This window comes from Vigna unguiculata, chromosome 7 (genome assembly GCF_004118075.2).
Source record: "Vigna unguiculata cultivar IT97K-499-35 chromosome 7, ASM411807v1, whole genome shotgun sequence".
Lineage (NCBI taxonomy): Eukaryota > Viridiplantae > Streptophyta > Magnoliopsida > Fabales > Fabaceae > Vigna > Vigna unguiculata.
Genome location: NC_040285.1, coordinates 22,388,213 through 22,447,802, shown reverse-complemented (window position 1 = coordinate 22,447,802; position 59,590 = coordinate 22,388,213). Strand labels below are relative to the sequence as shown.

At 31.5% G+C, this 59,590-nt stretch overlaps 5 protein-coding genes across 5 annotated transcripts; 2 read left to right on the top strand and 3 right to left on the bottom strand.

Moving 5' to 3' along the window:
- Positions 1-25,196: 25,196 nt before the first annotated feature.
- LOC114190749 (pectinesterase-like) lies at positions 25,197-28,837 on the bottom strand. Its single transcript, XM_028079755.1, has 3 exons — positions 27,858-28,837; positions 27,574-27,734; positions 25,197-26,246 (listed from the first exon to the last, which is right to left on the bottom strand). The coding sequence occupies exons 1-3, from the start codon at positions 28,661-28,663 to the stop codon at positions 25,552-25,554; spliced, it is 1,662 nt and encodes a 553-aa protein (XP_027935556.1). The 5' UTR covers positions 28,664-28,837; the 3' UTR covers positions 25,197-25,551.
- A 3,668-nt stretch (positions 28,838-32,505) lies between these two features.
- LOC114192063 (pectinesterase-like) lies at positions 32,506-34,727 on the top strand. The gene is made up of 2 exons (XM_028081633.1): positions 32,506-33,621; positions 33,854-34,727. The coding sequence occupies exons 1-2, from the start codon at positions 32,631-32,633 to the stop codon at positions 34,543-34,545; spliced, it is 1,683 nt and encodes a 560-aa protein (XP_027937434.1). The 5' UTR covers positions 32,506-32,630; the 3' UTR covers positions 34,546-34,727.
- A 9,040-nt stretch (positions 34,728-43,767) lies between these two features.
- Positions 43,768-46,089, top strand: LOC114192404 (probable pectinesterase/pectinesterase inhibitor 41). Its single transcript, XM_028082115.1, has 2 exons — positions 43,768-44,904; positions 45,252-46,089. The coding sequence occupies exons 1-2, from the start codon at positions 43,899-43,901 to the stop codon at positions 45,941-45,943; spliced, it is 1,698 nt and encodes a 565-aa protein (XP_027937916.1). The 5' UTR covers positions 43,768-43,898; the 3' UTR covers positions 45,944-46,089.
- A 6,504-nt stretch (positions 46,090-52,593) lies between these two features.
- Positions 52,594-53,757, bottom strand: LOC114192619 (translation initiation factor IF-2-like). Its single transcript, XM_028082398.1, has one exon. It carries the CDS (start codon positions 53,700-53,702, stop codon positions 52,863-52,865), a length of 840 nt encoding a protein of 279 aa, XP_027938199.1. The 5' UTR covers positions 53,703-53,757; the 3' UTR covers positions 52,594-52,862.
- Positions 53,758-54,367: 610 nt separating this feature from the next.
- Positions 54,368-55,307, bottom strand: LOC114192688 (RING-H2 finger protein ATL5-like). The gene has a single exon (XM_028082472.1). It carries the CDS (start codon positions 55,140-55,142, stop codon positions 54,582-54,584), a length of 561 nt encoding a protein of 186 aa, XP_027938273.1. The 5' UTR covers positions 55,143-55,307; the 3' UTR covers positions 54,368-54,581.
- Between the last annotated feature and the right edge of the window lie 4,283 nt (positions 55,308-59,590).

Below are 59,590 nucleotides of genomic sequence, written 5' to 3'. Positions count from 1 at the left end.
TATCTTTATTTTACACATTTTAATATTGAAGATACTTTTGTTAATTTATATGATTTTATTTTCTTATCTTTTCTACTTCTTTTTTCTTTTCTTTTTTCTTTCTTTTTTCCCTAACCGTCTTTCCTCTGAACTAAAAAAAAGAAGTAGAAAAACATGAAGAAAAATTAGACAAGTCATTTTTTTAAGAATAGAGTATCAGATGTATTGCTATTTTTTAACATTGTCAACTTATTGAAAATCATTCTTAGTATGATTTCGAAAGTAGTTTATCCAAAAGATAGTACTTATTGTGGTAATTTATAATTTGTCAAGAAAAAGAGATAGTCAATATGGTTAATATATATATATATATATATATATATATATATATATATATATATATATATATATATTAAATAATTATTATAAAAAATTATAAGAATGATATTTTGAATGATATTATTTTTAATGCTTGTATTTATTTATTTGGTAAGATTTAATTTAAAACGTTGGATTAGTGTTAGTGGCTTGAGTAAGATGTAGTGTGTATTAAACAATTAAATTATTTATGCTAATGATATGATATATTTATGTTTCTTTTATTTTGTTTTCAAATCACTCGTATGGAAATTTTAGCTGTGAAGATTCGACGAAAGTTGTTATATTGATATTGTTTGCATAGATGCAAATAATTATCTTGAGTTGATAAGTTTAAATTTTGAGTCATATGTTAATATATAATGAATATGTTTAATATATATCTTTTGAAAGTAACTGAGTCATGAATCAAGTTAATTTATATATATATATATGATAACAAAATTAATATGATGTTTTAAAATCGGAATGACCTATATTCTTATATTAATTTTAGGTGATATTAGTTGACTAATTGACCTTTGTATTTTGTATTTATGATTAGAGATGATAATGGGATGCGGCATGGCGGGAATATGATAAGACAAGTTTCACTATTTCATACAATTTTTATGGAAAAAATCATTCCTCCTTTTTATATCCAAACTTAATTGAGTATCAAGTTTTTATCTCATCCTTATTCCTCCCTTGGTAACGAGTATATACCGTTAGAAAATGATTACTCAAATAATACTATTAATAATAAAAATATGAAAATAATATAATAATAATAATTAGAGCGATAATAATAGTGAAACATATATATAAATAATGAATATTAATCAGAGATCAACAATTATAATAACAATAATAAATAAAAGATAAAAGGTAAGAGTAGAAATATCCTGGGTTGAGGCACGCATAGCGCTATCTTTATAGAGAAAACGCTCCTCCTGCACAGGGCTAAACAAATACACAATCATATGTGTTTCTCTCCCAAGATACAACAACCTGTCAGATCGATCGAGTGCAGCGAAGGATCTCCAAACCTTATTAACACCACTGTCTTAAAGATAATATAGAAAAGAAAAGAAGAACACTTTTTAGAGAACTCTAGTGTTTATTGTTTCTGTTGTTGTTGTTGTATTCTTCCCCATACACCTAGGTGGTATTTATAGGTAGCAAAAGGAGACAAAGGAGTAAATGGTAATAAGAATATAGCCGTTAGCCATAAAAACCATTAACCCATAAATTAAAGGTCTATAAAAACATGAGTAACAGTAAGTTTTTTATTTTAATTATTTATTTTTTAAATTATAATAAAATATTTCCAACAATCCCCCACATAATTTAAAAAATAAAATAAAACAAAAAAATATATTATCTTTTTAAACAAAATATTGTAGTTCAGTGTAAGGAACCTTCCGGGTCTGACCCTTACACCTAGTGCTTATAAACTTCCACCCGAGAAAATGCAGAGACTTGATTGTCTTGGACTACATCTCCTGTGGCCGAGTTTTAGTAAATAACACATACAATATCGGTGTTCATTATAGGTTCTAATCAGTGGGTGCACGTTACGGCCTTGTGCATGTATCTTGTTTCATGAGTGTCACTTAGAGACTTGCCCATGTCTCACAATGGCGACCCCACCATCATACTCACTAGGTAAACCCTCAAAGGGTGGTTTGTGACTCACACCCCTACAATAATTGTCATTGGGTTTATTAAAAGGTATTTTATAAAATAAGCATAATAATGCACATACCTCAACCATTCGATTTATTAAGAGGTATTTTATAAAATAAGCATAATAATGCACATACCTCAACCTTATTATTGTCACAATTTATAGTACACCTCGCCATAGGAATGAGACATAAAATTTAATCAAATTATTTGGTGTACTTTAGTCAACAACAACTTCGTTATTACCCATTGAACTCCATTCCATAGGATCGCCATTCATGTGGAGATGGGTGTCCATTGTTGCAACTAATTTATGGGCTATAGTCTCATTCCTCTCGACGACTTAAATTCTTGTTGTTGATGCATCAACCCTTTAATAAGCAGATCTGCAATATTTCTTTCTGACCTGACAAAGTCAAGAGAGATAATATCATGAGTAATTAAGTTTCTAATATATTTGTCTCTCGTTCTCATATGTCAATTTCATTGACACTTTTACTAAAAACTTTAAATATAACAATTTAATTGTCAGGATGCTTTGAACAAAGGAATAATTTATGCTTGCATAGTAGATCATGATAGAACAACAACTTTTTAACATATTTCCATGATAGTGCACCTCCATCCAAGGTTAAAACATAGCCATAACCAATAGGTGATTTTGCGTCACCAAAATCAATATCCAATTTACATTAAAAATATCATTCAATAATCTCAAGAAATTGGACATATTTCCATAATATAAGAAACACAAATAATATTACACTAGATGGAAAAATAGTTCTCGAGGTATCATAAACAAATTTAGTCAATTTATTATTTGAAGAAAACATCTCTAAATATTTATTCACTTTATAATATATAACCAAGATGTTTTTATTAACATGTATATTAACCATTGCAAGACACCCCCACACTTTCTTTCATAACTCATAAAAAGTTTTATCACAATCTTTTGTGTTCAAACTATGGTAAGGAAGATATAAAATTTCACTAATATAATGTTAAGCAAGCTAGAACTTGAATCATAACATTTAACATATCAAAACATTTTTTTTTCTTTCTTTCGCTGCACCATTATATTGACATCATACACTATATGAAGATGTTACTTAATGAATAATACAATGAGTTTCACACAAAAACACTCATTTATACATACATGTATCATAACTTCTCTATTTAATTAATTTTGCACCTCAAAATTTTATAATTTGAATGGTCTCTTATCAAAAGTTCTCAACTTCTGAACAATTGTAGCAATAGCATGTCAAAAATCACAACTTAACATTTTGTAATAATCAAAGAAAACTTATAAATATTTTATTACAAGATAAATATACTTAACTCAAACAAATCATCACAAATATATCATTTACCAACCAAAACGCATGTTTTGAATTAATAATCTTATTGCACTTGGAAACCACTTGATAACTTTGTTCAACAAAAAGGAAGTTTCTGGAAGACAAGTTTAGTTTTTACTTGACCATCCCTTCAATTTTTTGATATGAAGATTTCTTCTTTTATCAGCATTTACATGATCTTAAACATGATATCAATTAAAATAATTCATTTTAATTTCATGTCATAAACAATAATTTTGAATTCATAAATTTGATAAAGATTATATTTATTATCAGTCATTTATTTTTTCATATAAATATCAAGCTAATTTTATTTTCCTTTGCAAATGCAAAGTTTAGTTTAATTGTTTTCCATAACACAATAGTAGTTTTAGTATGACAAATTATTTTATAATTATTTTCATACAAAATAATTAAAATATATTCATGATATAGAACACCTTTATCAATGGTAAGAATAGACAATATTAAAGTATAAATTAATATAACAACATAAGCATGAGCTATAGACATCACACAAAAAAATTATCCAATAGAAATAGAAACAATTATACACATAAAATTTTATGCTTAGTTGAAACTGATTTAATTATAACCATAAGCAACACATTAGTTCATAAAATGTGTTTTCAGTCTTCAGCTCTATATTTTTTTTAATTTTTTAATTTTAGAAATGAATACAAACGAGTAATCAAAAATAGAAATAACAAGAACTTAGTTTTTCTCTCTGAGAATGTTAGAAAATGATTACTCAAATAATACTATTAATAATAAAAATATGAAAATAATATAATAATAATAATTAGAGCGATAATAATAGTGAAACATATATATAAATAATGAATATTAATCAGAGATCAACAATTATAATAACAATAATAAATAAAAGATAAAAGGTAAGGAGTAGAAATATTCTGGGTTGAGGCACGCATAGCGCTATCCTTAGAGAGAAAATGCTCCTCCTGCACAGGGCTAAACAAATACACAATCATATGTGTTTCAAATCATATGCGTTTCTCTCCCAAAATACAACAACCCGTCAGATCGATCGAGTGTAGCGAAGGATCTCCAAACCTTATTAACACCACTGTCTTAAAGATAATATAGAAAAGAAAAGACGAACACTTTTTTAGAGAACTCTAGTGTTTATTGTTTCTGTTGTTTTTGTTGTTGTCGTTGTATTCTTCCCCATTCACCTAGGTGGTATTTATAGTAGCAAAAGGAGACAAAGTAGTAAATAGTAATAAGAATATAGTCGTTAGCTATAAAAATTATTAACCCATAAATTAAAGGTCTATACAAACATGAGTAACAGTAAGTTTTTTTATTTTAATTATTTATTTTTTAAATTATAATAAAATATTTCCAACATATACTTGTACCTAAACTCTCATTACCCGTTTTCTTACTGTTTGAATATTAATTAATTAATTTTTATAAAATAATGAAAAACTACAATAAAGGAAACATAATATTATTAAATTAATTTTTATAAAATAATGAAAAACTACATTAAAGGAAACGTAATATTATCAAATATTCAATATTAAAATAAGAGTTTTTTCATCAATATAAATATTTAGAAAGAAAGTATAATTGTATACATTTCAAACTAGAATCCCAAATAAAATTTATGAGAACCAAAACATTTATTAAATTTGTAAACGTTAATGAAACATAATTAATAAAATTCAAAAATACCTTAAAAAATATAAAAGGAAAGCAAATATTCAAATTAGAAAATAGTTTAAGTGTTTGTTTACTTCGATCTTTTAAACTCTTATGAAATCTCTCTTTTTTATATACTAATCAAAACTACAATACATCATTTAATCAAAATCACACAAATAACAAGAATTAAACTAATAATAATATAATTTTAACATAAATCTTTCATCTTTTGAACTTCAATATATGTTGCATGGTAATAAAAAAATTCATGACAATTACATTAAATCATTATATTATAGTAAATAAAATTTATTTGTACAATTATACTGATAAAATTACACGTATGATCATGTGTTTAGAAAATAAAAATAATTATATAAAAAATATCAAAATAGTATTCTACATGATAAAAAAACAACAAATATAAATATTAAAAGTAATGATCATACGTGTTTCTTATAAACAATTTGAGAGATCATTCAATGAAATCGCACAAATGAAAACATATGTATAATTAAGGGTATGATAAGATAAAAAAAAATACATTCGCGATATAAGAAAATTTTTCACATATCAATTAGTAATTGGTTGAGAGATAACGAAAATTGTTTTAGCGAAACCAAAGTGTTCTTGAAATGAAATAAAAATTAATAATAATAGAATAAATGAGATAAGTTTTTCTATATTACCTAGTAAATGAAAGGTTTATGCTATTGAACACTTAAATTGAGAGTGTTAAACATTCTCATGTGAAAAGAAACATACAATAAATAAAAATATTAAAAAGGAGTAGAAAGATTGAAATGTGAGACATAAAAAATATTTAATTGACATACATCATTTGAACATAACTACATTCAATGACGATTTTGACCAAAAATTTTGGAGGGACAGAGTAATATAATTCTTTGATTATTAGATTGGATAATTAGTATAATGCTTCAAAAAAAATGGCTCCTCTAATGAACAATTGGATCGTTAGAGTATAATGATTCAAAATATGTGAAGTAAAATATATTTTGTTTTCATCTTCACCAATAGCTTCCAGTTTATCACTTTTAATAAAATAAATTTATTACTTTATTCTTCACCAAAATACCTACTTTTTTTAAAATAATATTAAAAAGGCTTAAATACCTTTTTAGTCCTCATTTTCGTAGTGTTTGTTACGGATGATCATCATTTTGAAAGAATGTTTAAAATGGTCATCATTTTTACCGAATGTTTAAAATGGTCATCATTTTCGCAATTCGTGTTTTATTTCGTCATTTTCTGTAACGTCGTTTAAATCATTAACGGAGCATTGTACATGTGGCACGGTTTGTATTAAGGTGTGTTACGTGTACTATACATGTGTGGTAATTAGATATTTGGGGATAAATAAGTGAGTTAGGGTTTTTGTAAGAAATGTTTGGGCAGTTGGTGAGTTTTGGCAATCTTGTTCCTCCATTCCCAATTGGTGTTGTTGCAATCTTCTTCTTCTTGCAATCCCATTATATAGGTATGTTATGGTCCCAATCTTCTTCCTTTACCTCTGGTTGTAATCGTTGGAGACAACCGTGTTATATCACTTCGTGCACTGTTGGTGGTTCAACGAGAAATGAAGTAACCCCGATTTGTAATTGCGGAGAGATGAAAACTTTGAGGATGACAAGAACTCCAAAGAATATTGGTAGAAAATTTTGGGTGTAATCTGTTTTTATTTTTGTGTTAATAATAAATTGGTTTTAATTTTTGGTTTATTGATTTATAGAGTGGTGGTTCCAATAATGTGGGCTGCAACTTTTTCAAATGGTGGTGTTGATGAGAAGGATGTCATCATCATGACATAAATGAGACAAATTAATGATTTGGAGAAGTCATTGAAGGTTGCTGAGAAGAGGCTGCAATTAGTAATAGGGTTCACTTGTGTTGTTATTGTATTATTCGTACTGTTATTGTGTGTAATCTTTTAAAGTCCAATCTGTTTTGTACTATTGTTAAATGAAGAAATGAATTAGTTTGATTATGTTGATATTAGTCCCACCATGTTCAAAATGACATCTTAATCTGAGAATTGAAGTAAGTGATATTGATCTAAGCTTGGGAAAAATTAAATTAATCTAAGTCTGGAAGAAGTTAAATTCATAACATTAATTCATCCTCATCAAAATGCACGACATCAATGTTTGGCAAAAGTGAAATTGAACGAAGTTTAAGGAAAGTCAAAATGCAGTACATCGATAATGAATTATACATCAGAAATTCCAAAAAATAACTAAGACGTTTGTAGCTGCTATCATGGCCTCCTCCTAATCTGTAATTTCATCCTAAACTGCTGAGATGGTTCTTCTGGTGTTGGTAGTGGTGTTGCTTGACTCTCACTTCATTCCTTGGTGGTTGAGTTGTTTGAGTTTCAGCAGTTGGGCAATTGTTCCTGTTATGTCCAATTTGACGGCATATGCTACATTTTTTTCTATGACCTCCTTTGTTGATTTGTGTGTTATCCTTTCTCAACTCCCACTCTTCCAACCTTCTTTTTTTCTTGGGTCTTCCTGGTAAGATCCTCTTATGTGGTGGATGGACGTCAGGGTAAGGAGTTCTTTCCAATAAGACTTCACCATTGACCGGAAAGATGATGGATTGATATATTTCTTCGTAGGTAGATCTCCTGAAGCAGATTGGTATGAAGTCCTCAACATTGACATTGATGAAATTCATTGCTGCAATAACATGGCAGCAAGGGATAGCAGTCAGAAGTCATTTCCTACAGTTGCAATGTTGAGCATCCACATTCACTGTGTACTTATCTCCAATCATGGATATGTGCCTCACTTCAAATAGCTTTTCTCTTGACCACATGAGTATCTTTAATTTTTTGCTAGAGAATCTTTTTCTGAAATTTGCATACAGATTCCTCATGCAAAACCTGTGCTCAGCAGTGGGTAATAGGTCCTGAATGGCAGGCACCAATCCATGTGCAATGATAAGATTATTAGTACTTACAACATTAAACAAAAATTAATAAATTGAACATATATTAAACATACCTTTTGTTGGTCAGACATAAAGGTCGTTGTCCCACACACGTCAATACCTCCAAGATCACCAATAAGCAATTCCAAGAACCATGTCCAAGTTTCTTTGTTTTCAACTTCCACAACAGCATACGCTAAGGGTAGTAACTGATCATTATCATCTCTACCCACAGCACTCAACAACTCACCTTCGTATTTCCTTTTAAAAAATCACCATCCAAACCTATGATGGGTCTACAAAAAACGAAAGAATCTTTACATGCTTTTAAACAGGAGTAAAACCTCTGAAAAATTGCTTCATCATTATCATTTTCCACTTTGATTTTTATAGTTGATCCAGGATTACATTTTATTAATTCATGTGCATAGTCGTAGATTCTTTTATATTGCTCTTTAAATGACCCATCTACTATATCTGCAGCCATTGCCCTTACTTTACGAGCTGTTGATATTGAGACATGTGTATTCCATTTTCTTAAAGCCCTTTGTCTTACGTCATTTATCTTTAGCTTTGGATTCTCTATTAGAGTTCGGTCCAAGGTTTCACTAAGCCACTTTGCTTTAATGATATTAATCTTGAACTCCCTGCTACAAGAATGAACATCAAGTAGTTTCCTTAATTGCCAATTCTTACGGCTACGAACATAGGAACAATATGCGGACCATTGACATTTATTTTGTGCACCCAAACAACCAACCCTAACTCGCTTACTATCATTTTTCAAGAATTTCATATTTCTCCCTACATGAATAGCATAACTCCTAATGGCATCCTTGAAGTGTTGTCTAGAAAAACAGTTCCTACTTCCCATTTGTAATCCGCCATACTTTTTGGCATTACAAATGTCTGGAATGGACCACATCTTGTCCTTTCATCATTGTTTTCTTCATCCCCAACTGTTTCACTTTCGTTATCTGGCCTACTAAGTAATTCTTCTGAATGCCATTCACCATCAGATAACTCGATTAAATGACGTGCTCTATTTTCAAATTTACCTATGCCAGAATCATCGCTTTCAGACATAGTTTCCACTTCGATATCACCTTCCACTTCAATTTCACCTTCCACTTCAACATCACTATTCAGACCACTGTCATCCCAATCTCTACTTCAGCAGCCTCTTCATGGGCCTCTACTTCACCACCGTGGTGGACAACAACATTGAACCTATCATCACTCATTGCCCTAAAGTAAATTAAACAGATAAAAAAGATGTATTATTGAGTCTACTTTAATGCAATGAGGGACCACTGCTACAATCAATTACAAATAAAATAATGGGGACCATTACACCAACACCGACAACCGACAAACAAACCAACCAAAATAATACCCCACTGAACCCCACCTACAGACACAAACTACACAAAATCATGGAAGTAATTTAGAAACCATGCAGAACATCACAACAATCGAAAGACAAACAAACCCCAAAATAGAATTACGAAAACCCTAACCCACAAGCAAACACAACCCAGAAAACCCTAAACCCACTTACCTCGTTGATGATGATTAACTGGAAAATTGAAATGAAGAGCGCAACTGCAATCCAATGATGAAATGACAAGTATTAGCTGCTTCCTCTGCAAATCCGAGCTCAAGAAAGACGAAGATGAAGAAATTTCCCTAATTGCAAAATTTTCCCTAATTTGAAAAATTGACGTTAATTAGTCATATGTACAGTACACATAACACACTCTAATACAAACTGTACCACATGTACAATACTCCGTTAATGATTTAAACGGCGTTACAAAAATGGACTAAATAAAACATGAATTGCGAAAATGAGGACCATTTTAAACATTCGGTAAAAATGAGGACCATTTTAAACATTCTGTCAAAATGAGGATCATCCGCAATAAACACTACGAAAATAAGGACCAAAAAGGTATTTAAGCCTATTAAAAAATAATTTATCATAATCTAACAAAAAATATAGAGACGTAATAATAAAGTAATAATTAAAAATCGGTTATGAAAAAACACATAATACATTATTTTTTCTTTTATATTCATAAAAAATGAATATACAAAGACTCATTAGATAAAAGATAATGTTAATAACTATTAAACTAATATTTCTTTATCAAGTGAAAGAAAAGAGAATTACCATTTCTGCTTCAAGAAAGGAAGAGAACAAATGATAAATGAGAGCCAAAATAATTAATTTATGTCTAACTTCCTATTCTCTTCAAAAAAACAAAAAGAAAACATATGAGAATGAGATATGAGAACAATTTTGTGAAAAACTAAAAGGACAATGAGTAATAAAATAGAAAATATCTTAATAAATATTTGGTTTAATTACTCTTTTGGTTTACATTTCCAAAAATATCAAATTGATCATTTAGTTTTTTTAGTCTCAATTGGGTCCCGATTTTTTTGTCGCAATTTGACATTTTTGAACGAAATAGAGATCAATAAAAGACCAAAAGAGTAATTAAACCTAAATATTTTTATTTTTTATTATATTTGATTTTATGTTTTATGATTTATTAATATTAAATATTGTGCTTTATAAAAGAAATAAATAGACATACAATTTAATTTCCATCAAATTCTAAAATATACTACCTATAATTTTTTTTTTAAATTTTTAAAATTTCAAAAATATATACATAATTAAAAAAAATCAAAAATATTTGGGGGCCATGGCCCCTCCTTGCCCTTGCCCTTTACATAATTTGCCACTAATTGCATAAATATTGTGATAAGACGAAAAATATCTTAGAGATGCAAATAAATTTCATGACAAGTCAAATAATTTGAAGAAATAAAAAATAGAAAATGTGTAGTGTATAATACTTAATAAACTATGAGTGTTTTATTAATTTAAACGGAGACGAGGATATGACGAGTATAAAGATGGAGATATGACGGGTATGGGGACGAGGACAAAGCATATATGTATGTCTTCATATCTAATTGAAAAAGTTAGATATCTTATATACCCATACCCATATCCAATTAATGTGGAGATCTTTTATCAAAATGGAAATGGATTCAACCGTGGAAATGAGTTTATTTTTCATTCTATATATGATGACCATTGACTACAATTACCACATGTTACGCAAGTGGTCTATATTTTCATAAACAATAATTTGATAATATGTTTTAAAATAATATTAACATAATAAATATATATATATACATATATATATATATATATATATTAAGATTAGGGATCTACTTATTTGAAGAGTAAATCAAAATGAAATAACTTATTCAGCTCGACCTTCAATCTTGACTATTCAAATCATTAATATATTTTCTAGCATGTATTTTTGAGTATTGTAATTTTGTCTCTCCTTTTTATTAACAAGGTAAATAGTCAGTTTGATAAAGAAAGCATTGACATATTATAATCTTAGTACAATAAGAAAAACATTTCATTGTCTCTTTCCAAAGATGAATTCTAAATTTCAAATTTTCTCACACAAACTTTACAAACCTCCTTCACAAATTTAACGTGTGTTTTCAATTAAGTTAAGCCAATCAGAAGAAACTATTTTAAATGTATGGCTTATTTTCCTACATTTGTATGTTACCTTTTTGTTTTTAAGTAGCTGACTTGCGTTTGTTTATTCAATGCAAAGGTAATGCTACTATTTTTGTATTATAGTCCTTGAACAACTTAAAAAATTTAAACATCGTCAATAATAACGCAATGACATTTTGGGTGCACGACAAAAAAATATAACACTACTTTCATAAGTATTATTTTTAATAAAAAATGAAAAAATTGCATAGACTATTGACATATTCGAACACTATAAATATTTTAAAATTAAGAGGAAATGACATTATTTGGCTTGGATTCCAAAGTATACATTAATTGTTTTGTTGTGTTGTTTTCATTATGTTGCAGAAGTGAGTCCAATTTGGTTGATAATTGGTGAGAGAAGTTGTTGCCCATAACTCAAAGCAGATACAAGAATAAATGTGCTCCATCCATGCTTGAAAGTTGGATATAAGTGAGGGAAAAGCCAAGAGCTCAAGCATACAGAAGACACAAACCTTCAAATTCGCTCATTAGTTCTGTAAGGGATGTGATTTGTGACTCGAGATTTTGAGAATAATATTTTGAAAGAAAAGACACAGATAATGATATCACAAAACAAAGATAAATGATAATTTATGTAAAAAATATTTCTTTCTACTTTTATAAACATCAAATATTTTATAAATAAGATTAATTTTTAATATAAGTGAAGTAAATATCACTTTATTAAATTAGTTTGATGAAGTTGAATTAGAGTATTAATGATGATTTTTTTATTTTATTTAAAAAGTTAGAGAAATATTATATAAATGCCATATGAGTTTAACTTAGGTAAGGATTTGATTGGTATTAATTTTTGTATTACATATATACGAGATATTTTAGTTACTCGATTCGAGATCATCTTAGCTTATATCTATTTGAACATTATATTATTTCGGTCAAACTATAGCAATAATGGTAAATGATAATTAAATTAAGATAATAAATAGTAAAATTTTAGACAAATTAATCAAGTTAATTATCCACATGAATTATACCTATCTCTGTAATAACTCATAAGCACAGTATAAATATACAGCACAATATATAAAATAAATTAATTATGTTCATTATTATCATATGCATATCCCTCACATGAGCATTAGAGTGTCAAACACATCCCCTCTTAGCTTGAAGCAACATCTTAATCTTAAGCATTTGGGACTTGGATCGAAGGTTAGAAGACTTCTAAAGAGTTATTTGTGAAAGTCTCGAAACATTAAATTTGAGTTTTTTTTTCTTATGATGTTTAATTTGTTATTTTTGTTGATGAAAAACTTAAATTATTTTCAACAATAATATATTTAAATTTTAATTAAAATAATCTCTTAATAATTATAATAAGGTATTAAAATAGTGAAATTTATATTTAAGTGCTCTAATATCTTTATTTAAGAAACAAACTTTTTATCCGGAAGGTTTGGAAGATGAGTCCTTCAAAAACTTTTCCGAAACTAAAGATCCAATGGATAAGCTAAAGGAAATTGAGCGTTCGGCTGGGTTCCCACTCAGACACCAACCTAGCCCTACATGTTCTTACCATTTGGATAGACTCAAAGATCGCATAATTGGAGGGATATTAACTTACATTATGCGTTTCAACCGCACTTCTCGTTCTCTCGTTCTTTTCAATCCTTTTCCATAAAATCAAATTCTTAGATCGTATCCTCGTGTTTTACAAACACATCTCGGATAGAAAAGTAAAACAATTAATTGACATCTCTTCATAAACCAAAATTAGTATTCACATAAACTAATTTTAGTTTATAAAAAATATTTATTTATTTTATTTACGAATGTTTACGAAAGACTCATTATCCTAATCTAGTTTCCGTCTATAACCATATCTCATATATCATAAATAACCATGGATATATTCCAAGGTTTTAACTGGGCAAAGGAGTGTTAGTAATATTGAAGTATTAAAAAATTATGGGCGAAATAAAGGTGGTATTAGCAGCATGTGGAGAAGAATAAGTTTGCACTATGATTCTCTCATAAAATGATTGAAGCTGTGATGCATGTGTATCGCATATGCCATACAGCATTATATGGTTGGAGCAATGTAAATTTTCCTTAAATTACTGCTTTTATCATATAGCAGGGTTTCGAGAAAGGAGAAAGAGAAAAAGCTGCGTGTAGCAGTCGATAGACCAATAGTTATAAACCGAAAGACAAAGAAGCAACACACTAGTCGATGGTTATTGCTTATTAGGAACTGTACCCTATGATGAGGTTATATCAGATACCCTGTAATTAACAATAATATTTTTACTACTAAATTTTTGATAATTTTTTTTTATAATATAATGTATATTTTTAAGTGATTTTTAAATATTGAAAGTGAAAAAAGAAATAAAAAATTATTTAAAAAATAATATCTAAAATTATAACACAGACAAAATGCTCTTCTTTCCCATTCTTTACTTTAGTTTTCTTTTATTTTAGTTCAGATGCTTATTTTGGGAAATCAATGTCAAAACCAATAATTCATTTAATACGTATGAAAAAAATGCGCTGATGTTATGTCTCTTGCTTTTTAAACTGTCATATTTTTATCATCTTTATAAATTTTCAATACTCATAATATTCTTTATCATAATTACATGATTTTTAATATTTTATATTGTAATATGACTTTTAAATTTTTATAAGTTTACATCTTAATTAATTTCGTATCTAACTCTTAAAATCAAAATGCAGACGTAAATGAATGTTTACTGTATCCAAAACTTTATCTATCATTTGTTTAACATAAAAAATATTATTAAAATAAAAGTAAAGATAAAATATTAATTTTTTTTATTACACATTTTATTGTCAAGTTTTAATTTTTTTGTTTTATTATTTTTTTTCATATATATATATATATATATATACACACCATTATACTTCCCATTTTTACGTTTTTTTTAATTTCCATGTTGAAAACTTTTATAAAAATTAATGATAAAGGGGCATTCATTTTTCAGGTAGTTTGTTAATTAAAAATTAAATAATTTTGAAATGAAAAATTTATATAGAAAAAATTACAAAATAATAATATTTTAGTAGCAAAACATGTGATCAAACCTAGCTAGATACTAATTAGTATAATTAATTAAGAATTATATAAAAAATTAGAAAACTTAACATGTTTTAAAGTATTTAAGGCGGACAAAAAAATTCTTTAAAATGGAAGTTGTATTTTTAAATGAATAAATATGAAACTAAGTACTTTTTTGAATTAAAAATGAAGGTTAGTTTCCATAAGATTGAATTGAGGCAGCTATGTAAGAAATGATGATAGCATGATTATATAAGGAGTCGAAATGCAATTGGTGTAAGGCGATGAAGGTATGAAATTAAAAAGGTCTAAAAGTGAAGAAGGAAAAGAAAAGATGCATGATGAAGTTGGAAAAGCGAGAAAACTAGGTGTGAACTTTTTTCTTGATGTGTTGTTGTTTTGTTGCGAAATGAAAAGAAGAAAAAATGAATTATGTAAGGGTTCGTTCAGAAAACGATTGCACGGTATTGACATAATCACACATTGCCATGTGCTTCTGTTGTACTCCCACATGCACCAGTACGCGTTTCATGCCCATTTTCTTCCTATCCTCCCTCTCTCTGCACCAAAACATAACACACATGATAATCGTATTTCATCACCCTCAATCAAAACACTCACACCACTTTTCTCTCGTTGGCGTAGAACTGCCAGAAAAGAACCGCTGAACATAATGTAATGTCGTTTACTTTGTTCTTTTTCTTGTCTGTCATGATTTTATCATTCGTCTGAACGACTCAGGACAAGATTCACATGTAAATTAAGATAATGATTAAAATATTATTTAAAGGCTTAGGTCCCACTAGTTAATGATCCATCCCTTGAACATGCTCAACACTCAAAGGTAACATCTGTTCTCTTCAAAGGTTTAAGATGCAATCGTAGAATATGTTTTTCATCACTTTAAGTAGTATGGAACAACAAAGCTATCAACACGTTCTGAAATACTTTTTAAAACAACTTTTATTTTTAAAAAAATTATGACAAAATTTAGGTTTTCTTCTTTTAAATGTTTCGAAACATTTTGTAGAGTTTTCTAAAAATTAATTAGCCAAAGATAAATTCAAATGAATAATGAAATTTGTTTTGATGTTGAAATGTTTCGGCTATCCAAAAGCTGTAGAGCTCTCTATATGCAGTAGACTATTACTTATGGTCTTGTCTCTCTTGTGTAAAAGAGTGATGAAATTATGCTTTGTATATTACAACAGTAATTTTTGTGTGTGCATATTTATTTCAACTCTCTATATTTTCTAATAACATGTTCACTGCTTCAAATTTTGTTATTATATTTTTAGAAAATGGAAAAAAAAAAGTTCAGAAAAATGTGTCCGTAGCTTCAAAACTAGGGATGGCAACGGGGCGGGGCGGGGACGGGTTTCGCTATCCCATACCCATCCCCGCATAAAAAATTCATCCCCATCCCCATACCCAAACCCAACGGGTATCAAACTTTTTTCCCATCCCCATCCCCATCGGGTAACGGGTATAATCTCGTACCCATACCCGTACCCGTGTTCTAACTACTTTAATATTAATTTTTATAAAAGAAAAAAAATTACGGTAAAGAAAACATAATATTATGAAATATTAATATTATGAGGATTTTCTTCGATGCCAAATACCTTAAAATAAATTATAATTGTTTACATTTTATATTAGAATACCAAATAAAATTTCATGTGAACCAAAACATTTATTAAATTTGCAAACTACAACATTGATGAACTTAGTTGATAAAATTAAAAAATATTTCAAAAAAATATAAAAGGAAAACAAATATTCAAATTAAAATATATTTTAAATGTTTGTTTACTTCAATTTTTTAAATTCTAATGAATCTCTTTTTTATACACTAATAAAAGTTATAATATATCACTTGATCAAAATGACACAAAAAACAAATAATAAACATAATAATAAAAGGAAAACAAATATTCAAATTAAAATATATTTTAAATGTTTGTTTACTTCAATTTTTTAAATTATAATGAATCTCTTTTTTATACACTAATAAAATCTATAATACATCACTTGATCAAAATGACACAAAGAACAAATAATAAACATAATAATAAAATTTTGACATAGATTTTGTATCTTTTGAACTTCAATATATGTTGGATAGTGACAAAAAAATATTCATAGCAATTACATTAAATTTTTATATTGTAGTAAATAAAAGTTATTTATACAATTAAAGTGAAAAAAATTACAGTATGATTAATAGTGAGTTATAAAATAACAAATAATTAGATAGAATATATCGAAATATTATTCTACATGATGAAAATAAACAATAAATAAAAATATTAAAAAACTAACAAATGTGTGTTTTAAAAATAATTTGAGAGATTATCGAAAGAAATCGTACAAAAGAAATCAAATGTATAATTAAGGTATGATAAGATGAAAAATACCTTAGAGAACTAATTATTAAATTATGTTTGAAGTGGTTAAAATTAAATAGAAATATCATTAGTGACCAAAAAATTTGTCATTAAATTACAAATAAATTAGTAATTAAATTGGTCACTAAATTAAGTACCGATTCGATCATTGAATCGGTCACTAATTTAGTCATTGATTCAGACAATAAATCAACTACTACCACTAATGACGAAAAATCAGTCACCATTTCATGTTTTTCTTGTAGTGAATTATCATATACTATTCCTAAATATCATTATATATATATATATATATATATATATATATATATATATATATATATATAATTTTAACCACTTCAAACAGAATTTAAAGTGAAAAAATTACATTATGATTAATAATGAGTTATAAAACAAAAAATAATTAGATAGAATATATCGAAATATTATTCTACATGATGAAAATAAAAACAATAAATAAAAATATTAAAAAACTAACAAATGTGTGTTTTAGAAATAATTTGAGAGACTATCGAAAAAAACAAATCAAATGCATAACTAAGGTATGATAAGACAAAAAATATCTTAGAGAATTAAGAAAACTTTTCAAATATCAACATATATACTTAATGGTTGAAAAATAACGAAAATTATTTTAATGAAAAAAAAGAGTTCTTCAAATTAAACAAAAATTAATAATAATAATAAGTAAATATTTTTTTTATATTACCCTAAATTGAGAGTATAAACATTCTCATGTGAAAGAAAAATTTATAATAAATAAAAATATTAAAAAATAATATAAATATTCAAATGTGAGGCATAATTTTTTTTAATTAACATACATCATTTTAACATAATTACATAAAGGTTATGATAAGATAAAAAATATATTGGAGATGAGAATGAGTTTCATGACAAATGAAATAATTAAAAGAAATAAAAAATAGAAAAAATATATATATATATATATAGGGGTTACTTGATTAATTGTGAATATTTTAATAATTTAAACGAGAATGGAGATATGGCGGGGACGGGTATTATGGCGGGTATATGTACATCCCCATACCCATCCCCATACCCAACTGAAAAAGTCGGGGATTCCCCATACCCGTACCCATACCCAGTCAATGCGGGGATTCCCCGTCAAAACGGGGACGGGTTCGGGCAATACCCACAGGGACGGGTTTATTTGCCATCTCTATTCAAAACTAATGTCTAATACAGTTTTCAGAATATTACCAAAAAAAAAAAAAAATCTTTTGTTCCTCTCCTCTTGTGATTATAAAGCAGTTTAATTATGATAAATACGTTGACTTTACGTTTACTGTAATCCTTACATCGGGTGATTCTAATATTTTTAGTTAAAATCCAATGTAACATATCAAGTATTTTTTTATTCCTTTATTTTGTTTCTAATATCACCCTTTTTTTTAAAAAGAAAAATATTTTAAATCTTTCATATATATATATATATATATATATATATATATATATTATTAATTTACTACCGTTAAATATATGTCAAATTTAATTATTACTAGTAAAATAATATCACACTCTTATATTAATATACAAAAAACATCTGTCCTTACAAATTCCAAGTTTTATTAAATTACCAGTTTCCGTTAATTATGTGTAAATTATATTTTTAATCAGAGTTAATAATAAAATCAAATATCTTTTTGTGTGGTGTAGGTGAGAGGGATTGAAGAGTTTTTGGATACCTATTGATGTGGACTTTTGGAATGCAATATAAATTTGGTAAAACTCTTCACGCCGAAGTTATGGGGTCTTTCTTTTTATACCTCCATGCATTTCTTCTCCGCCACCAAAAATTTTTTAAATTCTCAAAATATCCTTTGACTATTTAAAGAAACTCACGGATATCACACCCCAAAAATACTTTCAGATATCAACTTCCGAAAGTCAAAATATATGACTTCCGCAAATCAAAATATATCATCAGAAATCGACTTTCGGAAATCAAAATATATCACCGGTAGTCGACTTCCAAAAGTCAAAATATATCACCGAAAGTCAACTTCCGGAAGCCAAAAATCATTACCGAAAATCGACTTTCGAAAATAAAAAAAATATTACCAAAAGTTGACTTCTGGATATAAAAAAAATTATATATTTTATTTCATTTATTTTTTAAAACACATATTAAAAATTATAAAACATATAAATTTAAAAAAAAACACTTTAAAAAATAAAAGAAAAAATTAATAAAAATACTAAATAAAAACTTGAAAAATAAAGTTAAAAAATAATTAAAATAAAAATAATAAAACTTTTAATTTAAAAAAATTAATATATATATATATATATATATATATCTATATATATCTATATATATATATATATATATATATATATATATATATATATATATATATATATATATATATAAATCAGGACTTCCGTGTATATATATATATAAACTAGGAAGTCGGAACTGAAGCCAAAATTCGTTTATATCTATATATATATATATATATATATATATATATATATATATATTTAGTTAAAGTTTTATTATTTTAATTTAAATTATTTTTTAACTTTAATTTTAATTTTATTTATTTTTTTAATATTATTATAATTATCTAATTTATATATTTTATGTGTATAGTATTTTATATTTTATTTGAATTTTTTAATTTTGTTTAAAATTTGAATATTTAATTTAATTAAATTTTTAAAATTTTTTCATATATATATATATATATATATATTTATGTTTTTAAATTTAAATTTATTTTTATATAATTTATTAAAAATTTAATAAAAACAAAAAAGAATTAAAAAAATCATATTTAAAATAACATATCTAAATAATATATAAATAATGAAATTAAAAATTAAAAAAAAAACGTATATATTCATATATATATATATATATATATATTTGTATATATATTTTCTTTTTAATTTTTTTAATTTAAAGTTTAATTATTTTAAAAAATTTAAATATTAAATAAAATTAAATGAAGCGAGAATAAATTTTTTATTCTTTTGTTTTTTTATTTAAATTTTAATATTATTTAAATTTTACTTATTTTTATATTTATATTTATTTTTTAGTATATTAAATAAAAATAAAATTATATATATAGATATTAATATTTTAAAAAAAATATATATTAAGAAATATGAAAACATAAAAAGCAAATAAAATAATAAACTAAAAAAATCATTAAAAGTTAAAAATATAAATTTTAAAAGAATTAAAAATATTCAAAATAATTTTTTTTTATTTACGGAAGTCAACTTTCGGAGAATGTTTTTTTATTTTCAGAAGTTGACTTCCGGGAATATTTTTTAACTTTCGGAAGTCGAGTTTCGAGAATATTTTTTGACTTCCGGAAGACGACTTTCGGGAATATTTTTTGACTTCTGGTGATAATTTTTGATTTTCGGAAGTTGATTTCCGGTAATACATTTTGACTTCCAAAAGTTGATTTTCGGTGATATATTTTAACTTCTAGAAATCGACTTTCGATGATATATTTTGACTTTCGGAAATCATATATTTTGACTTCCGGAAGTCAACATAATTTTGGGGGTGTGGTGTTTGCGGGTTTCTTTAAATGGTCAAAAAAAATTTTGGAAATTTAAAGAAAGTTTGGAGGTGTAGAAGAAATTTTGGAGGTGCAGGAAAAAAGACCCCAAGTTATGAGGTTTTATAACCATCAAAGCCCATAAGATTGCATGTTCAGGAAACTGGGCCATTCCAAAGGTTGATGCAGTGATCAACTATCACTCAAAATATCATCACGCCTGTTGTTATTGTTGTTGTTTTCGTTACATCCCCATTCTCCACTCCAGTGAGAAAAGAAGAGAGAAAGAGTTTGTTTTGAAAAGAAACTTGTTTTGAAAACTTCATTCTGAAATGTATTTCATGGGTTTTGGAGAGTTTATTCCGGAAAGTTGGTTCTGGAAAACTTTTTCCAATAAATATATATTTTGAAGAACTTATTCCACAAATACTTCTGTAAAAATTTTGTTCCAGAGATTATGTTCTAGAAATTATATTCTGAAAATTCTAAAAATCTTAGTTTTAAATATTTCTAGAACAGATGGTTTTCAAGTCACTTTTAGTTTTGGGTGCAGTTAGAAATTATGAGATACAAGAAGAAAATGTTAGATTATGAATCCTAAATAGATTATAAGAAACATCAAACCATCCACACAATAAATTATTCCCAAATATTAAGAGAAGTCCTTAATACCAATAGTAGAATGCGAAAGTGTATCTAATCAGTAATTAGGAACAATATAGATGGAAGAGTGGTACTTGGTTTTGTTAGACATGTATAAGCCATGAGAAAGGAAAAATATGCACAAGATATGTTTGATGAAAAACAACTAAAATGTAACTTTCATATTGATCTAGTGGAAACTTGTTCAATATATAGAGTACAATATCCCATAATGTAAAAGAAAAAAAATAAAACCTAATATATCATCATAAGACATGAATATTTGATAATAACACAATAGAATAAAAAAATCAAGAGATATATGATATCTTTGATACTCCCTTTCAAGATGGGCATGAAACTTATGAAGGTCCAACTTGAAAGTAGTAGTGTTTGGAGAGCTTGAGAAAGCCGAGAACGAGAAAGTCGAGAAGGAGAAAGCTGAGAACTTGACAAGGCCGAGAACTTAAGAAAGCCGAGAACTTGATAAAAATCGAGAACTTGAGAAAACTGAGAACTTGAAAAAATCGAGAACTTAAGAAAGCCACGAGAACATGGAGAAAGTTGATGAGGACCTAGAGAAAGTCACGAGAATACGGAGAAAGTTGACGAGAACCTGGAGAAAGGCGACGAGAACCTACGGGAAGCGATTAACTAGAGGATGAAGCAGGATTCCCCATGGCAGGAAATAGAGTTGTCAAAATGGGCCACTCGGCCTGGCCAGACCCGGCCCACCGCGGGTTGGCCTCTTAGTGAACCAACCCAACCCGACTCATTTATTTGCAAGCTGAGAAAAATCTAACTCGGCCTGATCCACCACAGGTTGGTGGATTAAATGAGTTGGCTCACTTATTTAAAAAAATCTATTTTTTTTCAATCCTAAAAAAATTAAATTTTAATTTTAATTAAAATGTAAATAAAGTTAATGCATTGAGTGGCTTTAAGTTAAAAAAATAAAAAGATAAAAAATCTAAACTAGATAAACTTTTCAAGAGAGATATGATGAAAAGCAACTAAAATATTGTGAAACCCGGGAGTGACGGTTTGTGAAATACGTTGTTATTGTGATTAGAACTTTGGGCACTAATATGTTTACATTTCTATATACCTGCTTATATTTCTAAATGCATGAATATTATGTTTTGTAGGTGATTATAATTGGTTAAATAGGAGATGGAAGGTGAATACAAACCTGCTTATGAAAATCGGTGGTACAACATCCAAAAAGGCAGCTTAAGTTCGAGATAAAGGATTTTGTATCGCTATCAGTTGAAGAAGAAAAACCTGCTAACTAGTGTGCATGTTAAGAAAAATTATAAGCGGCTTTTTTTTTTTTTTTTTTAATTTGGCCATTGTAATTCGAATTTGTAAAAAAGTCTCTCAAATTTGTAAAAAAGTTCCTCGAATTTTCTTTTGCAAAACAGGATCAAGTCGTCATTGGGGAGGACGACATTAAAGGTGAAGTCGTCCTCTTTCCAGTCGGTTTCATTATTTTTTTTCTTGAAAAAGCGATGTCGTCATGGATGAGTCTGGTTTCTGGTCATGTCCACATTAAAGTCGTCTTTATGGTTGTTTTTTTTTTAAATTTTTTTGAAACAATAAGTGGTAAAAAATAATAATAAATTGGAATAAAAATAAAAATAAAGATTAATATATTTTAACATTGATTAGAATAAATGCGTCAGTGATCTGGGGAAGGCGAAGTCACCATCAATGTGGACGAAACCCAATTGATGTCGCTAGGCCACCTGATGGTTTCAATTAATTGAAACCAATTGATGTCGCTAGGCCACTTGACGGTTTCATTTAATTGCCAACCAAAGTCGTCCTGACATGCACCGGTCTCAGTTAATTGAAGTCGCTTGCATTAAATACGGCTTCATTGAAAATTGTATGACAAAGCCGTTGGCATTAATAAAAAAATAGCCTTAAATAGTCATTTGGTCATAGTTTTGGTCAAAATTTTCACTTTGCTCCTACTTTTGGAATTGTTTTCAATTTGGTCTTGCTTTTCGTTAATTTCCTTCAGTTAGATCCTTTCCGTTAACCCCGTCTAAATAGTTAATAAAATAGTGGCTAGTGTGGTTCGTTTCTGTGACGTGGAGCACTGTTTAATGACATGTCCGTTATTTTACTGTGTTGGCCTTTTAATTTTAGTTAGAGAGTTTTAGGGTTTATAATTTGTGAAATTGGGTTTAGGGATTCTTTGTGGATTTGGGGATTTCTTTGTATTGGGGATTTTCAGAGGTTGTGCATGACCCACCATCAAAAATTGCTTTTCGTTTTGTGAAGATTGGTTGCGGAGGGTTCTAGCTGTTCATCGCGGAGGTAGGGTTTGTATAATTTTGTGGTTTAGGGTTTGTTTCATTTTTGTTGATTCAGAATTAAACAACATAAACAAATAGCTACTTCAATGTTCGCAAGTTAGGCACAAAATCTCAATGGCCCCCAGCCGTAGTTCTACCTCCAGGTAAGCATCCAAGCGGCAATGTGCTTAATGCCCACACTTTTCGTACTCCAAGATCATATATACTCTTCAAGTTCATTCACACACTCTCATGTTAATAGCTCACCCCCATATTGGCCTTTCAAAATTAAACAAATCCTAAATCACAAAATTATACAAACCCTACCTCTGCGATGAACAGCTAGAACCCTTTGCGAATAAATCTTCACAGAACGAAAAGCAATCTTTGATGGTGGGTCATGAACAGCCTCTGAAATCCTCAAATCCACGAAGAATCCCTAAACCCAATTTCATAAATTATAAACACTAAAACTCTCTAATTAAAATTAAAAGGCCAACACAGTAAAATAACGGACACGTCATTGAACAATACTCCACGTCACAGAAACGAACCACATTGGTCATTGTTCTGTTAACTATTTAGATGGAGTTAACGAAAAGGATCTGATTGAATGAAATTAATGAAAAGCAGGACCAAATTGAAAACAATTCCAAAAGTAGGACCAAAGTGAAAAAACTTGACCAAAACTAGGACCAAATGACTATTTAAGCCAAAAAAATAAAATAAAAATGCTACATTAAAAAAAAAAAAAACTAAAAGTGAAACTGGCCTTCATCCTGACGACTTCAATCTCAAATGTGCAGAAACAAGCCTCCATCCTAACGACATCGCTTTTTCAAAAAAAAAAAAATGAAACCGGTTGGGGGAGGACGACAGAGGACGACTTCACCTTTAATGTCGTCCTCCCCCATGAGGACTTGATCCTGTTTCGCAAAAAAATTTCAACAGACCCTATTTTACAAATTGATGGTCAAAAGGACCTAGAAATACAAAAAAAGCCATTATAAGCATTCAATTTTACAGAAGTCTATAGTTAATAGTTATATTAAATGAATTTTAAGCTCAATAATCATTAATACAATTTTATTTTATTTAGAGGACAAAAATGTCAACAAATGTTTGATAAGTGTCTAGTATTAATAAAATTGCATATTATTTAGACACTTGTAGTAAATAAATTCAATGTAAAAATAACTAAAACAATCCCTTTATATTAAAATACAGAATGAGGAGAAAAAAAAATAGTAAAAAATGATAAATTTAGAATTATAGAATGTGGACAAAAAGAAATAATCCTTTTTATATATATAGTTATAGATAACTTGTTTTCATGTGATATAAACTTTACTGATTCATTTAGTTCTAATTGAGAATTCGTAAAGCTATTTTGAAGAACCCTTTTTTTATACAAGATATTTGCTTAAAATTAAAATATTCGATATACAAATTGGTATTCTTTTTTTTCACAATGCTTCTCTTATTTAATAAATGAATTTCATATCTCATAATCTCTCACAAGTTACATGAATATATTTCTAAAGAAACATATAACTATTTTTCTTTAAGAAAAACAAAGATTTTTATTTCAGGTCCATCATTGTTGCATTTCTTTTTTCTAAAAAGAAATTTAGTACATAACGGGGATATCCAGTGGGATTATAGTCACTTACTGAACAGTAACATAGTCCCTTACAAGATTAAACTTTGGATACATAGTGAGGGGGCTATCATAGCCTATAGCCCTATACAATGAGAACTAAGTAATAATAATACAAGTAAACGTTATAATTCTCGTGATCTCTCAGGTTTAGCTATTGCTGAGGACTGAGAACAATGCTGTACCTTTGTTAAGACAGAGAATGAAAGCAGGAGAATCATATTAACCTGTCATACTAAAACCAGAATGTGTAACATCTTTATCATATATAAGCTCAACGAACTGAGCCAACAAGTGAATATATTCCTCAACTCAAACCAGAGAAGAATGGAATGCCTGTGGTGTTCAACCAGTCACTACCTTGAATAAACTCAGCAACTGTGAATTGGGTTGCCTCAGTGGAGCTGTTTATGACCCTATAACCCGGCCATGTAACTCTGCCACTTGTGTTTGAACCTGGACCCTTATTCATGTACTCTCCATAATACAGTGTATCCAACGCAAATGTGTCATTCCATTCCAACCACCCTGCTGGGTCAATCAGATCCTCCATGTAAGATTTTAGATAAACAGTTCTTGAGTACGTTTTCCATGGACGACCCAGGTAGCTCTTGAAGGAGGATTTGACAGGGACTAAGTCTGAAGCAGCTGCAATCTTGCAGTTCAAGATGGATATGCCAGTGTTTTGGTTAGGGTCCTCTCTGCCTTGCGCAGTGAACAAGTTCTTCTGATTTTCGTTTGGTTTGCGTGCGTATAAGTTGCAGTTTTGGAACACCACTGCTGCATTGCCAAAAATGAAGTCTACAGTGCCATAAATGTCACATTCTCGGTAGAATTGGCGTAGGGAATGCACATAAAGTGTGTCTTGATACCCAACAAAACTGCAACGGAAAAAAGCCGAGAAGTCAGCACCACTTCTCAGGGCCACTGCTTGGTGTTTGTCTGGCCCTGCTGAGTTCTCAAAAGTTATACCCTTTGCTATGAATCCTTCTCCTACAACAGCTGCAAAATACCATAAATGTCAAAGCTGTAAGGATTACATTCTGGATCATCATCATTCACAATTCAACATTAGAGAAAAAAAGTTAAAGCCTTTTTCATTTGTTAAAAGCAAAAAGAGAAAAGCAAAGGCAAAGCATAGAAGAAATAGCAAGGAAAGTGGACCTAATGGGATGAGTGTTATTATGGCGATCCAGAATAATAGAATGCTCTTTTAGTTGGGCGTGGATAGACATGTGGACCTTATACTTTGACCCAAGAATGTTGTTGCTAACTCTACTTTTCGTGAAATATAAATTAAAATAATTACACGCTAACCCCTGTTGTCTTATGAAGCAGATCTAATTGAAAAATGGTATAGACATCTAAAATATTAACTGATTTCCAAATAATACCCAGATTTTGATATCACTGGATTTATTGCTATATGATTGAAAGTTAGACAGGAACACTGAAAAACACAAATTTGAGTCTTCTAATGTTATTCCCAGAAAAGGAATAATAATTGACGAAAGTAACGACGAAGAAAAACAAGCATTGTATTAATTAATTAAAAAAGGATCTGTATTATCATATGCTCATAATTAAATCAATGAAGGATAGCACAAATTCACATGGACCCATCACCTATCACTTTTCAGCATAATGTTCATTCACGGGAAAGCCGATTCCTCCGATACTTTAAGCGGCAAAGCCTTTTATCTTTTCAAATTTCCCTACTTCTATTTCAGACATTCAAAACCAACAAAAAAAGGCATTTTGCTAGTTCCATGACAAGAATCTAAATTACAAATTGTCGTAACATTAATAAGGATTTGTTATATAGCCGACACTAGTCTGTGATATCTGAATTTTAAGGACAGCAGAGCGCATCAGAAAATGCATCAGCGTCTGCTTCCTTCCTCTACAACGCTACTTTTCAATTCAATGCACGTTGTAACTGCACCCCCCTCACTTCACAAACCCAACCACTCGGTGTCTGTTCAAACCATTTAAAATCATTTCCTATATCATCTAATTTATCTGCAAACTCACCTACCCAACTTAATTTACTATTAATTTTTAAATGGGTTCATCATCAAGTTGCCATTTTGTTTGTCTTGTTCGAACCTTTCCTAATGATTTTTTCTCTGTCTTTGACATAGCAGGGTATACCATTACGTGACAAAACTACTGATTAAATCTAACTAGATACCACAGTGATTATAGCCTCCCCTAATTTTTCTTTTCTTTTTCTCTTTTCTTTCAAATTAACTTCAAAACCAATTAATTAGAAGTTAACAAATTAATCCAAAATATTAGCAGAAGGAAGAAGAAGAAGAAGAGCTACCAACAGTAGCTGATTGAAAAGTTGTCCACCCGTCCACAACGTTCCTACTGCCTTTCACTACTGTCTTCCCAATGCCGTCTCCAACAAACATCAGATTCGTCTGCTTCCTAATCACTTCCACATTCTCGAAATATGCCCCCGCCTTTATGTGTATCACAAACCTACCATCAAACACATTTCACAATCTTATGTGAGAATAAACATAATACAATGATGCACAAAATCAACATTTAAAGTCACATTATTCACTTATATTCACGTAAAAAAGGCTTTATATTACGTACCTGGTTGTGCTGGAGTTGGGAGCCACAGCGAGTGCTTCCCCTATGGTGGTGAAATTGCCAGTACCATCTTTGGCAACGACGAGATCGAACTTGGTTTCATTCACAGACGCTTGGAGAAGCTTTCTGTCATTGGGGGACACCCAGGAGGGGAAGCCCTTTTTCATATTTCCATATTCGGGGAACACCTCAGATTTCGAAGTTGTTCTCTTCACTTGAGGAACCTTCTTCAGCATGGCCAGGGAGTTGCTCATGTGATGTGATATCTCAAGCAACTTCTTCTCGATTCTGTCTCTGACGCGCCCCTTGCTGTAAGCAAAGCCGTCGAGGCACGTGTATAAGTTGGTCATTGCTCCGCTGAGCAGAGTCTGCAAGTCATGGTGGCGCTTGGACCCTATGGTGGTCTTGGAGAGATCATCGATGGTGGTCTTGAGCTCCACGTTGGTGTCTTCGAACAGTTTGAGACAGTCGTCGAGGGCTCTCTGGTCAAGTGGGTTGAGGTTTCTGATCTTCTTTTTGAGGGTGGTGCAGTTGTAGAAGGATGATTTTACCTCGTACATGGTATGGTTGACCACGGAAGAAATGACTTGCGGGACAGATTTTGAGGTAAGATCTGGGAATGTGGCAAGGGTTGAGACACATAGGTCGGGGTAGAGTGTTCCTTGGCACGTGGATTGGGCTAGTTGTATGTGCTTTTGGAAATGGAGGTGTTTCTGTGTGTCTCTTGTTGGGGTGTTAGTCAAATAAGTTGCTAAGAAGAGTAATGCAGAAATGGCCGTCAAAATGGATGCAAGTGTGAAGTTGTTCATGGTGACTTAGTTTGTGTGTGCTTGTAGGAGGGTGCATGCTGTGGATAAATAGAGTGGTTGGGTTGTAAAATGGAGTGGGGTGTCTCACGTTCACAGTGTGAAACTGGACATTTTTTAATGTGACATGGACCTCATGCTCACTCACTCTGTTAAACTCCCCAGAATGCAATGTGTTATTATGCGTGAGACCCTTTATCATCTTGGCTCCTACATCAACCACTGAAGCTTTGAATTATAAAACACACCTTAATTTATTGTAGCAAAAGAGTTATTTTCACAGTGTCAACTTCATTCAAGAATATACCAAATTAGCTTGAAACGTGCACTTGATGAGTAGAATCCTTAAGTGCGTGTTTCGACGACGAGATAATTTATGAAAGAAATTCATTTATTTGAAAATTTTAATTTTTTTTAAAGAAAATGATATATTTGGATCAGACGATTAAAAGAAAATTAAAATTAAGTAATTTTAAAAATATATTTCAAATAACTAAAATATTATAATTTGAAATTGGAATTGCTCATCGGTTAAGACAAAAAAAAGTCTACAAATCTAAAAAGTCGATTCAGATCGGATAGAAAGTCGAGTTGAGCCTTTCGAAACCGAAGATCAAGTTGAGTCGATCCAAGTTGAAGGTCGAGTCGGGCCAACCCGGTTTGAAGGTCGAGTCGGGTCGTCCCAAGCCGTAAGTCGAACCAAGTCAAATCGTAGGTCAAACTAGATCAAGTCGGACTGAAAGTTGAGCTAGACCAGATCGAAGGTCGAGCTGTGCCGAAGGTCGACTTGAACCAAAAGTCAAGATAAGTCATACTAAATTGAAGGTGGAACTAAGTTAAATTAGAGTAAAATTGAGTTCAATAAAAATTAATTTTTTTATCTAAACAAGAAAATTAAAATTTAAAATAATTCAATTACTTTTTTCAAATTAATTATTTAAAAAATAAATAAAATTTAATATCGAGTAATTCAATCACTAAATATTTTAATTTTTTAAAATTATTTAAATCCTTGATTTAAACACTAAGGTAAAAGTTTCATGCCATAACGTCTATAAGATTTGCTCTTCAATATTGTAAAGATATTTTAATTTCCTCAACACAATAACCAAGAGCATTATTTGTTATTAGTAAAAGAAATAAAAGTACCACGAATAGGTATGTTTTTCTACTTCCTAGCTGTGGCTTAAGTCAAATAAAATCAGTGGACAAATAATAGGTCGACGGAGTTACATTTATTTGACATGTTTTTTTATTGAGAAAGTGAAAAAAAAAAAAAATCAAAACGAGTATTAGAGTGTTGCATTCCAAAGCAGTGTGTTTAAAACTTGTGGACCAAAATAGTTGTCGGAGATGTATTGATGATTACTGTGAGGAGCAGAACTTTTGCTGTGCATGCGACTGCACTTACCCGAAGCGTGCACAATGGTGGTCAGCCACATGGACCGGTGGCACATGCTGATCAATGAACTTCATACCTTCTCGATTTGTGGGCCAATATATCTGTTTGTTTTATAGTCCATATGATTATTGGGCCCAATACGACCAAACTCCTCCATTTGCATTCTTCAATACAATATTACATGTTTTGTACCGAAGCTTTTCCCCAAGCTTTTGTCCCAAATATTAATACATTAAAAAGTCATGTTGGACGAATCTTATACGCTTGGAATCAAGATCTTCTTTCCCAACAGTGAAACAAAATTCTTCATTAGTTTCGTTTTGAAGAATGTATTTTCCGTTCCTCTGAAATAAAACAAATCCAATTTTCTTTCTTGTCCAAAAGTTCACTTAGTTTTGACCCCTCAAAATATAAAATGGGTTGTTTTTCATCTATTAGTTTAACTTTAATAACATAATGTTATTGGGACTAATGGATTTTCTTAACATGTTTCCTAGGTATTAAGTTTTTTCTTCGTCCTTAAAAAAAATTTGAAATTTAATTTTGTCTTTCATAAAATTTAAAGTTTGACTTTGATTCCTATAAATTACAAAGTAACTAGAGCTTTAGAACATTATTGAATGTTCAGGATATAATTAGGTTTTTAGATTTGGATATATACATTACAAGGAAATATTCAAGATGTAACCAATTTTATTGATTAAAAGTTGTTAGTCATTAATGACTAATTTAGATACCAATTTACAAAATAAAAAATTATTGGCTACTAAAATAATGATTATGAGTAAAAATTTATAATTGGTCACTCGTTAAATTGGTCACTAATTAATTAGAAACCAATTATTTTGGTAGCAAAAGCCTTGGTAGTTAATGTTTAGTGACCAATTTTTTTTTGTGGATAAAACATTGGTAACTAAATTTTAAAAATCAATTTAGAGACCAATTATAATTTTTTATTCATAACTATTTTAGTAATTAATAAATTTTTTATTTTGTAAATTGATTACTATAATACTAACACTTTTTTATCACTAAGATTGGTTGGTTGCTAATGAAGCATTTTCTTAATGCATAATTCCATTAAGGAAAAAAAATTAAGGTAAGCAATTATTTTTGTACTATAAATTCAGGAGTGCAGGAGTTGGATGTAATGTAATAAGAATAGAAAATAAAACAAAATAAAAAAATAGAATTATTTGCGGATAATATTTACATAAATATTATTTTTGATATAAAAAATATATAAATGTGAGAGCAATTGCATCCAGGAATTGGTCATTAATAGCATTACTTTAGCAAAGATTCGTGGGTTAAATGGTCATTCTGAAAGTTTTTGAAATTGATTTGTATCATAATATAATTTACTCATTTCATTAAATAATGTATAATTAAAAATTAGATTTTAAATTAAATTGAGTTCAATTATAACTAAAAAAATTGAATTTCTAGTTGAATTATATTTAATAATAATTAATAAAAGTAAAAAATATTGAATTTTGAATTGAGCTTGCTTGGTAAAAGAAGTAGTGCATAGAATTTTCATGATATAGAAAAACCCACACAATCAAATTTATCAGAAAATAAAACCATACCTATGAAGGCTCTAGTGGCAAGAATAGACTTTTTTCTAAATAAACAACTGATAAAATAATTGAAGTAGACTTAACTTTTGCATAAGAGTATTCAACCTCCAAACATTCCTCCGTGTCTATATTTTTTATTTTGTCTTAATAGATTAAATTTTAACCAATCTGGATATTTTTAATTTTAGTTTAATTGATCTTTAAATCTTCTTTTTTTATATTAAATTTAATGTTATTCTAATCATTTCTTAAAACTTATTAATTTTTGACAAATAACTTTTTCTTTGAGATTTGAGTTTAAAAAGTAGACAATTTTTTTCTATGGCGGACATAACCGTCGTACCTCCAACCATGGCCCATGTCCTTTACAATATATTCATAGAACAATGTTAAAAATGTTACCTATAAAAGGGAAAAAAAATTGATTTCAGTGTGCTACTACTTGTGAAAAATTATCTGAGGAAAGAAATGGTAGTATCTGTTTCTCAGAGAGCATCCACATTTTGTCATTATCTTCCGTTCTCCATTTCTGTATCTTGTGAATGCCTGAAACCAACCACTGAGTTGACAAACTCAAATTTAATTGTCTCGCAGGTATCAAATAAACCATGTCCCAAGTAAACCATGTCCCAAATATGGCAATGTATATGAATAAATATAATCCAAAGGAATATTTGCATGCATGCACGTTTGCAGTAATTAAACTTAATGTATGCTTCCTAATTAAGCTTCCAATAAAAAAGATTCAAAATGGTAGTAGGTTGGAAGTTGACTGCGTTCGTGGTAGCCATGGCAACAACAACCTCAAAAACACTAACACAAATTCTTTCATTTGACTTCGAACCAGCAAAGCTTTCATTCTCACTAGCTAATTGTTACAATGAGAAAATATGTTTGTTCCTTCTATATAAGCCCAACTAGCCAACCACCTTATGGTCATCCCTAGTTACTATACAACAAACCTAAATCCTTCACTAAAAAAAAAATGGCTCTTAAGAACATTTCTGTCCTTATACTCTCTCTTTCTTATATGCTCTCATTCTCCGTCGCAGATACCAGTTCATCCTCCATTGTTCCCCCTGAAACCATTTGCGGGTCCACCGTAGACCCTACTTACTGTAGCAAAACCGTGCTTGCCAATCAAAATGGCAACGTCTTCGACTATGGTCGCATTTCTTTTCAAAAGTCCTTGTCCCAGACACGCAAGTTCTTTTACTTGGTGGATTCGTATCTTCAAGGTAGCTTGTCTTTGTCTCAATACACTATTGGTGCTCTTGAAGACTGTCGGTACCTTGCTGAGCAAAACTTTGAATACTTATCAAACATTTATGCCACTACTAGCCAAGCTAGCGGTGTTCTTCCCACTTCTCAAGCTGAAGATTTTGAAACCTATCTCAGTGCCGTTTTGACTAACCAACAAACATGCTTAGAAGGTCTACAGAGTACAACTTCAGATGCAAGAGTGAAGAATGAACTTTTATCATCTCTCTCTGATGATTTGAAGCTTCACAGCGTTACGTTGGCCTTGTTTATAAAGGGGTGGGTGCCTGAGAAGAAAATCATGACATCGTGGCCCCAAAATGGAAGACATTTGAATTTCAAAAATGGTCAATTGCCACTGGTCATGTCAGATCGAGTACGTGCTATTTATGACTCTGCTAGACACCATGGGAGGAAACTACTAACCACTGATAATGGCGGAAGTGTTGTGGTTAGTGACATCGTGGTTGTTAGTCAAGATGGAAGCGGAAACTTTATCACTATCAACGATGCAATTGCTGCTGCACCAAACAACACAGTTGCTGGTAATGGCTACTTCGTCGTTTTAATCACCGAGGGAGTGTACCAGGAATATGTATCCATTGCCAAAAGCAAGAAGTATTTAATGCTTGTTGGAGATGGAATCAATCGGACAATCATCACGGGCAATCACAGTGTTGGAGATAACTTTACAACATTCAACTCAGCAACAGTAGGTAAGAAAAAATAATTCGCACGCACCTTCATATAACATCATTTTTATATGACTAATGTCCAAATATGTTTTAATCTTTCATTCGTATAGGGTCAACAATAACATTTTGAAACATGTAGAGAGATTGAAAACACATTTGATCCAATATGAACTCTAGTAAACCTTTCAATAAACCTGTTCTTGTTTTATTACGTGTCTATCTTCAATTACATATGCTTGATGTGGAATTGCAGCTGTGGTGGCTGAAGGGTTTGTAGCAGTTAACATAACCTTCCGTAACAGTGCTGGACCGAGCAAGGGTCAAGCAGTGGCACTAAGAAGTGGAGCAGATTTGTCCACATTCTATAGTTGCAGCTTTGAAGGGTATCAAGATACATTGTATACACATTCTCTGAGGCAATTTTACCGAGAATGTGACATATATGGCACCGTTGACTTCATATTTGGAAATGCTGCTGTTGTTTTGCAAAACTGCAATATCTATTCTCGTCTCCCTCTGAAAGGACAATTCAACACGATCACAGCTCAAGGAAGAACTGATCCGAGTCAAAACACAGGAACTTGTATACAGAATGCCACTATCAAAGCTGCTGATGATTTGGCTCCAGTAGTTAGCACCGTGCAAAGCTACCTTGGGAGGCCATGGAAGGAATATTCAAGGACAGTTATAATGCAGTCCTTTATGGACAGTTTGATAAACCCTGCAGGTTGGCATGAATGGAATGGTGATTTTGCATTGAGTACCTTGTACTATGCAGAATATAATAACACAGGACCTGCTTCTAACACTACCAACCGAGTCACCTGGCCCGGTTATCATGTTATCAATGCCACAGATGCATCCAATTTCACCGTCTCTAACTTCTTGGGTGGGGACAATTGGATTCCCCAAACTGGGGTCCCATACTTAAGTGGGTTGATATAGTAAACTACAAAATGTTGTTCAATACTTATTTTTGTAATGTGTATGATTTAATTTCTTTAGAAGATTGCTAGGTATCACCTAGGCGATCTTCGTGGCGGATAATGATTTTCTTTTAAAGATAAACACAACCAATAAAAACATGACTTGTATTTGTACTTTTCATCAATTCTACATTTAAATTTTATGTGTTTACTATTATTGAGGTGAGTGGATGTTCTTAGTAAAAGTTTTTTTTTTTATTGACAAAAAGAATAAAAATAATAATAAGCAGGACATTTGGAATGTTTTATAAAGTATATAGATACTAATAAAGAATACCTATATAATTTAAAATTAGAAATTGTGCAACATGAATATTACTTCTGAGTAAATTGGTCTGTTTTTAAGTCGTGTGTCCTCCTTATGAGTATTGATTTGTATATGGAAATTAGAAATCATGAACCACAGGCACGGCTTCCTGGAAATCGTGTTAATGAAGAAGTTGTGATCTGTGGTGATAATTTTCAATTACAATATGAGATAAGAATTCATGGTAGGGACGCACAACTTCTATAGAGCATACATCGTGTAGGAGGATAACGACTTCCGTTACTAATTGTGCTTTTAGGTTTGTATAAGTTATTATATTTTATTGGTTAGATATGTTGTAATATTTTGGATTTGCCTTAAGTGAAGGTAATTTGACTTGAGAAATTTTGTAAATAATTTGAGGAAGATGTATTAATTTGAACATAATACTGTGTAAAATGATGACACTTATTATTAGGGGGAGTAAAATAAGATGTTAGGCTGATGGTGCACATATTCGAATTTGGTTCATATTAGACTAACTAAAAGATTGATGTGGATGTTGAAGAAAATAAGAAAAACACCTACCATGCTGATGATAGGATTGTGTAGGAGGTTGAGCAATTTCTTGTGACGTATAATATTGTTACAAAAATAGTGGTTTAATTCAAATAAGTAAAGTAATAACAATAGAAGTGGATTAAAAATAAGTTGACCTTGTTGTCGAAAGATTGTTGAGATGGTGATATACAGTGTGATCAATGTACCACTGCATGTACATTGTAGTGAAAGATGTTTCAAATGATGAAGTGAATATTTGACTTGTTGTGACCTTATTGACCGATTATTCAATGGTTTCATTATATTCTTTACTATTATGGAGCCAATTGTTTGACTAATTTTCCAATGAACAAAAGCAACTTGCTTTTGCATATGTAAGGTTTTGTTTATTGCTAATAGAGGAATGTGTTATTGTGCACCAACAATCTAATTATAAAAATTATGAGTACCTTTTAACATTTCGTAATTTAACTGAACGATTATTATCTATTCAATACTTTTTGGGGGAAGGGATGCAGGTAAATTTTGGATGCTTCACTTGTAGCGATGTAATTTAAAATTCATCTTAAAGTCTAGTGTAAGAAATTTATACAAAATTAAAAGAATTTATTTCATATAAAATAACAATTTAATAAATGTGATTTAAATCTAAAAGCAACACATATAAAATCATGGTCTAAAGTATTATGTGATATGTTTGATAAATACTTAATACTTATGTTTATTAATCTCTATCATTTGTTTTGAATTTATGTTTATTAACCTCTATTGTTTGTCTGAATTAATGTGTTTTGTTTATGAAAAGATGTTGAAGTGTTATGTGTTCTTTTTAGTTATGTATATTTTTTTATTTTCTTCAGATTATTGTATAGGAAAAGGAAAGATTAGAGAGTTCGGCCAAGATTATCTCGTCCAACTAGAAGATTGAGACAGAGCAATTTACTATTAAAAAAATCTATATTTCCTCTCAATTTTGTTTTGAAATTTTTTTTGTAGAAAATAATTATAAATTTTGTTATGAAAAAAAAAATTTGCAGGAAATTGCTGCCAATTTTTTTACAAAATATTTTGTATAAAACACTTTTCACAACAAATTTTGTAGGAAATACTTACGAATTTTATAATTTTGTAGGAAATAATTACCCACGAAAGAATTTCTTGTCAATTAAGATTCTTAGAAAAAATAGCAGGAAAAAGTTTTTTCTTGCAATTTTTTTAACAAATTTGCAAAAAAAATCTCATGTAATATGAGAATTTTTGTAGTGATTAGAAGTGAATCAAAGATTATTTCTCGCCCAGTGAGAGCTCAGGCTCGCCCAACGAGCAAACAGTTCCTCATTATGGTTGTAGTGTCGAGAATGAAAAAAAGAAGGGGGTTCTTTTGTGTGGAAAACTGAGAGGAAACTTAGAACTCAGTCAAAGACACTTCTAAGTCTAAAGGACATCAAATTCTTCCATTCGTTTGTGAGAATTTATCAAATCTATATGTTCTAAAAGTCACTACTAGAATTTTTAATATTACTTGGGAATTTTTTTGCAAATTTTCTACAAAAATTTGTAGGAAAAGAGTTTCCTGCCATTTTTATTACGAATTTTGATCGGTAGGTAATACCTTCATGGGTAATTAATTATCGTGGAATTTAAAAATTCACAGGAAATTTCTTGCAAATTTTTTTATGAAAAAAATTCGCAAACATTTTTCCTACGAAAAAATCTAACTAAAAATTTGCAGGTATTTTTTCTTGCAAATTTGCATTTCGCAAATAATTTTCTTGCATATTTTAAATTCGCAGGTAATTTCTTGCCAAAAAAAATTCGCAAGTAATTTTTCCTGCAAAAATAAATTTGTAAGTATATTTTTTCTACCAATAATTTTGCAAGAAAATTCGCAAGAAACTCTTTATAAATTTTAAACAATATATAATTACTCTTTGGAGCCTAATGATGCTATTTTATTCTTTATTTGAATATAATTTTATTTTAAAATCTGTATATTTTACAATTTAATTAATAAAATATTTCTTGTAGTTTTAATTAAATATATTCTACATTTTATTTTTTTATAAAAGAAAATATATTTTATATTTTACATCTTATGAACACGCTATTTGATACAAAAAAAAAAGAGAGTAGAAATAATCTTGAAAACAATCAACTTCCATAACTAGAATAAATTATATCGAGGAATCATAACATAATTCATAGATTGGACTTGGAGTATGAAGATCATAATAAAACTAGAAAAAGTTACACTGCAAATATATAACAACAATAATTATAATGATGTGCAAGATTTCTTCTCCTTCTCTTCAAGTATTCACCAAAAATGTATTCTCTAAAACTGTGTAGAGAGATAAATCTGGAATCGAAGGTAATAAATAATGTTATTGAAGTTTAATGGAAAAGATAACAATCAATACACTTGCATTATTTAGATAACCATCACAAAAAATAAAATTCAAATGTTGAATAAGCAAAAAAGCAATGTACCTCTAATTCACTTTTTAAGCCAATGCCAAGCAACTGAATATGTTGTTGGAAGGAAAGGACTTGCACCAAGAAGAGAAAAAACTGAATATGAAAACCTTTAACTTGTTCAATCATTGCCCCTGCTCCATTCAACTCCCCAAATCTTAAAACTTTAATGAAATGCCCAGGCCAAATCTAAATTGAAATTTATTTTATGTTGATACAGTGAGCAATGCAGCAAAAAAAGCTCTACTGATACACTGCTTCAATGGCCCAAAATGTTGTGATAGCTACAGTATATTCCACGTCTGGACTCATTAGACTTTCCAACAACCTATCACAATGTTCATATGTTACAATACAAACAATCTGGCAGACCAGAGTATCAAATGATTTGTCTAACATTCCATGTATCCATGTCTAGGAGGGGTTTTTGTTTTATTACATTAGAGTACACCTAAGGAAGGATCTAACCCGTAAAATCTAGCCTATAGTTCATTAAACCTTGGCATAATTTACCATTTTAAAATTCAATCATTTCTTAAATCTCCCACAGAAATATGAGAAAATTTTGTTGCCTACAATACATTGATCAGAATATGATGACAGAAGATTAAGAAACCTACTCATGGTATTTTTGGTTTGCTTGCTGAGGAACAACTTCAGAGAGTGAAATACCCCACTTGCTAGCTTCTCTCTTAAATCATGATATCTAGTCCTTCAGGGAAACAATGACCCGCAATATTACTTCCATGTCACCACTCGCATCTGATTCCTTCCGAGCTTTTATCAACACATTGGCCACAAATAGGACAAAATCTCGAACGAATAAGTAATCTTGTGCCTGCATAAAAAGAATACAACAACTATAAAATACAAACTTCTTCCAACACAAATTTTGTTATCAACTAAAATTTATTAAAAATTAGGTATTTTGAAATTGAGTTCATTAAATAAAACAGAAAATTGTGCGACATTGCACTAATTGCGAAACAATAGTTAAAATTTTGACAGGGCTACTCAAAATTGTACTAAATAATATAATGCCAGGAACCTGATTTATATAAATCAGAAACCATTGGTGGATCCAAGCTCAACTACCACATCCATTGTCATTTTCCCTATTGTGAACACATTTTTCACTGTCCCCTCTAGCTTCTTACACCCTATTGCACAATCCTGAAGTGTTGTATAATGTATTGTGTCGAAGATTAATAGCTTAGCTATAAAGAAGCAAAAAGTTAGCAACATAGACTATACAAGTCTTAATTATTTAACAGTTTGTACTAATTGTTTTATCTTTTCCTTGAAGACTTGGAATGACAAGCCACTTTTTAAGAATGATAAACAATATTGGCTAGAAAATGCCCATGTGAAAATTTAAGTAGAGAATTCTTTTATCATCTGGTTTGTTTGGGAACACTAATTCCTATATTAGCCATAACTCCAAGGTAAAATAAGGCTCACTACATAGCACGGTAGACCGTGATGGAATTAATAGTTATGAAATTTGAACTCACTTTTTGCCACTTTTGCTACAAGCTTTATCATCCTCAAATTATGTCTCCCACAAACCTACATTTTTGTTGTCCATACCACCAACAATTCAATTAAAATTGACAAGAAAAGCACCTCTCATCACATGTAAGGCTCTAAAGCAAAAAAAGTCCTTTAAGACACACCGTTACTAGCACCTTAAACAAATTGAATCTGCATAAACATGAAAATTATTAGTCGTGCTCCTTCAACACAAAATACATGGTTGGGAAAGATCAAGCCCTATTGTATACTTCCGATCCAAGAAGGAATGATGTAGCCTCAACAAACCCTAACCAAACTGCAAGGGAAAATCAAAAGCGAAAGAATCTAATTTAGCACTAGCCAAAAACCCTAGGTATCATCATTCACCTAAACTCGACAAGTGAGAACGATAAAACGTAAAGAAACTGACATTATAAGTGACGTCAAGCTTCTCGAACTGGCTGAGGAGCGAAATACTGAAATTAGCCTCCGGCGGCGGGACGACATCGACGAGCGCATTGGTTTGGCGGTGGAGTGCAACAGAGGTAGAAGGTTTGACTAGCTCGAGGTTGATGGTGTTGAGGATTCGATGGCGGATCCGATGATGCTTCACCTCCTCTTGCGCCCACAGCAGCTCTCGCTTCAGATTCTTCTACTCATTCTTTACGCACTACTGAGAGAGATGAAAGAGTCTAGGTTCAGATGCAGATATTAATAGGGATGTTGAACAACTGCAAATTAGAAGTGAAATGAAGAATAAAATGAGAGAACCGTCAATTTTTGATTGTATAATGTAAAAAGTGACAGTACAAAGAAGAATGAAAGTACTCTGTAAAGAGAAGAAGGGAAGGAGTAGTTTCAGAGAAAGGAGTGACAGTAAGATTGAATTTGAATGAGCACCAATTTTTTTTTAATTTCTTTTCATATTTTAAAAATAATCTTTTACTAATAATTATATGAAAATAATTAATTTAACCATTAAAATAAATGTATTTTTTATGAATAAATTTTTGCAGAAAATATTTTAAGTAATAATTATTTTTCTCGTAATGAATGATATTTATAGTGAATGATAATTATTAATAAAAACATTAAAAATATAAATGAAGGTTATATAAGTTTGATTAAGTAAATTTTAAGATTAAGAATATTTTAAAAATATTTTACATGTTTAAATACATAAAGTAAATGAGTTAAATAATAATAATAATAATAATAATAATAATAATAATAATAAAATGCTTATAACACTTTTCTGGGGAAAATATGCATAAAAAACCACGTATAAAGAGATTGTAAATTTCCTGCCAAATTTTATTAAAATATTGTAAAACTTATTTGCCAATTTCTTCTCTCAACAAATGTGCATGAAGAATTTTAAATAACCTGCGTCTTTTCTTGCTTTTTATTTAACGTGAAAATTTAAATAAAAAACAAATAAGTTTTCAGTAAATTTTACATGAAGTTCCTGCAAAAAAATGTCAAGCAAAAATCTGTATAAATATTTAGTATTTTCTTACTAATTTAAATTTGCAGGAAAATTTGTAACAAATATAAAAGTTTTATGTGAAATTTTTCAAAAATTTAAATTCGCAAGAAAAAAATCATATAACAATAAATTCATAACAAATTTTGCATGAAATTTCTATAAAAAAATTTTGCAAAAAAGATTGGCAGGTAATTGACAATTTTCTAGTAGTAGTTAAACTCTCATTTCATTAGGATTGGATGTAATGAATTCATACTTTGTATAACTTTTCCTATATCATATATTATCTTCTGTATTTAATTGTTCTATCTTAGTTATTAATGTGATAATGAAATATCATGCTATTTGTTGGTACCAAATTATTGGAAAAAGGAATATGAATACCCACTTCTTCTAGACCCAAACTCTTTCCAAGCCCAAAACCCACCAAGGTCTAGATACATGACCTAAAGAAAATCCTATGTTCCAACCAAAATATAAAACCCAAAATTAAACCCTAGTATAATATTTACAAATACAGAGTTCTAGGCTAGATTTTCATATCTTCTTTACCCAAATAAACTTTAAATTGAATTTGTCATGCTTAGAGAGGCTCGATCTTCTTATATTCTTCTAATCATAGCTTTAGTTAAGATTCTTCTAATCATAGCTTTAGTTGTAGGTCCCTTAACTATAGAAATGCCATCATTTTAGTGATTATCTTTCTATTATGGTTAATAAAATCTCATTTAGTACATTCCAATTGTCTGCATTACTTTACCTAAATACAGATTTGCCCAAATTCAAGCTCAATGTAATACAATTTTATACGATTTATTTTATATAAGTAATGTCTTTTTTTCTTTCTCCAACTTAAAACGAGAGCGTCTGACATATTTTCATCCACGTTATTCTGAACTTGAAAAAGGAAGAAAAGTTTATAATAACAACCTCAGGATGAAGTAATTAATCAAAAAATAAATGAAATGATAAATTAATCATACATTAGAATTATATTATCGTTAACTGACTTCCATTTTTAAAATCTCTAAAATAATCTTAATCGTGACTATTTCTAATTCTATTACTAGTCTAGGTCTTCATCAACCAATAATACATGCATTTAGTTTTTATTTAGGAGATTAAAGGCATTTCTCATTAGACCAAGATGTTATTGGCCTGTATCCGTATAATTACTCCTTCTTAATATTTAAAAAAAATAAAGGAAAAACACAGAAATAAAGATGTCCAAATGTAAATGTTTGCTGAAAGAACGTGTCCTACTCATACCAATTCAGAATTGACTAATTTGAATGTTAAAGAAAGATATATATGTCGAGTCATGCATGGAGTTAGGCATCATTGACTAAATCTTGCATAATTACAATCCAAATGCCTTGTTACCAAAAGATAGGCAAGTCTTTACCAAACGTTTTCTTTCCCTTCTGACTTTTTTTTTTTTCCATTTTATGTAATTATCTTCATTTAAATAAACTTCCATCCACCTATTTTACTCCCAAATACCATAAAAATAAACACTCTTCATAATATATACAACTAAATCTTAACCAATTTAAATTCCTTATTACCCACATGAATACTTTTATCTACTAAGAAAAAAAAAACTTGTTTATTTATAATAAAATTTGAATTCTCTACTTATTTTTGTCTGTTATACCTTTAAAATATATTAATGATAATTAATTTTAAAATTTTAAAATATATTAAAATTATCTTTAAAATACTAAAATATTATTTTTTTTAATACTCAATAAAAAAAATCAACAGAAAAACCGGACTCATTTATAATATCTACGACATGATTAGTGATAATTAATTATAAAATATTGTTTTACACCCTCACGAGAACGTAACATATTTCAGAACACATACTCTTCCGAATGACATTTAACATCGCATCCTATAAAATTATGCAATTGTTTTAAATTGAGCTAATAAAATAAACCAAGACTTCCTGCCTCTTTTCCTTTTCAGTTTGTGGATGTTTAGTCTAATTTTTAATTGATTTAATATAATATGAACTAAAAATTAGAAAAAGGCTAAAATAAAAACTCTCCATTACTACTAGGACAAAAACAAAATTTCTTTCAGAATGTTTTGGTAGATAGGAAGTTTTATTTTCTCAAAAATTTGGAGTTTGTGTTTGATTTACTTTGTACAAAAAATTAGCATTACCAGGAGACAAGATCTTCGGAAATAATTCTCAAAACACACCAACTTTTAATTTCTATAAAGTATTGCCTCGACATTTCTGTCGGTTCCAATCAAAAATAAAATTTATTTCAAACTTCCTTAAACTCTAGTAAAATCTATTTAACTTTATTTAAACTAAAATTCAAACATACACTTATTAATCCATAAACATCATAATTCGAAGATTATTCATTCTTCTTGAAGCAGATTTAAGAAAACTCTTCATGAAAACGCGAGTTCATTTAAATTAAAAATAATTCTGGAACTTCGCTATCTCCTCCACACGATATATACAGTAGGAAATGAAAATACTGTGGCACAAATTTCGAGTATTGATTTATAGTGTACACCACACTGAGCCATTCATCGTCCTCATGAAGTCAATGTTTTTTTATAGCAGCACCCGGTAAAAGTTCATTGGATTTGTGTGAGATTAGGTTGAAGACAACTCCGTTGACAGAGGAAAATGTTTTTTGAATGTATACATATATACCAGTTAAAGAATAGACGCGGAAAAGAAAAACAATACTATATTAAAGAGGCAACGAGCGATTATATTATCACATAATTTCATGGATATGAGATCTCATAATGTCAAGCAGAGATTACTTTTTTCCACTTTTCAATTTCCAAATACTGGTCTATGGTCTCCAACTTTGCAGTGCAATTGCACTAACCCAATCGCCCAACATGCATTCATACATACATGTAAATGGTAACAGCAACACGGAATCTTTCTATTTAGAAAACCACCTCCTTTAATTCCTATATAAATATCAAGTGATTCAACTCAATTTTCATCTCACACTCAGTTCTTGCATATCAAGTCCCAATGGCCAACAAATTACGTAATTCCCTCCCAAAAACAACAAAATTTCTCATCCTCATCGTACCCATGTTATTCATCTCCCTGGTTTTCGCAGAAACCCCTCCAACCGCTTCTGTCTCTCCCAGAACAATATGCAAATCCACCCCAGACCCATCTTATTGCAGTTCCGTCCTCCCTCCCCGAAACGCCAATGTTTACGAATATGGGCGATTCTCAGTGAGAGAGTCCCTTTCACAAGCGACCAAGTTCTTGAAGTTGGTTAACAGATACCTCCAACGCAGTTCCTCTCTATCAACCTCCGCAATCCACGCGCTCCAAGATTGCCAAACCCTGGCCGAACTCAACGTCGACTTTCTCTCCAGTTCCTTCCAAACAGTCAACCGCAAAAGCACGCTCCTTCCCACTTCGCGAGCTGACGACATCCAAACCCTTCTCAGCGCCATTCTAACCAACCAACAAACCTGCTTGGAAGGCCTCCAAGCCACCGCCTCCGCTTGGCGCGTCAGCAATGGACTCTTCCTCCCGCTTTCCAACGACACCAAGCTCTACACCGTCTCTCTCGCGCTCTTCACCAAGGGCTGGCTCCCCACCAACGCTAACGTCACCGCGTTTCACCCACCCGCCCAACACCGCTCCTTTCGAAACGGCCGTTTACCGCTGAAGATGTCCAGCAGAACGCGCGCGATCTACGAGTCCGTGAGTCGGAGAAACCTCCTTCAGGCGAATGTGGGTGACGAGGTGAAGGTGAAGGACATCGTCACTGTCAGTAAAGATGGTAGTGGGAACTTCACCACCTTGAATGACGCCATTGCGGCGGCGCCCAACAAGTCTTCCTCTACATCGGGATACTTCCTCATCTACGTCACTGCGGGTGTTTACGAGGAAAATGTGTCCATTGATAAGAAAAAGACGTACTTGATGATGGTTGGAGATGGCATCAACAAGACAATTATTACAGGGAATCGTAGTGTTGTTGATGGCTGGACAACCTTCAAGTCCGCAACTTTTGGTACGTACACTAGATTACGTTTACTACATAATCAGCGCACCAAAAAATGATCTATTATTAACACAAGTATAACATTTATTTGTCATGTCTTCTTGGTCAATATAATTCCATAAATACGTTTAAAAACAATACATTTATATATAGATGGATAGATACACGTGTGAAAGAATGAAAATAAAAGTAAGAAAGTGGCTAAAAGTTCACGAAATAGTTTTCGGACGAAAAAGAAAAAAAAAAAAAAGCTTTTAGTTGTTGATTTGCTTATATAATCATTAGCCATTGTGAGTTTCACCTAAAGAAATGAGCCATTATGACTGATATTATTACATTATGCACTTTTATTGCAGCGGTGGTTGGAGCAGGATTTGTGGGTGTTAACATGACAATCCGTAACACTGCCGGAGCAGAGAAGCACCAAGCCGTAGCACTTCGTAACGGGGCAGATTTATCGGCGTTTTACAGTTGCAGTTTCGAGGGGTACCAAGACACACTCTATGCGCATTCCCTGCGACAATTCTACAGGGAATGCGACATCTACGGCACCGTGGATTTCATATTCGGAAACGCGGCGACAGTGTTGCAAAACTGTAACCTGTATCCTCGTCTTCCAATGAATGGCCAATTCAACGCCATAACCGCACAAGGCCGAACCGACCCCAACCAAAACACCGGAATTTGTATCCAGTATTGTACGATTAGGGCAGCCGATGATTTGGCTGCGAACATAAACGCGGCTGAAACTTATCTGGGAAGGCCATGGAAAAACTACTCAAGAACTGTTTACATGCAGAGTTTTATGGACAGCGTGATCGATGCAGGTGGGTGGCGTGAATGGGACGGTGATTTTGCTTTGAACACTTTGTATTATGCAGAGTTTAACAACACTGGACCTGGATCGACCACTGCCAACAGAGTCACGTGGCCCGGTTACCACGTGATTAATGCCACTGATGCTGCTAATTTTTCTGTCTCTAACTTCTTGCTCGGAGATAACTGGCTGCCCCAGACCACAGTGCCTTTCGCAACTAACTTCGTATAGATAGATACATTCATTCGCTCATTCACTTTGTTCTTCCTTTAAGCTTTATTTTTTTTCTTATGGTAAAATAAGCTGGTGATCCGGTGTAACAAATACACAGACCCTGCAATACGTCATTTTTAATGTAAAACCTTCGTTGTTTTGAATTAATACACTGTTATAATTAATGTTCAAAGAAAAGATTAGATGTTTAATTATTACTCCAACAACAGTTTTAGGGAAATTATTTCATTTCATCTTTTCCTTGTTCACTTGTAAAGTGTATAAATTTGTGTCTCAAAAAATCCGTCCTTTTATCTATGAAAAATGATAGTTTAACATGTACGATAAACTTTGGCAAACAATCACTTTTGTAAAAAGAAAAATTAAAATTTTATTATTTTACTTTTTTTAAAATAATTAAAAATTACTATATTTAATAATTTTGTCAATAAAATGTTTCTTAAAAATTATTTTAAAAAATTACTATATTTAGTAACTTTCTCAATAAAATGTTTGTCAAAAAATTATTTTTGTTTATCTATATGCTACATTTTTGGATTTTGTTACTTTACAATGTTTTTGTTCACAAACTTCGATAAACTCTTCACCAAACCTTTATTTTCTCTTTTCAAGCCATGATAAATTATTTAAAAAAATATCGAATTGAGTGTTGCCATGTCGACATTGTTAAAACTTTGTCAATAACAGTTTGACAAAAAAATTTATTACTTTTTTATAGTGTTTTCGGGTTATGAAAGTAGGAAAATTATCTTTTGTCAATTTTTTTTTTAACAAACTTAACAAAGTTTTTAAAAATAGAATTAAAAAAGATTATTTTTTTAATTAAAATAAAATAATAGTTTTTTACTTAAATAGGAAAGTTTGTCAAAAACTTTGTTAAAAACATTGTTAACCTATCATAGCTCGTGAAAGTAATAGTTGATATGATAGAGAAAATGATGGAAATAGCAGTTATGTAGTTGTGAGTTGTTAGATGTTGTCATACATAAAATGGTAGAATACACATGGGTATATATAGATTACATCTCACTTACATGATTATTCTAGAACATTTTAACTAGAACTTATGTATAATGTTTTAGATTTTTACCTATGTAATCTTAGACTTTTCTACATTGATCTAGAATTTTCATTACATTTCAATATATACATTTATCTTAGGATTTTCTAGATTTTTCTAGAATTTGCATTACACTTTAATACTCCTCCTTGATTCAAATTTGGTAACTCCAAGCATAACACGTAGTAGTTCAAACCATAGTAATCAAACTCGCGAGTTAACTCCCTAACTCAAACGAGTTTACTATCCTAGACATGGCTTTCGAGTTAACTCGAAAGTAAAGTCGACTTTGAAGTAAAACTTGAAAGTAACTCGAAGGTGGGATTGTTAAAATCATGCAAAATCGTGAGTTTGTAGCGTGTTGCGAGTTTGAATGGGTGAAAATTTGAAACAGAAATGAGGTCGTTTGGAGGGAGACCTAACTTGATTTTTCTCGCGATGTAGGGTTTTTCATTTTCAATTTGTGCAGTCGTGATTTTTCTCGCTCATTGTCATCTATTGAACCTTTCGTCATCGCTTCTAGAGCTTTTAGCCACCGTATTAGCCATCACGTCTAGAGTCAGTGGCCACTGCACTCGTCGTCGCATTTTTTTTGTTAGCCACCGCACTCGCATTTGTGTCTGTCTTTGTTGGTCACGTCATCGTCATTCGTTCGTGTCCTTCTCTATTTGTGGCGTCGTCATTGGTTCGTGTTTGTGTCATTTGTTCTCATTCATCCGCTGTCGTTCGTTGTCGTTGTGGCCGTGGTGGTGGGTCGGGTCGCCATCTACTTGGTCGTGTCATCGTCGCGTCCCTGCTTGTGACCATCGGTGTCGCCATCGGCCACCATCTCGCCATCTGCAATGGTCACATCCTTCACTCATGAGTGCTTTGTTCTCTCTCCCTTTGTTGCGCTGTAATATCATGCATCCTCTCCTCTTTTTTCTAACTGTTTAGTTAGTTTAATTTTTAATTTTTTTATTTTTTAAATACTTACATATTGATTGAAGTATTTAAGCTCCTTACAGTTGCACTTGTGATCTTTTCTTTTTCTGGTTAAATTTGTAGTGAAAAGTTAGATTATTGTATGGAAATGCATCAAATTCAGTGGATACTAATCCAAGTGCATCCTCATCTGTTAAGACTAGAAGTAAAAATACTTCGGGAAATCGGTCTTATATTGGATGGAAACACGGGTTTGATATTAATGCCAATGGTAGAAAAGTTAAATGTAGTTATTGCTCAAAAATTATGAGTGGGAGGATATTTAGATTCAAATATCATCTGTTGGAACTAGGGAGGATTCTGAACCGTATGCCTCTGTTTCGAACGAAATTAAAAATTTGATGATAAAGATAGTTACAGAATCTAAGCATGTTTCATTAAAAAGAAGAAAGTTGAATATTATTGATGAAGGAAATGTAGAAACTGAGATTGTTAAAGGAGGACATAGGTTGTTTGGCTTTAAAGGAAAACAAACAATTGCCAATACTATTAAGGGGGGGAGTCCAAGCACCTTTAAATCAAATGATGAAAAGAGGATTCAAAGAAGAGGTTGATGCTCAAGTAGCTGAAGTCTTTTACACCAATGTCATTCCTTTCAATGTGATTTGAAATCCAACATTTGCAAAGATGTGTGAAATGATTGGTAAATATGGAGTTGGCTACAAACCACCATCTTGTCATGATATCAGAGAGAAGCTCCTAAAATAAGATGTGAGCAAAACAGATTTAATGCTTGAAGAATGCAATGAGGAATGGAAGAGAACTGGTTGTACCATTATGTTTGATAGTTGGATAAAGACATAATGTTTGATGGAATGGAAGAGAACTAGGTTATGCGTGTTGGACTTTTGCGGGCTAGAAGGCTCAATATCTCAGCCCGCACTACGTTTTTTGGCTGGCCGGCTCACTAAGCCAAGCCCATATTGTCACCCTTGAAAAAATGTAGATGAAAGATATGTGTGTGAATGAAATAGATGAGTATAGATGAAGAGAATGAAAATGGACAAAGGAGATGAGTTTTGATGAGAAATGAGTGTGGAGAGATTTATGAATTCAAATGAATAATATAAGTGAGACAAGATTTATATAAGAGAACAAATTTGAGTAATGAGAACCAAAACATTTATTAAATTTTCAAATATTAATGAAATCTGATTGATAAAATTTAAAAATATTTTTAAAAAATTATTAACAAAATAGATATTCAAATTAAAAATAATTTAAATGTCTTTTTACTTCCATTTTTTTTAAATTATAATGAAATATCTTTTTTAATACATTAATAAAAGTTAAAATACACCGCTTAAAACAAAAGCATGAAAATAACAAAGACTAAACTAATAATAATTTATAATTAATATGTTCGATAGTGACAAAAAAATCACGATAGTCACATTAAATTATTATATCATAGTAAAAAAAATTATACAATTGCAATGATAAAATTACACTTCTGATGATGAATTAGAAAATAAAAAAATATAAAAAATACAAAAACTAATATTCTACATGATAAAAATAAATAACTAATAATAATATTAAAAAATAAATAAAAATAATTAAATGTGTGTCTTAAATCAGTGCCTTAGAAACAATTTAATAAAAATGAAATCCCACAAAGAAAAATAATTGTATAATTATGGATTTGATAAGATGAATAATATGAAAACTTTTCATTGCCAAATTAGTTGAACTATTGAGAGATGATGAGAAGTGTTTTAGCAAAACAAAAGAGGTATTCAAATGAAACAAAAATTAATAATAAGAAAATAAAGAAGATCAACTTCCTTTTTATATTACATAGTAAATGAAAAGTTTGTATCATTAAACAAATAAATTTACAATTAGGCATTCTCATGTGCAAATAAAAAACACAATAAATAAAAATATTATTAAGGAGTAGAAATATTCAAATGTGCAACATAAAAAAATATTTAATTGACATGAATTACATTATTTGAACATAAGTGCACACACATTGTGATCTTGAAGATGTGAATGAATTCCATGATAAGCCAAACAATTAGAAGAGAAGATAAAAAAGTGTGTAGTATGTGTATGTGTGTGTATATGGCGTTACTTTGGTGTCCTTCGGAAAGGCGTTTTGGTGCTATTTCATGTGGATTGAATCAAAACATGTCATATGCAATTTTTTCAAATGATGTGGCATTACTTTAGTATAATTAAATCACATGAAAGCATATGCAAACCCTACTCATCGAGTCCTTGTCACCCACATGGATTTTCTTTTTTCTTTGAAATGTCGATCTCTTTCTAATCGTTGATTATTTTCCTTTCCTCGAACATCTCGACGTTAGTTTTCCCAAAAATAACAATAATTCAACGACCTAGATTCCTATTTTGTGAGTGTATTGGAAAAAAGAGAAATGAGGAGAAGAAAATATCATTCATATATTCCAATACATGTCACTGATTACAAAGAATGGCTTGAATATATAGATGTATAATAAAACATTTAATCAAAGAGTTGTACAAAAAAGGTAAAGAAACAAAATGAAAACAGATTTAACAGAATATGTTAATAGAGATAACAAAACATATGTATAACATGTTTAGTTCTCTTAGTGGGATTTTTAGCTATTTTAATAGCAGAGTTGTTATCACAAGAGGTTGTATAAGGTGTGGAAATGGAGATCTCGGAAAATGTATTGAAGCCACGATAATTCACAAGTGAGGGAGGCCAAAGTACAATATCCAGCATCTAATGAAGACCTTAAGACAATAGTTCGTTTCTTAGATTTCTAAGAAATCAAAGATGTGCCAAGGAAGATACAAAAGCCAGAGATGGGATGCCCAATCAAAATTTGAATAGGCTTGGATTTTAAGATTAGTGTTGGACTGATATAAGAGACCATAGCTAGTGGCATTTTTCAGATAAAGAAGGATTCTTAAAGCTTGTTGCATATGTGCTTGACGAGGGGAAGACGCAACCTGGCCAACTTGGCCAAGTTATTGTACAACAAAAAGAAATACCATGTCAAATAAATCAATCTCCTAATGATGCGCTGGTAGGAAGAGGGGTCAATCAATAACAGTTCTTCATCAACATGCAATTTAACTAAAGGATCAGATGGTGTTGATGTTGGTTTACAGTCAAAAAGATTTGTTTTTGTTATGAGGTCTAAGCTTTATTTCCTTTGGTTTATAACGAGACCATATGAGGACCGAATGACTTCGAGTCCCAGAAAATACTTAAGAGGACCGAGATCTTTTATAAGGAATTGGTTGTGAAGATAAGCTTTAACAATATGAATTTCTGTGATATCGTTACAAGTACGTCACATAAACCTACTATACAGTGGAGAAGAGACTTTGACAAAAAAGGAGAGGTTCGAACTTTTTTTGGAGTACCTAAGAAGAAGAAGTTTTGTAATGAATTTGTGTTTCCAGTTTCTGCTAGCCTACTTGAGACCATATATGGACTTGTGAAGCATGCAAACACACTTTGGATGAGGAACAAATAGTCCACGAGGGGGCTTCATGAAAACTTCTTCATTGAATAACCATGGAGAAAAGCACTATCCACATCTAGTTGGTGTATAAACCAATGTTTAGTAGCAACTAGCGCAAGGACAAGTCTTAAAGAAGTTAGCTTCACAACCAGAGAGAATGTCTCAAAGTAATCTATCCTTGTGTAAATCCCTTTGCAACCAGCTAAGCCTTGTAAACCCATCTACAACTGATGACTTTGTTTTCAGGAGGAAGAGAAACTAATGTCCAAGTACGGTTTTTATTGAGAGCATCTATTTTAGCAACCATTGCATATTTTCAATAGTCACTTTGAGGAGCTTCTTTAAAGGAAAAGTGTTTAGCTTGGGCAGAAATGTTGTGACAAAAAGAACCATGATCAGAGGAACATTTATCATAAGAAACAGAACAATGTATAGGATAAGGATTAGATGAATGGGTAGTTTTAGTAGTGTAGGAGTTAAAGGGTAAGCGTTTTTGTTTAGCAAAACCACAAGCTATGACATATAAAAAAGAAATGTGAGGATGTTAGGAAGCAACAACTTGTAAGATTTGATTAGAGGATGTCCCAATTTCATATGCCACATTTTACAATAATCGGTAGTATTAACCAAAACAAAATGTTGAGAAGTAAATTTTTGTTTCTGACACGCTCAAATTAAAGTTGCTATAGTAAGATGAAACAAGCCTTGATGAAAGAAGAGATGTAGTATCTCTATCATATTTTTGTGTAAAGGCCTTCTCTTCGCCCTCCCAAGCTCCATAGCGTTAACCTCTTCGACAATTTCTTCATGAACAACCTTTTTATTCTCACTGCAATAACTGCAAGCTTCTGTAGAAAATTATAATAGTGTCATTTCATGACGCAACATGGCAACGCTTTTGTGATTTGTGAAAGACCATGTTTGCATTCTTTATGCGTTATCAATCTCGAGTGTGGAACGAAGAAAGGTGACATTGCCAAATCCTATGTGACTTCTGATTTCATCATTGCATTGGCGAACATTTTTATTATTATAGCTAACATATTTTTATGAATAAAAAACAATGGAAAAAAAAGCAATTGAGAGGAGAAAGGAATAAATATTGGTTATGTGATGTAATGTGCTGAATATGAAAATAAAAGATAGGTTTTTTTACAAGGAATGGAGAAAGATTGGAAAGGATGTTGTTCTAAGACAATAGGGGGTGCCATATTCTAGCACAGTATATGTGGGTGCCTGCATATGTTCCTATTGAATGCACGAGAACGCTAGTTAATTTTCTCATCCACCCACCTAATAACTAAAAGCTAAACCACCTTGTCAAGCAAAAACATCTAGGATTTGCAAAACGTGGAGACAAAAAGACACCAACATTGGATTGAGAGATGGTAAGTAGCATCTAGGCATTGACGCCCATCATTCTCTTGTTGATGGAGACGGCAATGTTGCAGAGTTGGCGAAAGCTTACACTCCTTTTCGAGAGAATGTCATCGTCGCCGGGGATGGATTCGTCACATGTGTCGATTGCCGCTAGGGCTGCCTTCATCCACGTCAGGGCATCTTTCTTATCGTCGGACAAAACGGAAGCAATAGTGTCTTGAATTTGGCTTTCTGCATCCAACAGATTCTCCTTGCAATCAGACAGTCCCTGTTGTATTGCCGGTTCCAAGGTCGGGTCATCGATCATCATCTTCGCGTCTACTAATATGTTGCTCGCGTTTTCTGCCGCTGCCTTCAGCGTTATTATTTCCAAGTCCTTTAGGGAGGCTTCTGGGCTGCTTGGGTCCGACATAAGCACCTTCAAGCACAGTTCACTGTTTCCCCTTGTCTTGCACACACTCTTGATTAGCTCTTTGCCTCGCAATTCTCCTGCAGCACCGGTAGGATCAGCAGCACCGGCTGGTCCGGCAGCACCGGTAGCACCAGCAGGACCGGCAGCACCGGCAACACCGGCAGCACCGACAGGACGGGCAGCACCGACAGCACCGGCAGGTCCGGCAGCACCGGCAGCACTAGCAGGTCCGGCAGCACCGGCAGGTCTGGCAGCACCGGCAGCACCGGCAGGTCTAGCAGCACCGGCAGGTCTGGAAGCACCGACAGGTCTGGCTGCACCGATAGGACTTGCAGCACCGGCAGGACCTGCAGCACCGATAGGACCTGCAGCACCGGCTTCGTGATGCGCTACAATAACACACATGCACGTGCCCAATAGCCACAACAAATTTGCTTTGCTTCCCATTTTCTTTTGCTTTGCTTTGGTCTGGTTCCCTTCCACTTTGCAGGCTTTCGGTTTATAATCTCAAAGGAAAATGAGGTTTTGACAAAGTTTACAAACTTTCTATAAATAGGATTAAAGTAGATTAACTTTTTATTTTTTAATTAAAAAGAAGTAATAAAAATAGTACTTTTTTTACTTTATTTAGTAGTTTGTCAAAATTTGTCAAATTTTTTTTTTTGTTAATGTATCATTTCCCTCAAAGTATGTTTGTTACAATGGTAAGGTAGAGGTAGCGATGCGCTGCGCCATCCAATGCTTCTGGCTATATTCAGCAACTTTTCTATTTCTTTGCGTCTTTATTACCACACATTTTTCTATTCTTTCTGCACCCCGCACTTAGCCCCGTACAGTAACAGGCTTTTCAGTTTACTTCTTGCGGGCCCATTTACCACTCCACCAATTTTATGGAAAAAAAAAAAAAGAAAAATCAGTGATTACCTCAATTTTTCAAAAGGTTTGATTTCAAATAACGGTTTAGGTTGGTCAAAATTTCAGAAGGTACTAGTGTATAAATTTGCTTCTTGTGAAGACAAATTTGATTTCGTTTTCTTCATCCTGTGGATCCGTGACCATATCATTCCGGGGATGCCAATCAATACTGATACCTACCCTAATCGAATAATAAATTCCAATGATGAATTTTCATATTCATGTAATTGGTACAACAATTCTATTTTTTTCACTCATCACTTCCAGAAAATAACAAAACATAATCTTGCAATAGCGCCAAAGAAGAGTGGATATGGAACATTTCGACGCAGGGTCAACCAAAGAGAACGCCAAGTTTTTCAGTAGCACTGGGCGCCGCTGAAAAACCCAACCGCCAGTTGTACAACGGTATCAATTATCAGCCCTTGATATCATGGGTCCACGACCCGGATCTGGATCCCGGCCACCTTTTAGCTCCACTATTAAGCTTACCATTTCCAACGACTTCCTCGGGCACCAAACCGATGCGGGAAAAGAAGAAAAACCCAACGAAGCCGGTTCAGTGTTAGAAAATGGTTGGACCGGTATGGCGTGTCGGTGAACAGTGATTCGACAAAGTGGACAGTTAGAGTGAGAAGTGAACCATGCATCGATGCAATGGGCGTGGAACACGTGGTTACAGTTGGGAAGCACACGGCATTGTTGGCCGTCGGTAAACTCCGACAAGTAGACGGCGCAGTCGTGGAGAGAGCGGTGGGTGTTGGATGAGTAGGTGAAGATGGGAAGGAATTTGAGAGAGCAAGGAAGAAGGCCCTTGGAAGGGATTCGAATAGCGTGGTTGCGGCGAGGAAAGCATGAATGGCGGAAAGTGTGAACGAAAAGGAGAACGATTACGAGGAGGAAGAGAAGAACGGTTGAACCAAACATGACTTTGCCATTAGTGGCATACTTTGTTTCATAATCTGGATCCATGAAAACTAGAGAGCGGAGAAGATAGAAAATAAGAGAGATTGCAATTTATGCACAGATTAAGCAGTGGTTGAAATACGGTGGGGAGTGAATTGAATTTTTTTTATTAAAAAATTGTAATTAAATTTTTGGGAGGGAAAGGAAGAGGAAGGTTCCTATCCTGTTAAAACGTACACTTTCACAGATAAAATTTCAATTTAGCTCCACTATACATATGCATTTATTTCTGGTTTACTATGTTTGTCTTTATTTGCGTCAAAATTCATTTTCTCTTTTACAAAATAATAAGGATAATTAATGTATCAATAACAAATAAATATATACATAAGGATAATATATTCATAATTTTCAAAAGTATTTTTATTTTTTAATCTCTACTTAAGCTATTCATTCCATAATTTTTTTATTCAAAATAGCCAAGCAGACACATTTTTAATATTTTTATTTTTCAAAAACATAAAATATGGAGTCAAGCCAAACAAACTTTTTAAATCTTTGAATTTGCAAATAAAATTTATTTCTATAAAATAAAATAAGGAGATAAAAATCTATATATATTAGTTTCTTGAACCAAACATGTTATAGAATATTTTTTCTGAAAATCATATTTTAACTCTCATTTTATATTTTCTTACGTAACTTAGTTTAATGTGGAGTACAAAATGAGAATAAAAATATCATTTTCTTTTTTGTACTTCTTTTTTCCTACCGCTATATTCCTTGTTTGTGATCCATGCATTAATTTTGTTTTGTAACGTCTTCCTACAATGGAATAAACTATCATCTCGTAGTAATAATGCGTGTACGAGATAGTAATATAACATATAAAAAAAACTGTATACAAAGAAAAGAGAATTCGAAAAGTCCCAATTAGTTTTGAAAAAGTGAAACAGCTGATAAACATTTTTAAACAATGGCTGATACAATATTTATATTAACTAAAATTTAACTCTAATTCAATTTTATATAATAGAATAAAATGTGTATCTTATTTATATATTATAAAATTACTTTATATTTATATTTAGTCGATATGTGATTTGTAACCATACATATTATTAGCTTATTAGCTTATGTTTTATATATGAAAAATAATTGATGAAATTTCAGATTTGGTCAGAAAGAATAGAAAGAAACACAAACCAGAAGGCTGTTTTATGTTATAAGTGGGTATAGAGTTAATTTTGCAAGATCTTTTATAATTAACATATATGACTTCTAGATTTATTTGTGATGAAAAAGGTTTTAAGAATTAATATCGACATTTATCAATATTTTTTCAAAATGTCATGTAGTGCAATAAGATCAGTAAGATATATAATTTCTTACTATAAATGATGGAATAGTTTAAGACTTTGTTATTCAAAATAGCCAAGAATACACATTTTTAATACTTTTATTTTTCAAAAACATAAAATAGGGAGTCAAGCCAAACAAATGTTTTAAATCTTTGAATTTGCAAATGAAATTTATTTTCTTAAACTATAAAATAAAATAAGGAGATAAAAATCTATATATTATTTTCTTAAACCAAACATGTCACAGGATTTTTTTTTCTATTCCATTTATATTCCTTGTTTGTGATCCATTCATTAATTTTGTTTTGGAACGTCTTCGTACAATGGAATAAATTATCATCTAGGACTAGACAAAAAATCTTGTTCTAATCCAATCAACTTAAAATTCATTTTATTAAAAATCCAATCCATTTAAAAATCATTTTAATGAATCTGAATTTCAATCTAATTTACATTTTATATATTTTATGGATTGGATATCCATTCTATAAATCAAGATTTTCAAATATGGATAATCCAAAAAATTCAATCCAAATTTTCAATTTAAATTTCTAGTTGGGTTAGGCTAAAGGTTGATATGGACTAGGCTAAATTCAGACTCGGACGGGCCTTGCTCGATGACCTGTACGGATCGGGTAGGCCCAACGACCCTAAAAGGTCGGGTGGGCCCAATGACCAAAACATGATGGGCGGGCCTAATGATATGAACAAGCTAGGTGGGCCTAAAAAACCGAATGAGTCAGTCCGGCCCAACGACTCGAAAAAGTTGAATGAACCCGATGACCTGAACGGGTCAAGTGGGCCCGAAGGCCCGAACGGGCCAGGCAGGCCAATGACCCGAACGAGCCAGGTGGACCCAAAGACCCAAACAGGCCAAGCAAGCCTGAAGACTCAGATGGCCTTGGATGGGTCGGCCCGACAACTCGGACAGGTCGTGCCCGACGACCAATATGGATTGGGCAGGCCCGACGATCCTAATGGACCGAGCGGGCTCGACGACCCAGACAAGTTGAGTCGACCTGACGACTCAAACGGACCGTGCCAGCCGATTTGTACGGACCGTGTCAGGTTTATAAGGAGGGGGTTTCACTGGGGAGAACAACACCAATGAGATCTGAGCCTAACCACATAAGATACTGACACCACTCTCAACCCAAAACCTTAAGGCAATGGGTTTATGGGTCTTTATTCTTATATAGTGCTCTACTTTCTCATTTCTGGTCAATGTGGGACTTAGACTCACACTTGGATTTCTAACAATCTCCCCCTCAAGGGTGAGTCCCTTCAACCACATTGGTACACTCCCCCTCCTTTTTTGCCCTTTTTTGTACCGTCGTTCTTCTTAACGGGACACGCTTACCTGATAACACTGTCAGGAAGACTTTTGATACTAGGACCATACTGGTACTACACTCGTCTGAGCTGGTATTAACCATCGGCTCTGATACCAATTGTTAGGAACAAGGCAATAAAGGAAAGAATAAAGGAGAGAAAAATAGACACAGAGAATTTAACGTGGTTCGGCTACAATGTGTATGCCTACGTCCACGACTACACTGGGAAGTATTTGTATTTTTTTGGTGTATCTTAAAGCTTTACATAGAGTCTCTTATATAGTAAAATAGAGAACCACATCTCACTATTCTAAGTGATGTGGGACTAAATCAAGCACCATAATTCTAACAGACCAGGCAGGCCTGATGCCCGAACAGGCCAAGCGAACCCAAAGACCCAAATGGGTTGGGTCGAGTTGACCGACGATTCGGATGGGTCATGCCCGACAACCTGTATAGACTGAACAGGTTTGAGACCCTGATGGGCCGAGCGAGCTTGACGACCTAGACAGGCTGAGTCGTGTTGGCCTTAAGGACACATATTTTAGAAAATTCAATTTAAATTTCTTTTATAAAAAATGGATTCTGGATTTTGAACTTGATCCAAATATTTGAACTAGATTTAAATCTTGATCCAAATATTTGGATCTGAATTTAAAAAAAAAATCAAACTAGTTTTGCTAAAAAAATGGATTTAGGTAAAAAAATATGATCCAATTATTTAGATTTAAAATGGATGTGAGTTGAACATTAAAAATAGTATTATCTCATAGTAATCATGATGCTTCCCCCCCCCCCCCCACACACACACACACACACACACACACATATATATATATATATATATATATATATATATATTATTAGCCCATGTTTTTATATATGAAAAATGATTGATGAAATTTCAGATTTTGCCAGAAAGGTTTGGGAACTTGTCCTATTACCAGAATGTGTGAAACCCATTGGTTGTAAATGGTTATTCATCTTAGATTAAAATAATAAAGGATGTTTTTATTAAATTCAATCACAGAATGCAAGAAACAAAAAGGGGCATTTATGGTAGCTACCCTTATTCAATAGTTGTCTTGGTCAAAGGCAAATCATTACAGCTGGCAAAACAGAATTCCATTCTGTTATAACAGAGGGAGAAAATAAAACAAAACAGAAAAATATTTTATTCTAATATCCCCCCTCAAACTCAAGGTGGAGGGTTGGGAGATAAACACTGCACATTGAGTTTGCCTTGAAGAAAAGAAAATCGGGCTTGAGAGAGAGGCTTTGTGAAAATGTCTGCCCATTGATCTAAAGTTGGAATATGATAAACGAGAAGCTGCTTGGACAAAACCTTTTCTCTGACAAAGAAGACATCAATCTCCATATGTTTGGTGCGACTGTGGAAAACAGGATTGTGCGCAATGGCGACAACACTTTGATTATCACAGAGAAGACGAGGAGGAGAGAAAGGGACCTGAAGTTCTTGTAATAGAGCTTGAATCCAAGTTAGCTCAGCGGTGGTTTGAGCTAAGCTACGATATTCAGCCTCGGTACTAGATCTGGCTATTACCGGCTGCTTGCGAGACCACCATGAGATCAAATTAGAGCCTAAGAAAATGGCAGAACCAGATGTGGAGCGGCGATCATTAATATCAGAAGCCCAATCAGCATCACACAGAGCTGTGATAGTGAAAGGTTGTCCAACAGGAACAGGTTTCATGAGAAGGCCGTGAGATACAGTACCTTTGAGATATCTGAGGATTCTCTTAACTGCCATCCAATGAGTATCAAGAGGGTTGGCCATAAATTGACAAACTTTATTAAC

Coding starts and splice junctions, on each gene's coding strand:
- LOC114192404 (XM_028082115.1), top strand. CDS start 43,899: ATGGCCAACAAATTACGTAATTCCCTCCCAAAAACAACAAAATTTCTC. Junction 44,905..45,251: donor CTTCAAGTCCGCAACTTTTG/GTACGTACACTA, acceptor CTTTTATTGCAG/CGGTGGTTGGAGCAGGATTT.
- LOC114192688 (XM_028082472.1), bottom strand. CDS start 55,142: ATGGATCCAGATTATGAAACAAAGTATGCCACTAATGGCAAAGTCATG.
- LOC114190749 (XM_028079755.1), bottom strand. CDS start 28,663: ATGAACAACTTCACACTTGCATCCATTTTGACGGCCATTTCTGCATTA. Junction 27,735..27,857: donor CCCAACTCCAGCACAACCAG/GTACGTAATATA, acceptor GTTTGATGGTAG/GTTTGTGATACACATAAAGG. Junction 26,247..27,573: donor TTTTCAATCAGCTACTGTTG/GTAGCTCTTCTT, acceptor GGTATTTTGCAG/CTGTTGTAGGAGAAGGATTC.
- LOC114192619 (XM_028082398.1), bottom strand. CDS start 53,702: ATGGGAAGCAAAGCAAATTTGTTGTGGCTATTGGGCACGTGCATGTGT.
- LOC114192063 (XM_028081633.1), top strand. CDS start 32,631: ATGGCTCTTAAGAACATTTCTGTCCTTATACTCTCTCTTTCTTATATG. Junction 33,622..33,853: donor ATTCAACTCAGCAACAGTAG/GTAAGAAAAAAT, acceptor GTGGAATTGCAG/CTGTGGTGGCTGAAGGGTTT.